This window comes from Equus asinus, chromosome 27, assembly GCF_041296235.1.
Source record: "Equus asinus isolate D_3611 breed Donkey chromosome 27, EquAss-T2T_v2, whole genome shotgun sequence".
Classification (NCBI taxonomy): Eukaryota; Metazoa; Chordata; class Mammalia; order Perissodactyla; family Equidae; genus Equus; species Equus asinus.
Genome location: NC_091816.1, coordinates 14,502,990 through 14,575,078, shown reverse-complemented (window position 1 = coordinate 14,575,078; position 72,089 = coordinate 14,502,990). Strand labels below are relative to the sequence as shown.

General features: G+C 43.8%; 1 protein-coding gene and 1 long non-coding RNA gene across 3 annotated transcripts; one reads left to right on the top strand and one right to left on the bottom strand.

Annotated features, from left to right (window-relative positions):
• Nucleotides 1–12,116: 12,116 nt before the first annotated feature.
• On the bottom strand, nucleotides 12,117–23,126 carry PPP1R3B (protein phosphatase 1 regulatory subunit 3B). Of its 2 annotated transcripts, none has more exons than XM_014831008.3 (2): nucleotides 22,815–23,126; nucleotides 12,117–16,761 (listed from the first exon to the last, which is right to left on the bottom strand). In XM_014831008.3, the coding sequence occupies exons 1-2, from the start codon at nucleotides 22,865–22,867 to the stop codon at nucleotides 15,879–15,881; spliced, it is 936 nt and encodes a 311-aa protein (XP_014686494.1). In that variant the 5' UTR covers nucleotides 22,868–23,126; the 3' UTR covers nucleotides 12,117–15,878. The 2 variants fall into 2 exon arrangements, with proteins under 2 accessions (XP_014686494.1, XP_014686485.1); XM_014830999.3 differs by lacking the exon at nucleotides 22,815–23,126 and adding an exon at nucleotides 21,955–22,221.
• Nucleotides 22,201–32,612, top strand: LOC139042309 (uncharacterized). Its single transcript, XR_011498900.1, has 3 exons — nucleotides 22,201–22,492; nucleotides 30,529–30,672; nucleotides 32,322–32,612. It is a non-coding gene; the product is annotated as an uncharacterized lncRNA (long non-coding RNA).
• Nucleotides 32,613–72,089: the final 39,477 nt, after the last annotated feature.

Sequence of the window (72,089 nt, the reverse complement as noted above, 5' to 3'; positions counted from 1 at the left end):
TTGCCCAAAATTATTCATTTATTATTTTTTGTTCCTGAACAAAATAATCTCCAAGCTCCTCTCCTCCTTCTCACACTTTATAAAGTACTAAGATACTAAATATAAAAACCCATGACCTTTATCATCTTCTAGCTCAGCAAAAGAGAGGAAGATTTCATCCTCCTATGGAAGTGTTTCAGATCTCATCATTGACTTGAGTTTTCTTCAGTATCTCTAGTATCTTGGGAGAGTTTTTCTTCCTAGCTAACACTATCTTCTTTATTCTAAAGACCCACCCAAATATTCTAGGCTTAACTTCTTAGCAAAGTTCTATTCTCATATTTCTGGGTAGCCATAAGGAATTTGCACTTGGGAAGAATATCTCACTATAAGTCAATCAACAGGTATTTTTGAGCAGCTATTATATAGCCAACATTATGAGTAATCTAGAAGAAACATTAGACATCACTCCTGCTCTGAAAGACCTTGAATTGAAACTAGGCAGGAAAAACTAATGGACATTCAGTCAGGAAACACTTGTTGAGGGCCTCTTTGTGTGAAACACCATGAAGCCTGATGGGTAGTGTGGCAATATACCCCAATTTTCCAGGAACCGTCCTATTTATACATGTTGTATTGGAGTAATTATTAATATCACTCCTTCTGATCTTAAAAAGTGTCCTACTTTGAGTGAAAAATTATGAGGTGGCCTTAACGATGGGGAGTGACAGGGCCTCAGTATCCTCACCCATGGGAGTCAAGTCAACAGAGAAAATTACCATAGCAATTGAGAACCATGCTGATTAGTGCTTTGTTAGCACAGGAATAGACATTGTCACACCCTGAGTATTTTTTGGTTTGGATGAGGCAATTCCTCTCATTATCTGAGATATTTATATAGGCTCTATTGTGTTGTTGGTTAATCCAATAAAAAGGGTTATTTTCTCTAGGTTAAAACTCTGATCAGCATCTATGTCTCTGAGATGGGCTTAACCTATTACTGAAATCTTTCAGATCTTGGAATATGGGAAATGGACCAAGGAGAAGCCTTAAAGAATGGACAACAAGTACATTCTAGCAGCTTGTGTAGTCTACATAAAGAAAAGGGCTCTCAGATCTCATCGGCTCACTTCAATAACCAGGCCTGAGTGTCTATTCCATGCTAGGCACTGGGCCTTTAGTCAACAGGGCAGAAGGAACTTCATGAGCAAAACTCAGAGGTAGGAAATAGCATGGGGTATGCGGGGACTGCCAAGCCCTTGGCGTTGGTGGAAGGTGAGTCAGTGGGCGGCAGGAGATGTGCCTATGGAGGTAAGCAGAGGCCAGAGGATGGAGAACCTACATCAAGAAACATAGGATTTTTAAGTTTGGGATTGAAATGGTACCTCGGCACTTGCTCCATCCCTAGGGCTCTGACTGCCCTGGCGGCTGTGACATTTGCTGCAACAAGATCTGTTTTTCAGGGTCCTCGCTGATCTCTGAAAATCCGCTGTGTGCTGCTCACATTTTCAGACTTAGCAATGCTGATGAGACACTTTCTAGAGATCCACGGCAAACAGGAGGGAGAAACTAGCCCCGGGCAGACATCCCCATGTTTGGTGTCACCTCCAGGTGCTACAGAAGAACGGCTGCAGCAAGGACAATTGATCCACTGGGTCAAGGTAGTGGTGTTCATGTTCTTTCTGAATGTGCAGCACTTGCTGACAATGCTGGGCTGGTGCCGGAGAGCCAACTGGTTCTTTCCATCATTCCTCCCACTGGTGGACTTGGACGGCCCCAGAGCCCTGTGACCCAGCTTGAAGAGCCACCCCCTAGCTGCTGGATCCTGAAGTCCCTGCCACTGTGAACTGCAGTGTACAAATCAGGTGACCCTATTTAACCTGGCAATGAAAGGTCTTGGCAGCAGAAGCAGAGCAGTATGGGTTGGTACATAAACACAGGAATTTTAAAAAAAGGCTCATACCAGTTTGAAAAGAGCAGGTAGAATCCATCAAAAAGGCAAAATCTAAAACTAGCAGGAAGAGCTGTCTCCCATCGTGTGAGAGGGACTGCCAACAAAGATTTTGTTCAAATAAGAGAATTATTAAGAAATAGATGACCAAGAACTTTTAAAATCAATGACGGATGTTTGTTTTCCAGTTTGCTAGACACAAACACCAAGCAGAATAAGTGCAAGAAATATCTCTTTTGGGTACAAGGGAGGTTTTTCTTAAAGTTGTATGAAACTTTTTCCTTTTTCTAATTCACTTAAACATGTTTCTCCAATTAGTATTCTTTTCTTCTCCATTGCAAGAGTCTGACCAGTGTTCATTTGGTGAAGAATCAGTGATGAACTCAGGGATGTGAAGGGGTGTGCCCCTCCTTTGAGGACTGTAGAGATGCTAGGAGATAGAAACTGTCTTGAAGAGAAAAAGCCCATCAGGTTATCGGGCCGACACTTGTGGCCCAGGCTGGGTCACGTGGTGCTGATCACTTTCATCCAAAATGCATCGAGGAATATGTTCTGAACTGGAACTTGAGAGTCCTATGATTATGACTTTTTTAAACTGTAACGCACAGGACAGAATTCCAAATTAACAGCTTCCTTTATGAAGTTTCACTCCACGTTTCATTATCATTTACGCCAATGCTCCTCTAAGTGTCGGTCTCTGATGACATGAGGGGCTTGGTCCAGAATGTAAATCAACTCCCTGAATGAAGAAAGTCAGGCTTTAAAAAACCCATCAGCTGAACCACGGTGTGCTTAGCGAGGCACTGACGTATAGTATGGCTCAAGCGCCTTCTCCTGATGCAGAACGACAAATCTGCAGACCAGCATCGGTCTGCAGACGGCACTGTATGAAGCACTGACATACACATTACTGTCACTTGTGTCATCTTTCCAATCTCTAATTATTAACCTGTCTTAAATTTTTAAAAATAAATTTTCAAACAATTTCAAACTTAGCAAAAAGTTGCAAGATTAGAGCAAAGAAGTGTATACCTTTCACTCAGACTCCTTCCCGGTTTCACCCATGACGTGCTTGCTAGCAAGGTGTCCAATTCTTGATCACATGATCTAGTCTCTCTAGATCTGGCATGAGTTTCATGCCCTTGACCTTCATGAAAGTTACATTTCGTAGAATGACTCAGCCTGGGTTTGTCCTGTGCTTCCTCACGATTAGCCCCAGATTATGTGCTTTGAGTAGGACTGTCAAAAAGTGATATTCTGATTGCACCCTATGAAGTGGCCCCTGATGTCACTTGGTCCCATTAACTTTGTGTCCCTGTGGTAACTTTGATCACTTGATTAAGAGAGTATCTGCTCAACGTCTCCACTATACAGTTACTTTTTTCTTTTGTAATTAATAAGTATCATGTAAATATCCTATTACTCAATCATTTCACTCTCGTCTACTTGTTTTAGCACTCATTGATGTTTCTTGCCTGCATTTATTATTACTATGATTTTTGCCAAATGGTAATTTTCTAATTGTATCATTCTTCACATGTTTCTTAGTTGGCATTCTATTGCAAGGAGGATCTTTCTCACTATTTTTAAATTCATGTTTATAAACAAATGAGTTATTATTCATTGTGATCTATTATTTGATGGGTTATAATCCATTATCATTAATTATTTTGATGATCAAATCACCCCAGATTTTGACAGTAGGAGCCCTGTGAAACGCTTCTGTGTCTTTTCGACATGTGCCCATCATTCTTGAACACTTCCTTCACAACAAGCTGTTCTAGGCTTACCTTGTATTTTCCCTGCCCCAGATCTGGATCAGCCAATTCTCTAAGGAGCCTTGGTTCCTTTTCATGGAGGGTGATATTTAGAAGCCAAGATCTGGGTGCTAAATGTGCCTTTTGCTACTGGAGTGTTGCTTCTCCCAGCCCACTCTGTGGACAGAGCTTAGAAATAGATCTATTTTTTACATACACCCATGCGTACCCACATATGTATGGATGCACGCACACCTTTACATCGGTACTTCTGTCTGTTTCTCTGGGTCCCATTATCCTTAGTATGTTTATTGCTCAATCCCATGGTGTGGCCATTCCCCTGACTACATGAGGCTGCCTCTCGCCCTGCTCTGATATTGCCCTTGTAAAGGTCGTCATTACTAGCTGTCACCAGTTGCCCCTGCCACCTTGCTTCAATACCATCCTTGCCCAGGCCCTGTTATCCCCTGTGCCTGCCCAGTGAATGTTGAACTGAATCAGGAAGGAAAGGAAGGAAGCCAAATTTTGTTTCATAATAAGAAGAAAAAGTAAGCAAAGGCTAAATTGAGACCATCTTCAATGGTTAGTTCTTAGTTCACTGAAACACCTTAGGATTTAACTATAAGACAGCCCATCCACCAGTGTGATATGAGTATTGACATAAACGCATCTTATGTGTGTCTAAGTCTACTTCAGGACCGTAATGATGGCCAGGAGGGTGGGAGGAGGTGTGTGCTGGTACATTCTGGCCTTAGCTCCAGCAGCAGGAATAGGGCTGTCAGCACTGATTTTCACGTTGCTAAGTCAGCAGAATGCTTTTCAACTGGTCTAGACACGCATCATGCCTAGCGAAAGAAGAACAGAAAACGAACAATTGATTTTTCAGTGGTTCTTGCCAAGAGGTTATACTATTCACCGTCAAGGAGGCATTGACCTCTGTTGAAATGAGCGCAGAAAAATAAATGCGTTTCTATAGTCAGGAATGACTGTTACCTAATTGTGAGCTCACATTTCCCGTCACTTGGGCAACAATTATTTGCCAGCACTTCTAAGTTAATTGTAAGCTCCGTGAGGGCAGGATGGATACTTAGGTAATCACCCACAGTGACTTGCAGTTAGTGGAGATTAGTAGTTGACGACTCAAGATTTGATCCCTCCCCCCACCCCCAGCTAAGGACGTCAACCATAACACTGGGTGAGAACTCATGTCTGGTTTTCTATAGTGCTCTAGTCACTTCCACTGTTCACATTTTAGATACGACAGAAATCTGTAACCTGCTGAAGCAGTTATAGGAGGCAACCCTTTGCTATTTCCCCTTCTCTCCCTCCCTTCCTCCTTGCATCTCTCTCGGCCTCTGATTCACAGGCTGGCAGAACATGATGCAAGAATGACCTTGATCTAGGTGGGCAAATGGCCCTGCTGCTGAATTGTGCCATTTTAAGCTCAGAGCCGAGTGGCAGGACATCCAGGCTCGGATGCAGTCAGAGGCCTGGTGGTAGGCTGGCTTCTGCCACGAACTCTCTGTTCAACTTTCAGCAAGTCTCCTAACCTCTCTGGGCCTCATCGTCTGCATCTGTAAAAATGGACGTTGGACCTCATGATCTCTTAACAGTCTGTGGTTCTACACTTGTTTTACTCGGGCCTTGTGAAATACCATGATTCATGGCCACATCCTCAATGATGGCAGAAGGATGGCAAGCGACAAGGAAGACTGAGAGTAAAAGCATACCCTGTGAAAACACTAGAGAGACCATTCTTTGGCCACTAAAATTCAAACTTCTCTTTCTCTGTGTGTGTGTGTGTATGTGTGTGTATGTTTGCTTGCAATTACAGGAAAAACAGTAGAAAGCCACTTACAGCTGTTGCTGGATATTATTATAAAATATATATGCAAAGACAATCCCTAGAATAGCCAAAACAATAGTGAAAAAGAATAAAGTGGGAAGAATCACTCTACCTGACATTAGGTCTTACTGCACAGCTACAGTACTCAAGACTGTGTGGGATGCGCGGAGGGATAGCCACATAGATCAATGGAACAGAATAGAGAACCCGGAAATAGACCCACACAAATATGCCCAACTGCTTTTTGACAAAGATGCAAAAGCAAATCAATGGAGGGAGGACAGCCTTTTCAACAAATGGTGCTGAAACAAGTGGACATCCATAGGCAGAAAGAATGGAACTTGACCTAAGCCTTTCATACAAAAATTAACTCAAAATGAATCATATATTTAAATTCAAAATGTGAAACGATGAAACTTTCAGAGGAAAACATAGGAGAAAATCTTTGGGATCTAGGGCTGGGCAAAGAATTCCTAGACTTGACACCAAAAGCATGGTCCCATAAAGGGAAAAATTAATAAACTGATAAAAAGTTAAAACTTTTGCTCTGAGAAAGTCCATGTGAAGAAAAGGCAAGCTATTAGTAAAAGAAAATATTTTCAAGCTATGTATCTGACAAAGGACTAGTATCTAGAATATAGAGAGAAAGAACTCTCAAAACTCAACAGTTAAAACAAAATCCCCAAGCCAATTAGAAAATGGGCAAAAGACATGATCGGACAGTTCACCATAGAAGCTACATAGATGGCAATAAGCACATGAAAAGATGTTTAACTTAATTACCCATTAGGACAATGCAAACTAAAACCACGGTGAGTTATCACGACACACCTATCAGAATTGCTAAAATAAAAAATAGTGATACCAGCAAAAGCTGGTGAGGATGCAGAGAAACTGGATACATTGCTGGGGGCATTGTAAAATGGTACAGGCACTCTGGAAACCAGTTTGGCAGTTTCTTATAAAATGAAATACGGACTACCATATGAGCCTGCAATTTCACTCTTGAGCACTTACTTACCACAGACAAATGAAAACTTATGTTCACATAAAAACCTGTGCATCAATGTTCATAGCAGCTTTGTTCATAGTAGCCCCAAACTAGAAACAACTCAAGTCCTCTTCAAGACGGTAACTGTTAAACACACTGTGGAACGCCTATACTGGGGAATAATACTTGGCAATAAAAAGGAACAAATTTGATAGATGGAACAACTTGGATGAATCTCCAGGAAGTATGTTGAGTGGAAAAAGCCGGTCTCCAAAGATTATATGCTATATGATTCCATTTATATAACATCGTCTAAATGACAAAATTACAGAGATGGAGAACAGATTAGCGGTTGCCAGGGGTCAAGGACGGGGGCGGGGTGGGAGTCAGGGAGGAGAGGAGTAGAGGGAGAGAGATGGTGTGTCTCTAAAAGGAGAACATGAGAGATGCTTGTGCTGGTAGAAATGTTCTGTGTCTTGACTGCATCAATGTCAGCCTCCTGATTGTGACATTGTATCACACTTTTGCCAGATGTCACCATTGGGAGAATCTTGGTAAGCAGTACAGGACTCTCTCTATTATTTCTTAAAATGGCATGTGTATCTACAATTATCTCTAAATAAGTTTAATTTTTAAAAAGAGAAACATTAGGGCTCTTTGTCTGGGCTTAATTTGATGCAAGTAAATGGAGTAAAAAAAATGTACAATTTGGGAGAAGAAAAGACTAAAATAACCATTGGAGAGAATGTAAATAGCTTGGTGAAAATGATATGTCTTTTTCTTTCCATATTCCCCAGAGTACTTGGCCCCAATTATAACCTTGCCCATAGGCGCACTCAGTAATTTTGTTTCACGTATTATTGTTAGCACAGAATAGAAGATGCCTTGTCAAGCAGTTTAATTTTTGTGTGTAAATGTAAGACACATATGTAGGATAATAGGCAACTCAAATATGGTTCTGTGTGAACAAGCCGATGATTTTTTGTGGAAGATGATAATTATCCTTGATGACAGAACCTAAGTCCTTTGCATAATGTGGGGTTCAATCGTGTTTCCTCCCATAGTGGCTTTGTTTGTTAGCTTGCCTTTGTTTCATTTTACAGGATATCCTTGAACATTTTTACCAGCATGGGAAGCAGGAGCAGTGTTCTTCTGCGTTCTAGGGAAAAGGTTCTCACCCCTATTTCTGGAGCCCGGGGCTCTTAGGAAGTGCCCCGGGAGACCACGGAGTGGGGAAATGGGCGTGGTTCCCTATGTCCTGCAATTTCCATCTTGGGCAGCTCCTTTTCTATCAGTTTTGCAAATTGGGTTCAGGTAAGATTTGGTTTAAGAACAGATTCCAATCCTTCATAAAACGTTTGAAAACCACCAGCTGCTCCTGTCTGAGTTCACCGTCCTGCAGGGCTGCAGTTGCAGTTAGACCCCCAGGATCTGCGCATTCCCTGTCTGGGGAGATAGCAGAGAGGCCAGCAGATAAACAGTGAGCTGAGCTGTGTGGGGGTAGAAGAACTGGTGCCTGCTGTCTCTCTTTCTCTCCTCCTCCAGCCGCTGGTGGGAGAGTGTGGCTCATTGAGTGCGGCCCTTAGCCCCGGCCAGGACAGAGAACTCCTCCCCTGGAGAAGCTCTGGAACACAAACTCCCCATTTCAAAGCAGAAAAATGAACCAATGCGAGAAGGATTTTTGCAGAGGAAAGAATTTTTCTTTTCAAAGTCTGTGTGTGCGTGTGTAATATTAACCCATGAGTAATATAAGACATGAGGCTTCAAGGGGGCGAGGTGATTGATCAGTTGATGAGAAAAGCAGCTGGAGACTGGAGAATTCAAATTAACCAATGCTATTGCCTCAGTGAATGTGCAAAGCAGTGTACAAAAGGAATTTCTGAAAATATTGGGGGGATATTTCAGTGTTTGTTTCAATAGATAACTGATTGATGGTGAGTAATTAATAATAACATAATTTTTAATAAAATAGTAGGATAATAAGATCAATGAAATGTCGGCTGGCTAATTCCATGTTCAAATAGAACCAAGATGTCCACCAAAGGGCCATCAATTAAGTGGCCCTAAGAGTGAGCCCAGTGGAGGTAGGGCGTGATTTTTCTGTCTCACCAGCTCCAGCAATGCAGGTTGTGATGGGCGGCATTCCCACTTTCTCTGAAAGAGAGGTGAACCCTGGAAAGCTTAACCCCCTTTGGTGGTGGAGAGTTCCCCTTGGATATATTTGGGGCTTCCTAAAAACCTCTCTGAGTCCCCACAGCACTAACAGAGGGTCGTCTCAGCATTGCAGACCCTCCTCCAGCCCTGGGTAACGGTAAATCTCAGCAGGAGGAGGTGACAAAACTTAAAACAAGAGCATGTGTGTCAGCACCACAAAGATGGCCGTCAGGAAGGGAGAACTTGCTGGGCCAGAGAAAGATGAGCTGAGTCCCTGTAGTTGGCAAAAGTCCCAGGAACACTATCAGCGTTGATTCTGGGGCCTGGGCCTTGGAACACTGCTAGATTCAGCCTGTGTCTCTGTCCCCAACAAACGCCTTCCTGGGGGAGCTTTGCCATGCCCTCTTTGCTGGGGACGGGGGCGGGGGCGAGAGGGAGGTAGTAGGACATGAGCCCAAACCATTAATAACCTCTTTCCTCTTAAATTCTCTGCCCTGAAGAGTGAGCTGAGTGAGGTTTCCAGAGGGCTTTTGGCCATCAGCACTACAATTAGGAAACAGGAAACCTAACCAACAAAAACACATCTAAACCACAGACAAAATCACCACTCTGCTATAACCCATCCAAAAAAAATGCACTGTCCAGCCAGAACTGATGCTGGCCCAAGCGTGGCCTGGGCTCTCTGAGCTCCCCAAAGGCCTCAGAAGATCCCAAAGGCCCGGAGGAGGTGAGTGCTAATGGGGCTCACGCAGTGGGACTTGCTCAGCCTGCTTCTAGATTACCCTGAGTGCCCCAGGGTAATTCATAGCACCCCCGTTCGTTCTCAAAAGAGACCCAGTTTGGACCATAAATTATATGTTCTTTAAACAAACCAACCAAACAACTGAAAAGTTGACTCCAGGCTTCAGCTGAGGGTCTGCAAGTCTGCTCTGAAGTCTCACTTTTCCTATATGACTCCTCAACCAGCATCAGCAAACCACACCAGTAAGTCAAGTCCAGCCCTTGGCCTGTTTTCGTATGGCCCACAGCTAAGAATGGTTACATTTTTAGAGGTTTTTTTTTTTGAGGAAGATTAGCCCTGAGCTAACTGCTGCCAATCCTCCTCTTTTTGCTGAGGAAGACTGGCCCTGAGCTAACATCCATGCCCATCTTCCTCTACTTTATATGTGGGACCCCTACTACAGCATGGCTTGCCAAGCGGTGCCATGTCCTCACCCGGGATCCGAACCGGGGAACCCTGGGCTGCCGAAGCAGAACATGCACACTTAACTGCTGCGCCACCGGGCTGGCCCCTATAGGTTTCTTTTTTAAAGAAGAATATGTGACAGAGACCTCACGTGGTCCACAAAGCCTAGAATATCTACTATCTGGCCCTTTACAGGAAGAAGGTGCCGACCCCTGATCCAGCCTCCTGATCTTGCCGTTCGGGGAGAGGGCCAGGATCTTGGATCATTACTAATGTCTTTGGCCTCCAAGAAAAGAGTGTTATGTATCCCCACCCTACCTTTGCCAAATTCAAGTCCAGCACAGGGCCTGATGCCAGGGAGGTGCGTTTGTGCTTGTGGCACAAAGGACACCAACTAAACACGTCACCTGCTGGAGAATCCCAAGTGGATACAGACCTCTGTTGAGATTCCTCTTTATCCCTCTCCAAGGGTGAGTGATGGCAAAGGGTGAGGAATGAGGGTCAGAGCCCTCCTGTGCTACACCGGCGCTTCTGTTCTGGTGAGAGGCGATGCTGAGGCCACAATCCCGCCTGGCTCCTGGAATGCCGCTGTAGCCGCAGGCCTTGTGGTGGTTTCACATCCTGCTGCCCAACGGGCTCTCGGATACTCAAATCATCTCATGTTCACTTTATGCCTCCCCATGGTCTGTGGTCCTTGTATGTGCTGAGGAGGCCTTTGGGAGGGACGTGCCTTTTGGGCACAAAGATGCGCGTGTCCACTCCTCCCCTGGGGACTGCATCTTTAGCAAAGGGACTTCTTTTCAGAATCACCATTTTAGTCTCGGTTCTGTGAAACTGACTCCAATTTTGGGGGAACAGTTCTTGGAAAAAGAAAAAAGACCCGTGTGGTCCTTCCAGCCTTGTCACTGACTGGCTAAGTGACTTTAGGAAACTCTTTACCCATCAAAAGGACTCTCTGATACCCCTTCCAGCTTGAATGCTGATGATTTTATGAAGTCCAAGACATGGGAATGCTATTTATTCCTGTGACTCTCATGAAGAATGCAAATGGTGTATGTGTACTTCTTACAAATTGAGAAGCATTTTAAAAGTGAACGTGTTGGGCAAGTCTCAAAAGTACTCAGGGTCCTTTTAGAGCCGCTGGTTACCTTGTTCCAGCTGAAAACACTCAGAGCCCCTTGAGGAGGGCAGTTGACAGGGGACAGCAAGGTCAAGGCCAGACCCAGGCTTCCTGGTTCCTAATCCCACTTGACAGCACAACACACTGTTTTTCACCTAAGATGTAAATGTCTCTTCTCGTGGTCGGGGAGAGGCAGCACCAAGCACGGCCCTGCACGGGGCAGATGAGCAGTAAACGTTCGCCCGAATTATCTAGAGAGCTGGATATTTGCTATTCCGTGTACATTGCTCTAGAAAAGTTTTTTTTCTTTTTACTACAAATATTTCTGCAATGTCTGTCTCCCAAGTAAGAATGACTTAATGATTATGAAAACCACACTGAATCTCAAATAGACATTCATAAAACCAACGTCATGTTTTTTAACTCTTCCCATTTCTGCGAAGGTAAATTGGGGGTAAGGTTTGACACTCTCGAGAAAGGCGGTTACAGATGTAGCTCACTTTGGCATCGCTGGCTAGGTGCTAAGTCATTCGCTCCACCCGGCCACTGCAGAACGGCGCCTTGCCTTTTCCAGAGTGGCTGAGACTGACTTACAGGAAACATCTGCCAGCGGTGACCTCTCCCTCCATCCCATCTTCTGAACTTCGAAATACAACATCTCTGGCAATTTTACTTAAGGGAATTGTCCAAGACCCAGTGGGGACAGGGATCCCACCAAAAGCTGGTTCGTTTTGCTGGTTACACAGTTTGTCTGATCCAGCAGTTAAAAGCCATGCTAGCCACTGACAGTTTCCCCACTTTGGAGTACACGAAACCAAAAATACGCTCCAAGAGCAAGTGAGAGGGTAGGAAGTGACGTCCCTTCAGATCCTTAAAACTGGATTCGGAACAACCCAGGGCCCTGTGCTTCCTCCCTGGCATTTATCTCCCCAGCTAGGACCAGCCTTCACTGCTGTGAAGCTTACAAAGCAATCAGCTGCCCTCCTCTGCACCTCACAGCTTTTCAGCTCAGCCATGGATGGGGATCGAGTCCTCTGGAAACCTCCCTTCTGTATGTGGAAACATCGATCGAAAATATTTCTCCCCCAGCCTCTGGCTCTAAGAATAGAGTCAATTTAAAACTGGACAGTTTCAGTTTTGCTTTCTCTACCTTTATTACATTTTTGCGTTTGAGATACAAACCACTCTTATACCACACAAAATACATCCATTCTTGTGATTTTTTTAAAGTGCATTTCCCCTTGTGTACAAAAATATTTATTTTTTAAAACGCAGAAATTTCTTGACAAGGCACTTTTAGACATCGAATGAGGACGACGTTTCGGTTCTACATTCATAAAAGGGAAACTACGTCATCACAGCCGCATTCTTGGCGTCCTCGCAGATTCTAGGAACTGATAAACAAAACCATCAAAACGTTCACAGCTTTACAACTTGGGCTGTGATGTCTTACAACCTCAAAAAGGAAAGCTGCCGTTAGTTAACAGTTAACGACAGCTTATCCCTCCCAGTCCCAGAGGTGTCCCACTTCAGGAATTGAAGATAAGCTGCCAAATCGTCTTCGGACGATCCCATTACACGTGTAACTCCTTGTCCCCCATTTCAGTGATATCAGGAGAGACAGGAGACGGGACCCCCCAAGAGTCTTGACCCAGAGCCTTGAGGTCTACTCGGGCAAACCACATCCGGTAGAGGAATTGTAAAAGAGGAAACAAAGGGAAGACGACCAAGGTTTTCATTCACTGTCCATTGAGAGAGAAGACCCAGAAAACGGGCCCATCTAAAAAGTGAGCGAACACACACTTTTTTGGTTTATAAACATATACAGATACAACCCATTTAACGTCCAGGTGACTACAAGTTATGCTTGTTTTTAAAAAGCAACTTATATGCAAAGATCAAAACCACAGCATTCTTTTAGCAGTTTGAAATTTACACCTTTAAAAAAACATATTGAAAGAGTAATGCTTTGCCACCATTAAAATTAAATCTTAAGAGATAAAATAAATTCTACCGTGACTCTAAAATTGTCAATTTCTGGAGAACTATGTAACTCCATTATTTCTCATCAGCTCCCCTACAAGAATACTTAAAAAAAAACCCACTCAAATGTTCCATATCTTCCAAGAAACCTTAAAAGCTTATTTATTATATATCTTTATATGTTCAAGCCTATTTATTGCACCTAATTTGCAAATGCCCCCCAGGGCATTTGGGGGAATAAATATGAAACAAAAATGGAGCTGCTTCCCTATTCCTGGACAACGGCACCAGTGGCAGGAGGCTGGTCTTTCTGGGGCAATTTGGGAAGGACATTGGGATGGGGGGGCCGTTTGTCATCATAGCCAAGAGCTGTCTGAGGGTCCAACCTACAAGTCAGGCTGCAGTGAAGTCTCCAACTAAGAAAGCTGTCACTCTCTGTGGTGCGGGGAGCTATGAAATAAGGAGAGGTCCCATTGAAGCGGTTCCTGAGGTCATCTGTTGATATCCTGGGACAGAGCTGGGCCCAAAGGAGAAAGACTGATGGGTAAAGAGAAGACAGTATTCTTCAGATGCTGCCACCTCACTGAACGACAATGCCGACGGGGAAGCTGGGCAAGCAGATTCTTCAGTCATGAAGGGTCTTTGCAAGCAGGTGAGGGCTTTCTTGGGGTGGGGTTTGGGGGTGGGTAAGCAGCCCAGGTGCACTGGTGGGGGGCTGGCAACCAGTGCCCCCAGCAAAAAAGCTGGGGTGAGCTGGAGTAAAGAAGGGTAGCAGGGAGGGTGTATGGTGTTTTAAAAGAGACACTTATCACTGAATCACCATATTTCAAATTTTGACACGGAATGTCTTAAGATCACTATTACTGAAAAACCAACAGGAGTCACTCAAGGCTTTTCTCTTATGAACATAGAATGATCTGGTTACCTTCAGTCCAGTAACATGCAAATGACAGTGCACCTTACACCTTTTCTGAACTTCAGGAGAAGGGAGGGGCCTTCTTAAAAGAAAATAAATTCATGACCTGTATAAAATCAGTTTTGCTTCCATTCCACTTAGATTTCCACTATTAATAAACCAGATTTGTAACAATGAAAGTATTGCTTGTGTACCTGATGGGTAAGATATGCTCAGATAAAACACAGTTCTGCCCAATTTCAGCGTAAGGTAAAAATGTGATTTTCCCGTAAATGATATCATCATGTAATCCCCGAGTGCCATCCACCTGGGAGAGGCATAAAAAATAAAGCACTAGGTTGCAGACGAGTGACAGCCAATTTTAGGAACAAGAATTACATTGAACACCACTTAAGAGCATTTACAAAGTCAAAACCCTTTTAAGTTCAAAAAAGGAAAAAAGAAAACCCACCACAAAACTCTAGGAGCCAAGACACTTCATACCTGCCCGACACTGATTTTCTAACTGATCTGGAAAATGCAAGTGAAACTGCTTGCTGAGTCCAGGAGCTGTGCCCCAAATCCAGGCAGCTGTGCATTTCTCCTCCTGCCTCCCTTAGGAAAACCTCACTTTAGTAAGACCGGGCAGAAGGAAAATGAGACGGTTGTTTGAGCTCCAAAAACAAAACAACACAGAAAAAACCCAACCTTTCTACAAATACACATGGAAAAATATTTTTTAAACACCCCCAAGTACAACCAATCTTGCCCAAGAAAAATCACAGTTCCAGGAGCCTCACAACAGTATGAACCAACAGACTTTTAATTCTTTAGTCCAATATGGTTGAGAACAATTAATCTCTGATATTTCAGAGTTGGCAAACACGGAAAATAAACTATGAGAACTTGGTGAGGTTTTTCTCCCCTAGCCCCTGACATACTCACACACCATAAATAAGAACACCCAAGTTCAAACTCCCAGGGTGCCTCGTAAAGTGTCCTGGATATTGAAAATCACAGTCAAGATAAAAGAAAACATCTTCTGGAGTCTTTGAGGATATACTGGATCTGCAAATCAAAATGTCCTGCACACAGCATCAAAGACGACTCTCCAGGAAAGGCAATTCTAAATTCCTTTTGTGAAGAACGAGATGCCACAAACCCGCGGAGCAAGTTAACACAAATCTTGTAATTGAGCCGTCTCGTGACTCAGAGTAGGAGTACTTAGAAAGCTCCCCAAAAAGCCAAGAGGAGAAGCCAGAAGTGTTCCCTTCGTGGCTGTCCCGCGTTGTCATGAGCCTGCAATCTGTAACACCACACAGGAGCCAGTTACGGTTGATAAGTGGTGTGTGTTCGTGCTGGAACATACACGTGGGGTCAGAAAGCGGAAATGCCTGTCTCAGTCCCAGGCTCATTTGCCGTTACTATCTTTTCCTGAACATCAGATGAACTGTGGAAGCAAACAAGATGCAAAATAAAGCACAGAGATAAAGTGTGATGGACGTGTAGGCGTGGAACAGCAGCATGAGGCAGGAAGGGCCTGGCCGGGTGGAGAACACCCGAAGATGCACGGCGAGGATCCAGTGGGAGGTGGCTGGGGACGGAGTGACTTTGAGGTGACTGACTTTCCACATCCGAGGGGAGAGGAGTGGCTCCTCTGGGCCGCCTGGCACGCTCCGGGTTGCCCTGTTAAGACATCATCCTCCAGCTTCGCCAGCACCGCCTGCAGGCCTGGTTCCTGTCCAGACCCTATCCCGCACATCCTGCTCAGCCCCTCATGACAGCCACGGGTGCCAAACAGCCAGCACACCACATCCACTCTGAGTGTGAAACCGGTTCTGTGATCTAAACCTGGCTGGTTTTGCTGGTTTACGAAAAAAGTGAATAGGATCCTTTCTTTTCAAAAGCTGTGCCTAATGGCAGTTCAACTTTTCTCTTGGCTTCCATCTCCATCCCACGGCGACTGCTTTTAGGCTTGTCTGCACCCACTCAGCCAGGCTCTGTCATGTGCAGTCACTAATAGTAGGGCCCTAGCTTTTCGTATCCTAAATAACTAGGCCACTCTGGAAACAGACCATAGGAACACCGAGGGCTTCCGAACTGGTCAAAGGATATTCCAAAATCTGGACCATTCGGTAGCTCAGCTGTTCCCTGAGAGGATTTCAGTTCAGCCCGGATGATCCGATAGTTTTTGCCTTTGTTGCTGTCCCAGTATGTCTGTCCGCTGCACTCATAGCACACGGCGAACTCCATTCTTTCATAGGACTGGATTTTCTCGGGTAAGCTAATGTCAAAGGAGAACGTGTCCCTGTCTGAACCGGCATAAGTGTCCTTCACATACTGGCAGGGAAAGTCTGTGAAGCTCTTCCAAGTGTCAAATGTCATCCTGATTTTCACCGTCTTCTCAAAGGCGAGGTTCTGCACCTTCACAGTGCCTGCGATGGCCCTGTCCTTCAGGACGCAGTTTTCAAGGCACACGTGGTCGGTCTGAAGCCGATTTCTAAAGTCTAAGTAATCGGCCGAGGGCTGTGAAAAATCCAGAACAAAGCTCTCGCTCTCTGCTGTCGTCAAATTCACGATGTTGTCTAGGAGTTCAGTGATGTTAAACGGAATATCTAACGGGTCATCGAATTCTGAGAACACTTTGACCATTGTCAGGGCCAGGCCCTGGTTGTCTGCGAAGGATACTCGCTTCTTCACCTTTTTCTCCTGGACGGTGGGGGCCACCATTCCACTGGCTTCATTCTTGCTGCTCAGCTGAATACAAGGCCTCAGAGGTTTGCTGGGCTTTGGGGAGATCTGGAAGGCGCACCTCTCTCTGCGCAAGGAAGGGGCCATGCAGCTGTATCTGCACTCGATGTCCACGGCCATCATTGGGTTAGATGAATAGGCTAGGACCCTGGCAGAGGGAGGAGAGAAAGAAACAGCAACGAGATCAGACAGACGGTGACAGACATCACTTCAACAGGGACTGGCACACCATGTCTTCCTTCATCCCTCTCCACATGGTTACAGCTCAGGATTAAGTCGGCTGTGGTCCAGCATGACCTTGGTTTCAGGGACAATTAAGTGTGTAAAGTTAGGGGACAAAAGGTCCAACGTTCAATCAAACAAACAAACAAGGAAGCAGTAGTCTGACCACTAAGTTCATAGGTCTTTCTGTTGGGATTTCTTGGGGCCTTCGGAATGCTAATACACACGGGGCACAAAGAAAAGAGCACACTGTGTGCAGCATTTCCCAAACTTATCTCAGTAGGGAACCCTTTCTTGTGGAGTATCTTGCAGGCATGTGTTCTAAGGAACATACTTTGGTAAATACTGCTTTAACCCAATGAAAAGAAATTAATTCATCCCATAAATATTGATTGGTGTTTACTGTATGCTGGGCATTACACCAGACACCGGGATTCAATGGTGAAGACAGACACAAACCTGCATTAAATTTACAGTAGATTTTTATATTCCAGTGTATCTTTCTTTAAAAAACTCCCAGCAATTTAGTACTTTTAAACCTTTCATATGACTATTTGTCTTATCTACAGTGAAAAGAGCCTATTTATGAATAAAAAGCAAAACAATCATGTTAATGAGGTTAAATTGACTTCATAAAAACTATATTTTTTGTGTAAGTGAAAAAAATAATACCAAAAGTTTTAAAAACTGGGAAAACATTTTACACAAAGCATGACAGCAAAGAGTTACAACCTTAATATATAAAGAGTTCTTAAAAATCAATAACAAGGTCAAATATTCCAGAGAAAAATGAGCAAAGAGCATGAATAGAAAATTTATGAAAGAAATTTAAAAGTGGCCCACAAATATTGCAAAATGTCCAACCTTATAAGTAATTTAAGAAATTTGATTAGAAAATGTCTTTTTTTTTTTCCTACTGTTAGGAAAGAATTAAAAAATACAACAGAAATATTTCTATTAGTCTAAATTGACCCAACCTTTGTAAATGTTCTTAGCATTTTTGGTTCTAATGTCACATACACATATTTATCTGAAGGAAATAATTAAAAATCCATGAAAGTTAATTACTAAAATGTTCCATGCAACATTATGAGGGGAAGAGGGTGAGAAAATAACCTAAATGACCAGTAACAAGTGTCTGGTTAAGTCAATTGTACCACATCCATGTGATAAAATGTTGTATCATCACTAAAACCGTTATTTGGAAAAAGATTTAAATGGCATGGGAAAGACTTATAATATATGTTAATATAAAAAATAGAAAAGATAAAATTGTACATAGAGACCAAATTTGTGAGGAAAAAATATTATGTATAAGCACTCACACAAAAAGACTGAAGATTTATGCTTAAAACTCTCACAATATCCAGGTGATAGAATTTCAGGCAATTTCTCTGTTCCTACTTTGTCCCTTCTTATATTTTCAAAAATAATATCCCTTCTATAATCAGGGGAAAAATGAATCTAATAAAACACCTTAAACATTTTAAGATTTGCCAAAAATCCATCCAATGCTATTACTTCACTAAAGCCAAGCAATTTTTATCATTCTGATCACCACGGAAAATTTACATGCTGAGTTGACAGTTGCCATGGGCTAACTGAAGAAGTCAGTGATGAAACCAGGATCAGAACGTCTAATCTAAGAACCACAGAACACAGGATCTGGATTCGTTCCCAGCCACCTCTCCCCTCACTACGGCAATGGTGAAGGAACATGGTGGCATGCTGGGGGGCTCGCTCTCAGGCCTCCCCTGGTCCCCAGCCCATGGCGGGGGCTGCCGGGTTATGGTGGTAGCTAAGGAGAAGCGAAAGGCAAAATGTTGCTCCTCTTCTTACAAGAGCCAGGATCACTGGTTCGGTCCATAAATAGCTCATTTTCAACTTCTGATTTCGATTAATCAAATATATAAAGAAAAATGAGATAGGATGAAGACATATTGGGTTTGATCCCATTTTTCAAAAGAAATAGACCACTTTCCTTGGATGCAAGAATCACTTATTGATGACCAACTGGAGAAACACAAATTCAGAGACAAAACAATAACTTATAGCTCGAAGGTAGTTATCTAAATATTCATTTTAAAGGGTATTTGTCTTACCGCTTTCTAACCAAGTTAAACGAGTGAAAATTTTAGGAACAAATTTGCTTTCTATTATCTGTTCTTATACCCACGGATTTGTTCTGGAAAGGAAAGTGGTAACTGAACTGGGTTAAGAAGGCTTTAAAGAGGGTCAATGGATTGACTAACGGGTTCAATGTAAAAAAACCCTATACTTGCAAAGTATGTAAATTTTAGTATATAAGTATATAAATTTTAGTTTTATATAAATAAAAAGTATAAGTATAAATAAAAAGTATATAAATTTCAGTTTCCCCCTGGCCATTGCAAAACGTTGTTAGAATGTACTGGAATTACACCTTCAGCTCTAATTTTAACACAGGCGGCTGTTTTTGTTTTTGTTTTACTAAATACGGATTAAAAACCAAACAGCGGGCAAAGCCTTGCGCGCCAGCCCTGCCTCCTCCGCCCACCCTTGACAACCTGGGTGTGAACCTAAGGAGGAGGGGTTCCTCCTGGGCTGCAGCTGCTTCCTCCTGGCCTGAGTCAGCACAAGGTTATCGGCAAGTTCTCCATGCACGTCCACCGTGCCAACCCCATACGAGCTTTCCCGCACAACGTGAACACAGCTCGTTAGAAAAAGGTTGGGAAACTCTGAAGACGTTGGGGAAACAGAATTCTAAAGCAAAGGGGTCAGTTCAAGAACATGCAGCAGAGGAAAGTCACTCTCAGATTCTAAGCCTGTGGGTTAAAAACACTTTGCTGAAGACCTCGGTAGAGCAACACTGTTTGGACCTATTGGTGTAAATTTCCCCTGAGATCTCTTTTATCCCCAAACTGTCAGAACAAGTGGAACTGGGTGGGGGGGGGAGCGCTAGTCAGAGCCCACAGCCAATTCAACCATTCCACCGGCGCTTTCTAGAGCCCGATTGGTTCTGCAACATTCTTCCAGGGAAGGCAAAAGTAGGGTTAACTGCCTGGCGGCCCAAGGGTTCCTAGCAGGGTACTGCCCCAGGGCATTGCACAAGCAACCCCCCAGAATCCCATCGCTTTTCAGTGTCACAGTAACCAGAGGTGAGGACCTTAACCCCTGTGGCCTCAGTCTGGGGTACGATCTGACTTGTTGGCCACCTTGCCTATCCACAGGTAGATTCAGGCTTTTATTAACCAGATCATTCTCCAAGAATCGATGCACCAAAGTGCTGGTTGGGTGTAGGCGTTCCTGACCCTCAGCTCAAGACTTCTTGAGTGGACCGTGACAGGGATGGCCGTCACTCAGCAGTCCTGGGAACGGAGACGTACAAGGTAACGGCTTCCTAAGTCCCCGGAAGGAAGGCACCTGGACAGGTGTTCCATCCTCAAATGGCATGAAAAGGATCAGTTCCAATACGGGATGCACCAGGCTGTGCCTCAGGCCCCCTCCCCTGACTGGCTCTCCTGCCACTCAGCCCCTTTAGCTCCCAGGCCAGGGAAGATGAGTCACCAACGTTGGCCAGGGAGAAATCCAGAACGAGAAGATACGGACACACATTTGCACAAGGAGAGCATGCCACAGAAGCTGGACACAGTTCGTTGTAGGATGGGATCATGAGAGCATGAGTAGCTGTTACTCAGACCAGTCAAGAACTTTCCTTCCAAACAGGTGACGAAGAGACCAAGGTTGCCCCATGAGGGACAGGGCCATGGCTGAGGGCAGATTTCAGTGTTCCTGGCCAAAAGAGGGCAAACCCTAACACTCCATGAAAATTGGAGAGAAGGTGGAAAATTTTGCATAAATGCTTTCCCTGTTCCACTAGTGACAAATAACACACCTTCTCAAGACAGCTGGCCAGGGTTAGAGGTCATGGAGATTTTTCTTGTGAAAGCTATATAGATGGACTTATACAGAGAATAACCCCATGACCTTCACAGTTTCGGGCGGCTGAGCTACTGGCTTTCTGGCTGTGCATTTTATAGGAAGTAAATATTTTTTTTGTATTGAGGCCAAGACATTCCCCCCCTCCATTCCCTTATACGCTGATAAGAAAAGACAAGAAAAATCAGACACATTAAGAACCCACCAGGAATGCTGAAACTATGTTAGGTAAACATTCACAACCAGTTTACCAGGTTATAATTTTTTAAAGACATGGCCATCTACCCCTTTGGCATTTCTTTATTCCCTCCCAAAAGCTCCGGCTGACCCAGTACAAATAAAGGTGACTACCTTCCCTTTGTACTCAGACCATGGGGCCCTTATTCACAGCCTTAAAAGCCACTTGTACTCTTCTATCCTGTCACCATCATCCAAAGTATCCTCGAGATAAACCTCTGTGGATGAGGCAGCATATTATAGGAAAGAGGTAAGTTAAAACCGAACAGTCCCTGCCATCTAAAAAGGGCCACCATGAAACGCAGAGCGCTGATCTAGGAGTGCCTCCACCCAGCTGTGCCGCTTAGGGCAAGTCACTCAACTTCTCTGGGCTTGAGCTTTCTCCTCTGAGGTCCCTTCTAGCTCTAACATTCTGGTTACTAATAATGCCTGATGTTCTCCTCTTCCCACTAACTTTTCCCTAGATATTTCAGCTCCTCTGTTGTGGAAAGTCTTCCAGCTGTCTTCACTTTAGTCTTGGCTCCTGGACAACCCTGCCAAATGAACCATTTCCTCTTCTCCTCTGCACCCCAGCTCAAAACCCTAACGCTATCTTCTCCTGGACCCTGGGTCTCCCAGGGAGGCCTGGCCACACAGACCACAGGCTCCAACACCTTCCAGAAACTCTCCAAGTTCTCAAGTCTAGTCTTTCCTCAATTTTTTGGACAAACACCACCAGGATGGGCCCCGAATTTTCTAGTATGTCGTTCTGGGGCCCCCACCCGTTTTGCACCGAGTCCCTTCCACATCCCTTTCTCTGCTCCAAAGGGTGGCATGAACAGGACACCAGGGGCAGGGGCAGAGCGTCCAGGGTGGAAGATCCCACAGGTCACTCGGACCCTGCCCCCCTGGGCCCAATGGGGTCGGGCTGCACCCCGCCCCCAAGCACTCCTCAAGCCTCCTCGGCCTGCTCCCCGGTACCCACCTTTTGGGCCGCGGGGAAGCCCCCTCTCCAGCTTGCTCGCAGCATCGGAGAGTCCGGAGGGAGGTGGCAGGGGAGGCCGCCGCCACCGGACTACGTGAGCGTCGGTGTGTCCGGGAGGCAGGGCTTGGGCTCGGTTCCCGGAGATGTGACCGGCAGGGGGAGGAATACGACGGGGGGGAGGAGCCCAAGTTATCGCAGCAGGGCGGGGCGGCGGGGCCACTCCGGCCGGGACGGCGCCTCCCGAGCGTCCCCGCGCGGCCGCCTTGCCCCAGCCGGTCCGGGACAGCCCCAGTCTGGGGACCAGGGGCCGGCGACCGGGGTGACCCCGTTCCGGAAGGCCGCGGCCGCCCTAGCACTCCATGGTCTCTCCGCCCCCGGCGGCCAGAGAGACTAACAAGTGTGTTTCCTTGCGTTTTACGGGGAAACCGAGACCCGGAGAGAGACGCAGCGACGTTTCCTTGTGCTCCAGACCCCACCGCCCAACTCCGAGACACCTTCCAGCAGCGTCGGGTCCCAGGCTGGAAACGCCTTGTGTCAGGTTGGAACACGGGGCAACAGGGGACAAGGGTAACTGGAGTCCCAGCCCCAGTCCCCCGGCCACCCCTAGCGGCTGGGACCCGCACCTCGGTGGAACACGTGGGTCTGGCCAGGCTCCATCCTACCTCTTGTCCCTGAATTGCCCTCTCCACGTGGAAGCGACAGCTTACTGGAGCCCGCCTAGAGTGTTCCACCCCCGGAGTGTAAGTGCAAGTTGCACGGTGAAAGTGTAGGTGATATTAACCAGAGGGACTCCACTGCGCGCCCCTCGCCGCCGTTTCCCGGCCCTACACGCGGACTCCAGGGCTTGGGGAGGGACGTACCTGGTACAACTAATAAGCCCCGAGGTGCAGAGGCGCCAAGCCCGCGGCAGCATCCGCACGGGGCTGGCGGGGGCCGGGGCTCAGGTCCGCGCCCTGCGCGGGCAGCCGCATCCGTCCATGCCCCAAAGCAGCCCGCTCGCCTCCTCCCTGCGGCCCATCACCCGAGACTCGGGCTCCCCGCCGCCGCGCTTCTCCCTTTAACTTTCCGGCCACTTCTCCCGATTCGGGATGCCATCCCAGGCCCCTTTTCACGTGAACGCCCCCCGCAACCAATGGGCGCGCCCGCGACGCGAGCCGTCGACCAATACCGGTGGAGTCGCGGCCCCCAGCGCAGCGCTCCGCCACGTGATCGGCTGCGCGCCCAGAGTGATAGGGCTGGCGTCCAGGGGCTGGGAAGCGGTCGGCGGGTCACTGTTTCATCAGGAGCCCAGGGACGGGCGCCAGGGGGCAGAGCCACTTTCCTTCCGAAGAGCATCCCGTTGCAGCAAGAGGGCTGGACGCAGGCAGCTTGCAAAGTTCCCTCTTCCTGGGCAAAGTCCTAGCCAGGCAACGCCTTGCTACACGCGCAGACATGGTTGCGGTGGCATTCACACCGTCCCGCCCGCCCCACCTTGGTCTTACACTTTAGCCACGGCGTTCACAGACGACCATTAGTTCCCCCATCATATGCGAGCCCGGAGGAGCCCGAGAGAATACCAAGTGTGTTTCCCTCCGTTTTAGGTGGAGTCCCCGAGATTGGTATCCTCAGCTCCTATTGGAGGGTCGAAAAGAAATAACTACTTTACGCTTTCTTTGTGCCTGTCATGGTCCAGGTGTTACTGTGAAAGGAATACAGTAAAACCCTTTTCATAAAATTGTTATTGGGGCAAAGGTCCAATATCCAGATGAGGGTTTCTCAAGTAGGTATATTTTAGAGGAAATTTCCTGACTTGAATCTGTTAGTAACTACTTATACCGGCAGGGCCGCCAGGATCTCTATGATACACCTTGAGGCCTGTAGAGAATGATGAGCTTAGAAGAAACTGGAAGCCCCTCCTCTCGTAAGAGATCAATTTAGGTATACGTATATATAGTCATATGTTTAGTCTCCTTTGTGTTCAGCCCTGAGCTAGCCACATGAGAATCCCAGATTTTTAGTTTCAGTGAGTTTTATAAATTGATATACTGTTGCCAGCTTTTTAAAGTGCCAAGTACAGACATTAAAATAAATAAACCCTACCATCTTCTGCTACCATCCTTTTATTAAAATAAAAGTACTCTTAACAGCAATAACATCAAAATGAAGGAAGGATATAATCTCAGAGTAAAGGCCAGTCCTTCACATTGGATATATTTAGCATTATGAAAATTTATTGTGTTGAATATGGCATTTGGAAATTTCTGCTTTAAGGGATCTAAGAGCAGCTTCTCATTTTACTAGGAATGTGAGACTAAAACACTGGTTGGTTACAGTAATTCAGTGCAGGCCTTCAACTCTATAGAGAGCTTCCCCAGACACAGCCTCCCTGTGTGAAGGGCCATCATTAGTCCTCTTTTTCACTGGGCATGTCTGATAAAGGACCACCTGTGAAATCAGCTATTGGTAGGTGGTTGGCAAAGAAAGTTTCTATGCAGTATTCCCTTTGCCAACTCTACGCCCCTTTAATGAGCTGATGAGTAGGTTGAAGACTTATTAAGCCAAGTATTGGCTACATTTCTCAGGTGTGGTGAGGATCCTAGAGGGGTGGGCAAAGATAAAGAGCCAACATTGCAAAATGCAAGCAGGGAAAGGGTGATCTGAACCAAACTGGGAAGGAGTTGGGACAAGTAAACACAACTTTATAGCATTAGGGTTTGGAAGCATCTTCCTTACATGGATCTAGGAAACCATGGGTAATCATTTCCCCTGTGGTTTAGATGACTATTTCAGACCAGGAGGGTGGGGCTAAACTCGGTGGTGGCACACCACAGGCTTGGTAGGCAGGAAGGCAGCATCTACAAGTTTGAAGAGAGCACAGTCTCCTTTGCAATCAGAATAGAGCTGGGATGCAAGCTCTGGAGGACTGTTCCAGCAGAATTCATAGCAGTCCCAGAGCCCCAGAATCTGGGAGCTGGACTGGCCCTTGAACATGCTCTTGCCTCACTCTTCAGCAGGTGAGGGAAAGTAAGCAGAAAGTGGCAAAGTTAAAATGGAAAATTTCATCCCTGTAGTTAATGCATACCAAGTTCCTTTTATAATATCTGGCATTGAATTTTAGCCTTAATTTCATTTAATAAGCCAACTTTCCTCCCCAAAATAAGCCCAAAAGATGGGCAGTGGCTAAGCATATAGCTAATTATCATTTTTCCATAAACTGTTCTTTTTCGTGGCTCTTAACTACCGCATTTCTGCTGGAAATGGAAAAACGAGTGAAATATCATCTTGCTCTGGAGAAGCTCTTAGGCTAATAAATAGTGATGTGGGATAAATGTATGGAAGGTCAATGTCTGTGTTTGGGGAGCTAAGAGGAAGACTGTGCATGTGTGGCAGTGGGGGTGGTGGGGGGCGGGGGGAATGAGGAAGGTCAGAGAAGGCTCCTGAAGAAGTGAGCATTGAGCAGGGTCCTGAAGAGGGAGTTAGGGTTTAAGGGCAATGGGAGAGAGCATGGCAGGAATTGAAGGCGCAGAGTGCTATATGTCTCCCCAAAGAATTTCCACTCTGCTGATTAGAAATTAAGTCCTTTTCCTGGCTTAAATATTAGACAGTGTTTCTTTATGCATGTATTAACGTCAGCTTTTTGCTCATCCAGAAAGTTTTAAAAAGTATTGTTAATGTCTTATCTCCTTCTCAACTTTGCATTTCAAAACCAGTCCAAACCTAGGTCCTATCTTCATCCAAGATTTTGGAAAAGAGATCTTTTTTTTTCCTCCTAAGAGTTGTAACCTTGCTTCTCCTTGAATAAAAAGTATTGCAAAGTGATTCTAAATAAAAATAACCAGCATCAAGAGGTGGAACTAAAGAAGAGAACATTCTTTTGCCTGATCAGAATAGAAAGGGGGAAAGACCGTTTGCAAACCGCTCAAGTCCATTTATATTTAGACGCGTGGAGTTGAGGGCACCTGTCAGATCTGCTGATGTGTCCTGGATGCATTGTGTTACCTGGGGCCCTCTGTCCCTCTCTCAGATTTGACTGAAAGTGACTTGCTAGGTGATGTTTTTATGGGACAGGCAGAGGCATACTGGCAGAGGGATTCTGTAAGCCTCTGTCGAGGGAGGATGTGTCCTTAACACGGGAGAAGATCTTGATTCGTTTACTTGTCAAAGCTCCTGGCACCCATTAGGGCGTTCTCACTACTGAGGGCTTTTGAGTTCCTGAATAAGGTTGATGGTGGAATCACTCTTTTAAAAGCCTTATAAACAGAGCAGCTTTTATTCCACAGCTCGTACTTTGTGCCATGCTTTTTGTGAACCTGATATAATATCTTTAATTTGTATTGTTGATTATTTTTTATGATTATAAAACTAATATGAGAACACTGTAGGCATTGTGTAAAGCACAGAAAATATGAAGATGAAAATAAAATCAGCACCACCCAGCAATCACTACCAACACAATTCACTGTCTTTTCTTTCAGTATTTATTCTATACATAAAATTGTATTATCAGGATCATCGTATACATACAGTTTAATATCTTGATTTTTTTACTCAGGACTGCTTCTCATTTTGAGTGTATTAGTAGGATTATAACTTTTCTGACATGCTTTTTAATGGCTGCATAATATTCTTTCATATAGAGAGACCATATTTTAACTATATTCTTATTGTGGGACACAGATTATTTTCCAAATGTTCTCTTTGTAAATACGCTTTGGTAAGCATCTTTATGTTTAAATCTTTGCCCACATCCCTGATTCTTTCCTATAACCATCTTTCCCACAGAGTACAGACATTTTTAGACTCAATTTATATTGCCAAATTGCTTTTAGAAAGATCAGTATTGACTTTTCATCCCCAGTACTAGAGAAAATTAGGAGTTAAATAATCCTAATAAGGTGTTGGTTTGTGGACTTTGGGCAAATTATACCTCATCTTGCAAAAAATAAAAAAAACATATAAGTTTTACTAATGAATCGTATACTCTGTGCCTGAGTGAAAATAGCGACCTACCTCATCTTTTGCCTTTGCTTTGCATCTCAAAGTATACAGCCAATTTGGGGTCATGAATGGGGACTTCATAACCCGTATTATTGACTTAAATGATATTAAGCGGTGGCTAGTCAGAGAGAAGGTGGAGAGGCTGGCAAGTAGGGAGTACCCCTTTGCCACAGGCTTAAAAGGAATTAGGCAAAACCCAGTATGTATTTATATTCTTTGCTCATTCGCCCTCTGTTCATGGCTGGTGTGGTCATTAATTATATTTAAACATGTAACTATATACATATGATGCAATGTATAGCATCCAGAATTTCATGGCAGGTGGCATGCATTTTTATGAGGAGAACAATGTGTCAGGCTGCCTTTAGGATTGTGACAAACCACTTGGCTGTCGCGTGCCTTGTGCCTTAGGTCGGGGCTGTTTCTGTTGCATGCCTCTGGAATCAGAGGCCTCAGATACTGTAAGCACTGCTGGGTTTGGTGTCAGCAATTGTGTTTCAGGTCCATCCTGATATTTACAAAACTGCCTGGTTCCTACTCTTAGAAACAGGCAATGATATAATTTATATCTAGAAAACAATTGAGGAATGAGGACTGACTTAAGAAATGAGGAAAAAACTAAGGATTTATATGCAATGATTTTTAAATATACATCCCCAAGTTTTCCAGCAACCCTTTAATTTTCTATCATTCCTCTTTTTCTTTGAAATTTAGAGTCAGAAGCTGAATTGACTTCATGGTTTTCCTTAGAACCATTTGATAGCCTCTAGAGAGTTACGACTTAAAGACTGCATTCTTCCTTCTCGAAACTTACGGTAACGATTTCTCCATACAGAGCCACAGGCTGTTTGGGAGCTAGAAATTGAGCCCTTAAAGCTAGGAAGTCACCACATGTCGAGAATATTCCTTCTCTGCTCCTGGCCTTGCTCATGTTCCCAAGGAGACACAAATCTCATAGAGCAGTGGGAGATCCATGGTCTAATGTCGATATTTCACTTAGTGCATCATAAAATGTGGAAGACAATGGTGCTTTTGTTAGGAAGGCTGCTCAAGTTTGTTTTAAAATTACACTTCACCGAAAACAACAACCTGATAACTAATTATTAGGATGAGTAGTCTTACTTGGTAAGTAGCCAGGACTATAAAATATACAAAGCCAAACTTTGATGTTGTTTCCATGTAAGCCTTGGAAATTGATATAACCATATATAAAACTTTAGCAAAGATATTTGGCATCATTTCTACTTTCTTCAGTTAATTCTTTGGTGCTCTTCAAATGCAAAGCCTCCTTAAATGGAGGGTATGTTGTCGCCTATTTTTTTCAAGGCTCATTGATCCAAAAAATTAGTTACTTATCCTTTCTTCCCTGACTGTCACTCTGGTTCTTTTTCATTCCTTCTTTCCTTCTCTTTTGGTATTGCTCCTTAGTTTATAAAATCTAGAAACTTCTCTCTCCTGAGATTAGTAAATAAGCATTTCTCTTTCTTATGAATCAGCATTATCCGTCAATTTTCAGGGACAATCCAAAGCCATAGGTTATGAGAAGAAGAAACATATTAAAAATATACGAAGAGTTTCTGGTTTAACTTCCTGCGAAAACTTTTGGGAAGACGCTTAAAAAGATGAAGACTCACGTCACCCTTGTACTCTAGAGATAATGAAAGGCAGTGGTTACGAGCTCGGTCATCTGATGGTCCTGGATTTGAATACTTCTCTGCTACAATGAGCTGTGGACCTTGGAAAAATTACTTCCCAACTTTGTACGTCTCTTTCCTTATCTGTAAAATGGGAATACTAATGCCTGCCTAGTAGGGTTACTCCGAAGATTTTCTGCAACACTTTATGTGTAACCAGGATGACGTGCTCTACAAAACCCAAGTACAGCAAAAGTCACATTTGTTAATTATTCTTAATAAGATAAAATCTGAATCTGAACCCTTCACTTGCCAAGGCCGGCAAGAAAGCTTAATATCTGTTGGCTTCTGCAGCCCCTCGCAATTGGGAACAGGCCCTTTGTTCTTAGACTCTGTGGTCCCTGACCTTGGTGCTGCTCCTTCGGCAGCCTATCCTGGGTGGAGGTTAGGTCCTCACCGCCCACCGCAGCTGCTGCTCAAGGCGGGCTGTTGTGATGCCCCTCAGCAGGCCTGGTGGGAAGCTCACGTACCCCCACATCTCAGCCCCTTCCACTTGAGGAGGGTATCAGTTTCTCTCACCTGTAGAAACTTCAGATCCCACAGGTCACAGGCTCTGGGGATTTACCCCCTCTCTGGGGTGATCTTTCTGCAAACCCATAGAAGTATGAGGCAGTATCCTCTCCCACTCTTGGAGAGTTCTGGACCTTTTCTGGAAGGACCCAGAATTCCCAAACAAAGGCTTGTATGAGGGCAATTTCTTCAGATGCTCTCAAACACGGAAGGAGCTGTTAGCACTTCGTTAGGACTAAAGGAGCCAAGACTTTAGGGAAAAAAGATGTGCCTTTCTCTCTGGTGTAAGGTGTTGGGGTCTATGAGAATAAAGCATAAATTTAAATAAGCTGACATATTTATAAACTATCAAGCACACGGTAAATATTCCAAGGGCATCATTAGTTTGCCCAATACCCCCTCATTTGAGGGTAGGTGAACAGAAACACCCACTAAGATATAGCTTATTAAAAAAGGGAAAGGGCTATTTCTAAAGACTCTGAAAAGGAGCAGACCTCTGAAACAGATTTACTAGAGGAAACAAAAGAAAAATTCAAGATATCTTTGATTACAAGGAGACATGGTATCTATGAATTACAGGAACCCACACACAGAAAAGACTCAGATGAAAAAGTTATCAAGATTATTTTTTAAAGAAAATTTTATTTAGAAATATGTGCATTTATCCTACATAGTTCATTACTTTCTTAGGTAGTTCTGCCATATAATAATTTATTTTTTTGAGGAAGGTTAGCCCTGAGCTAACATCCGCCGCCAATCCTCCTCTTTTTGCTGAGGAAGACTGGCCCTGAGCTAACATCCATGCCCATCTTCCTCTACTTTATATGTGGGATGCCTACCACAGCATGGCATCCCAAGGGCTGCCATGTCTGCACCCAGGATCGGAACTGGCAAACCCCAGGCCGCCGAAGCGGAATATGTGCACTTAACTACTGTGCCACCAGGCCGGCCCCCCATATAATAATTTTTTTAGTAAATTCTTAGTAAAGTATAGCATGCATTTTGAAAAGTGAACAAATTTTAAGTGTATAGATTAATAAATTGTTGTAATATCTATCCAGTAGCACCATGGAAGCCCAGTTTTATTCCCAATCTCGGTCACTCTTCCCCACATAGATAAGAATTATATTGATTTCTAACACCATAGCAAGATGGTTCCTTATGAAACTGAACACAATTTTACCATACAATCCAGCAATCATGCTCATTGGTATTTACCCAAAGGAGTTGAAAACTTATGTCCACATGAAAACCTGCACATGATGTTTATAGCAGCTTTATTCATAATTGCCAAAACTTGGAATCAACCAAGGTGTCCTTTTTTTTTTTTTTTTTTTTTTTTTTTGTGCCCTGAGTTAACATCCATGCCCATCTTCTTCTGCTTTATACATAGGACACCTACCACAGCATGGCTTTTGCCAAGTGGTGCCATGTCCACACCCGGGATCAGAACCAATGAACCCTGGGCCGCCGAGAAGCAGAACGTGCGAAGTTAACCACTGTGCGACCGGACCAGCCCCAAGGTGTCCTTCAATAGGTGAATGGATAAATGAACTGCAGTACGTCCAGACAATGGAATATTATTCAGCACTAAAAAGAAATGAGCCATCTAACCATGAAGAGACATGGTGGAAACTTAAATGCATATTACTAAGTGGAAGAAGCCAATCTGGAAAGGTTACATAGTATATGAGTCCAACTAGTTCTAGAAAAGGCAAAACTATGGAGACAGTAAAAAGGTCCGTGGTTGCCAGGGTTGGATCAGGGTGAGATGAAAAGACAGAGCAGAGAGAATTTTTAGAGCAGTGAAAATACTGTATGGTGTTATAATGATGGAGACGTGTCATTATACATTTGTCTAAGCCCATAGAATGTTCAACACTAAGAGCGAACCCTAAGGGAAACACCCTATTGACTTTTGATGATTATCACGTGTCAGTGTAGGTTCATCCTTGGTAACAAAGGTACCATTCTGGTGAATGATGTTGGTAATAGGGGAGGCTATGCATGTGTGGGGGCAAGAGGTATATGGGAGATCTCTGTATCTTCCTCTCAATTTTGCTATAAACCTAAAACTCCCCTAAAAAAATAAGATCTTAAAAAAAGTTAGTGAGATTAGATATGAAGAAAGATGAGATAAGAATGGATGGCAAAAAACAGAATCAGAGGATTAAACTCCATCATGGAGGTGAAAGTAAGCAAAATTGACAGTATAGAAAATAGAATTAGTGGCTTGGAGGTTAATCTTGAGGGGATGTATAGGAAAAATATTGAGTTAGAAATGGTAAGAGAAAGGGAAGAGTTACTGAAACAAGAGATAGATACTGAGAAAAAGAAAGGGAATCCAATTTAAGAATTATAATACTGCTAATGAAAAATACCAGAACAATAGAAACAGACATGATAAAAGCTTTATTAGAGAAAACATTTCTAAGCTGGAAAGAGTCCAAAGTATATAGATTGAATGGACTCACATATTTCAGATGGAATCAATTAAAAAATCCTACACCTAGACAACAATTTTGAATTATAAGGACAAAAGATAGTCCTACAAATATCCAGGTAGGAAATAGCCACCCTTCAAAAAACAAGTTATTGAAGAACAAATGCCAGATTGACTTCTGACCTCTTCATAGTACTAACTGTCAGAAAACCAGGGAGAAGCATCTGAAAGAATTTTGTACTCAGTCAACTTGACTTCCACGTGTAGTTGACCTCTCTTCCTAACACTTCCTGATTTTCTTACCAAATTTCCCCCACATCACAAAGTATAGCAATGAGACTGAGGACTGCCCCAAAAAAGTAGTTATAGTTTATCCACCATGCTAAGTTAGTTCCTTGATGAGGTTCTAATGTTACATCTAAAAGTCTATTTTGTGCTCTCATTTTGCTTTTTTCTCCAACGATCTGCTCATCTGGCAGCAGTAGTGTTGTTTGCTGCTGAGAAAAGAGGTCTCGCCCCCAATGACATCTTTAACCTCACCTCTCCCACTTCAAGGGTGGTCCTATTGTCTTCCTTGCCAGTGGGAATTTACACTTTGTGGGCGTAGTGTTTGCTCAGGTGGAAGAGCTCATCCCAAGTCTTTGCTCCTTAATTTCATTCCAAATGCCAAGACTTTAGTTTATAAATCATATCGGAAAATATAGACTACTAGAGTTAAAAGGACTTTGTGTCTTCTTGTCTAGCATCCTCTCTCTACAGGCGAGGAAACAGAGATGAAGAAAGATGCCATCACTTATTTCAAGTCACAGATTCAGATACTGCTTGAGTTGAGACTAACTAGGCTCCTGTTTTTCTGTATCCACAACCAGCCAGACTGATGGGCGAGATCTGTTGACCGGCTCACTCGAGCCAGTCTTCACAGTGAGGAAGAGGCTCATGAAGGCCACAGCCCAAAGCCCATGGAATGGCCAAATGCAAAGCGAATGCCCACTAATCAAAAGGCCAGTGAATTTCCCACAGGAAGTGGAGACAGACCTTCCACATGGAACCTCGAAGCAACTGAAAACCAAGGTGTTTCAACTGAAAACCAAGTATGAGAAGAGTCTGAGGACGTAGGTGATGGGCCTCCAGCCACTTCTTCAGAGTTCTCCAAAGTTTTAACTTTTAAGGGCTCTAGTAACAAGAACATTTTCCTTCTAAACAAGCAGACTTGGCTCATGATACCTGACATTCCAACACTGACCAAATTCAGATCACAGCCTGTGATTCAAGACCACAACCTGCTTTGGCAGATTCCATAGCTTTTCTACTTGGTACTTGGGTGGGTCAGGAACTCAATAAGATGCAAAAGAGAGAAGCCTCACTCAACCAGTTTAATTAAACAACAAAAAGAAGCAAGAAATTGGTCTATATAACCAAATACCAGGAAGGCTGGGAGTAGGCGGTTGGTCCTAGGATTAACTTCTCACATGGTGGGGAATGCGGCTGCTCGGGTCTGTGGGCCAACACCAACCCCACTTAGAGTAAGGGGAGGAAAGACGGCATCTCTCACCTGACAACAGTATACGAAATTCCCAGGGGGGACACTAAGGGACTAATAACTGTGGCCGGGGAGGTGGCTCATCCTGGTTCCACGCTTGCCTCTCTGTTGAGGAGCACGTTCTGTCATCAGTTAAAGGGAGTGGGCAGGAAATGAGTCCAGAGCAGGTGTAAACAATAGCCATTGTTTCTGTTGTCATCTGTAGCAGATTTCAGACAGTGCGTAGATGATGGCGATAGCGTGCTCTCTTCCTGTTGTTACTGCCATCTTGTATTTCCAAGAAAGGAGGAGAGCAATTAACAATTACCCTCCTCTGCCTTCCCTTCTCCACCATCACCAGCCCCGCTTCTGGAAGGTGTAGGACACTATCTCCTGGTCAGGAAGGATGGCTGAAGAGCACAAAAGTACATAGCACCCTGCACCAAGGACCTAGGAGTCCACTGTGCTTTGTGGAGGATTTCTGTTCTCTACCATGCTCTACTCTCTCTCAGAGCCCCTTCCGGGGGTCTTGGTGGTGCTCTCTCCCCTCCTCTGGACATGATCGTCACCAGCAGGGAGGGCAAGAGAGCAGGTCCACTTGGTACCAAGCAAGAAACAGACAGAGCAGGAGGAGACACCCAGGCTGGAGTCTCCGAGATGACGCCCTTGTGCTCCATCAGGCGGGCGGTGTCAGTAACCCAGGTCACCCTTGGCTCTGTCATTATCCAGCTGGCTGGTGCAACTTGAGCGAAGCCAAAGCTGTCACCTCCAAAGGAGAAGGCCCTCTCGTCAGCTCCTCGGCTTCATTTCTGTTTTTTATACTTCACAGGCCCGGTCTAAACAGTAAGGCTTGCATTTATTGAGCATTCACTCAGTACCAGGCGCTTTACACAGTTTATACCAATATCCGGAAAGGTAGATATTTCTATTAACTGCCTTTTAGAGGTAAGAAAATCAGAGCTCAGAGAAGTTAAGTAATTCGCCTAAGATCATACAGCAGCAAATGCCAAGTTTTGATTCAAAGTCAAATCGTCTGACCCCAAAGTCCAGGCTATTTCCACCACACCAGGCTGCCTCTCAGAGCAACCAGATGAAAAAGGCTGATGGTCCCAGCTCAGGGACTTCTTGTCTTGCTTCCCCAATCTTCTCAGTTGAATTTTAGGGTCTTACCTGGAGCCCTAGCAGAATAAATTCTGGATTTTGCAGAAATAGCCCCTAATTCCATTTGACTGCTGGGACAGGCACCTCACTCACAGGTGGGCCATCAGGAAAGGATGGTTGGGGTGCTCGTGGCTGTGGCTCCGGCTGGAGGAGGAGAGGTTTGCAGCCTCCCTGGATGGCTGTGGCAGAGGGGCCAGAAGGAAATCTGGGGACATGGTGAAGAAAACTGTAGGGCTGGAGAAAAGAGCAGAAGATGGGGACACACGTGGGAGGCGGGCTTCTGAGGCTTGTGCAGGGTTCAAGGGAAAGGCTGCACAATGAATAAACAGACGCCAAATACCTCTGTTTGCAGGAGGAAGCCAGACATGGAAAACAGCCCTCCTACCCTAAACAATTCTCAAGTACACCCCACATCCTGAGACAGCATAGAAGACCAAATAAACAGAACAGCCTGCTACACATGCAGTGAAGGTAGAAAAGCTCATGGTAAACCTGGGGGAATTCATTCATTCAAACCTGCTCTGTGGAAGTTGTTTTGGAAGAGTGACTACCAGGGGGCCAGGGTGGCGGGAAATCTGCTGGCTTCTCTGGCTTTGTCACAACCTGGGGGCACAGAGCTGCGGTGTGCAAAAGAGGAGTCACACTTGGATCTGTGGTTTGTGGTAGGGAGAGGAGGCTCCTGGGTGGCTGCCCCCGTCCTCTCATCTCTGGGCCCCAGCCAGAGCTGGCACTTGTCACACAATGTGTGAAGCAAGTGACTCTTGCAAGACATCAGGAGAGGGGCAGTGACTAGGGGAGGGGACCCTTGGCCAGTGGGTCCTCGTGGACAGGAATTTTATGTTCCTCTGATTGTTGTGCTTTGAGGACTCCTGGGATCTCAAAATCGACAGTTTTCTCAAGGGAGTCATAGCAACCTCAAAGACATCCTGCTAAAACAAAAATTAACTCTAATTCGAATTCACTCAATTTAAAACACGAGTATGCGCCATCTGGCATTTTTATGAATAAGAGGGAATGTTGCAGAAACAAGTGATGAAAATTTCAAGGTTCCAAAAAATATTGGGAAGTCAAGAGTTTAGGGTTATAAGGATTCTGGAAAACCCTCTACTGGGATAAGTGTTTCTAGTGCATCACTGCCGGCTATGGAACGTGACGTAGAAGCACTTCCAGACCCGACACTCATGCCTCCTGCTGACGGGGAAGCCCACCTCACCTCTCCCAGGGGAGGCAGCACATGGACTGTGACCTCCCTCTTTATAAAAGTGCTCAGGGGACCGAGATTTCCCAAGAAACTCTTTATTTCCCAAACTCTTAAAGGTATTTAATTAATTTAATTTTTTATTTTTTTAAAAATGGAGCCAGACTCTATTACAGATGGTGACGTCACATTTAAGTATCTGCATTTTTTTTAAAGATTGGCCTTGAGATAAAATCTGTTGTCAATCTTTCTCTTTTTTTTTTGTCCCCAAAGCCCCCCAGTACATAGTTGTATATTCTAGTTGTAGGTCCCTCTGGTTGTGCCATGAAGGATGCCACCTCAGCATGGCCTGATGAGCAGTGCCATGTCCGCACCCAGAATCCAAGCCAGCGAAACCCTGGGCCACCGAAGCAGAGTGCAGGAACTTAACCACTCGGCTACCGGGCCGGCCCCTAATTTAATTTTAATTTCAAATGTATTTAATACCTGTTTGCTTAAATCAGACCTTTTGCATAAGGGGCAGCCAAAATTGGACAGAGGAAAAACCTGGAAAATCATTCTATATTTAGAGAAACGTGGGAGAAAAGAAATGATAAAGAAACAAGGAGAAAACAACAAAGAAGCTATATGCTGTTGTTCTGCAAAGCACCTTGGGTGAAATGGCGGTCTCCAGAGAATTTTGTCACTAAAAGCTTTCTGGGATCAAATAAACCTGGAGACTGACAAACCATAATCCCACTCGGAGATGCCCGGTGCTTGAGAGCATCCTGAAAGCTTGGACGGATGCTGCGGTGAGGAAACCTGGCTGTTTATCTAATCCAGCATTTCCCAGACTAACCCAAAAGCTCATGCTGCCTGCACAGCTGCACTTTACCGTATGGAAAGAGTAAAGGAGGGGAAAAAAATGAACATAGATGAGCCGGACTGAAATTTTAGAAAGGAAATTCTAACAGAACTGGGACATGTATTATGCATGATTTAATTCTGTGTAATGTTAGCTGTCCATAGAGAGCAAGGACAGAAATAGTTCCAACAGATATGAGCCAAACACCTTTTCCTAGAACAGGACAATTAGAAGGATGCCTTCTTCTATCCAAGCACAGAACCAAGGCACAATGGAAGAAATAGAACCAAATGGAAGCGATTATAATAATCAGCCAGTTCAAGGCTTACTGATGGAATGAGGGCACACCAAAACAGCCCTCCTTGGACCACACAGACACACAAAGACTAGACCCAACCGCTTCCCTGATACCAGCGCTGGTGCTAGAAATAAACCCACAGACATTAGCATTTTGTGCAGGAGAAGGCCAAGTCAAGATGGAGGCAGAGAGTGGGGCGATGCAGTCACCAGTTAAGGAATGCCTAGAGCCATCAGAAGCTGGAAGAGGCGAGAAGGATCCTCCCCCGGGGCCTTGAGAGGGAGCCTGCCCCTGCTCACATCTTGATTTTGGACTTCCGGCCTCAGAATGGTGAGAGAATACATTTCTATTGTTTAAGCCCTCCAAAAACAATAGTAATAATAATAGAGGAGGTTTTATCTTTGTAAAATCAAAATTCACTCATTCATTCATTTAACACAACTGATGGATTGCCTCTAAGTGCCAGTGAGGGCTGAGGGTGCAGAGTGAGCAGGCTGGGGTCCCCACTGCGTCCGTGCTCATCATTGGCCAGAGGAGAGATGGGAAGAAACAGCTACAGGGCACTGTGCTGGGCTCCTTCATAGTGTGATGGCCAGAGCCGCTGGACTGAACCCAGACTGCGATGGCCCCAGGGTAGCTTATCCGTTTTGATCCCTACAGCGATTAAACACTGCTATCTCAGTCACCGAGGCAAACCAACAGATGGTGGTTTAATTGTTTATAACACCAAACGTTAACTACAGGGCTTGGCAGTCTCTCTCTCATCCTGAAGGTTCTGGAAGCAGGTATCAGACAGCACTCTGGAAAAAGGTAAAACGTGGACACTCAGAATTCAGCTCAGGCGCGCCCTGCTTTATAACTTCTGTCAAACTGCAATATGTCAGAGGAGCACTGGACAGAATGATGAAGGGCTTTCAATTGCTTCTTAAATAAATGGTAAAAGAGGAAGCTACTCACAGAAGCCGTCTCTGGAGATGCAGTGTTTCTATCAAGCTACAAGTGTCGGCCAAAAATGTGTTTGGGAAATTTGGTCTCCTTCCCAAAGGGAATGTGTAGTCTCCTTGCTCCCAGCCACATTTGAATGTTGCCTGCCTTGTCGCCTGGGCAGCTTCCCCTGGATACCAGCACTATCCATTTTAATATAGCACTAATTGCAGTGATGGGCAGGGCACTTATGTCTACTAATCAGGTCAACACCACTTGGCCTAATCTTCTAAAATGGACTACAAGCCATTACTAAGCCGTGGAAGTCTCCAACTGTGCATGCCGCTGTAGAGACACCTGCAAACAGGAGGCAGCAGCCAGCAGAGAGTCGGCAAAGGCACCTTGCAGTCCAGCTGTCACCAGCATTCCCGAAGAGCCGTTTCAAAGGTCGCCATTTCCATCCAGCTTCCTCTCAGAGGTGCTGCTATTTACACATTGCGGGAGCTGGACAGCCAGCCCACTTCAGAAGGACCCAGGCTGAAGCTTCCACTCTAGGTTTAGGAAGTATGTGCTGACAAATTCTGTGCACAGAGCCCTGGCCGGCTTCCCGGCCCTCCGAGTGCGGAACCTTCAGCTCCCAATGCAATTGTCCTTCCCCTGCAGCCTCTTTATTCTCCTCCTGGACTCAGCTGAAATGTCACATACTCAGAGAGGTCCCTGACCCGCCTCTACCCCAGCGAACTTCCATCCTCCCTGTTGGTTTCCTTCGCAGTTATCACCATCTGTAATCATTTCTATTTCTGTTTCTTTTCTTGTTTGCAGTCTGCCCTCCCCAGCTGGAAAGCAAGCCCTAGGACGGGGAAAAAAAAAAGTCCTCTCATGTCACCTCTGTATTTCCCACAGCACAGACTGGCCGTGTTGATTGAATAAAAAAAATGATGTGACAACGGTATCAGAGACAATTTTGAATGAAATAGAAAAAGGAAGACTACCGGCCAGTTTTGTCCGTGGACACTCATTTATTTTTGCTCTCTCTTAGCAGTCAAACAACTGACAACTTCTGGATCTAAGTGGACCAGAATGTTGGGGCAGTCTCCTGAGAAGGCGTCCATCAGGTTCTTGAGTGTTGACTTGAGCCAGAGGGACTCATGCATTCCAGGTGGTGCCTTCCACCTTGTCATCCTGAACCAGGTGTCCACAGAGACCAAGAGTCAGGGATGGATATACAAACACATAACAGCTGACAGGAGCGTCTCCAGAATCAAGAGGAGCCCAGAGCTGAGAGCAGTCTGCCTGCAAGGCAAGCAGGCAAGTCTGTGAGAGTTGCCTGGAAGGGCCGGAGAGTCAGGGAGAGTTTAAGGGCTGAATGCCACACTGTTTTAAAGATTCCTAGGGGCTGGCCCGGTGGCATAGTGATTAAGTTTGCATGCTGTGCTTCGGTGGCCCAGGGTTGGTTTGTGGGTTTAGATCCTGACCAAGGACCTACACATTACTCATCAAGCCATGCTGTGGCAGCATCCCACATACAAAATAGAGGAAGATTGGCACAAGTGTTAGCTCAGCAACACTATTCCTTAAGCAAAAGGAGGAAGATTGGCAACAGATGTTAGTTCAGGGCCAATCTTCCTCACCAAAAAAGAAAAGAAAAGAACGATTACTGGTCCCCAAAGTAGCACTTCATCCTGCATCTTGGGATTTTCTGGGGCCCAAGTAGCGGGAACCCACTCCAAAAGAAATGATTAAGGTCCTCTAGTTGAGAACTTCCAATTTGACATGTTTAGCTAAAGGTAGGGAGGGAATGGGAATATATCTGCGGAAGACAGAGAATGAGCAGCTACTTATGAGCAAGTATTTTTATACCCTCAGAAAACCAGCAAGTCAAGCAACTAGATTAACATTGATCTATCCATCTATCCATCTGTCCGTCCATTATCCGGTTGGCATATTGTAATGGACTCAGGGCACTATTCTAGACCCTGGGGATACAGAGAAAAAAGACTCACCCCTGCTTTTGAGGAGTTCATGGTCTAGTTGGGGAGACAGGCTTCTAAACAGATGAATACAGCACAGCGATCTGTGCTGGGACAGAATCTGTACTGGGAACGAGGAGCACAGAGGAGGAAGCCCGCCACCCTTCGGCTGTGCCAAGGAGGTGGAATTTGAGCTGATCGTTGAAGGAGGACAAGGAGTTTTCCAGGTGGAGAAAATGGGGTGGACCCTTTTAGACAGAGAAACAAAAGCAGATAGACTTGGGAGAATCTGGATGTTTTAAGACCCACAGCCATTTCATGTAGATGGAACATGAGGCATGGAGGAGAGCTGTGGGGCTGAGGCTGGACCAGGGATTGGCCGGATAGTGGGACCCCTCGTGTGCCTTACCAGGAAGCTTGAGTTCCATCTTCTTCTCAGTGCAAAGTATCTGGAAAAGACCTGCATGACTAGATTTTTCGTTGTTTTACACACACACACAAGATAGACAAATTTGGGTGGAAGAAAATGTCCAGAAGAACACAGGGTTGGAAATCTTCTTTGATAACATGTCATGAAAGATGCCAAATAAGTCTGGACTTTACTTTCTAGACCAAATGTCCAGATCTCAGATGCCTTCGGAGGCCTGATAAGAAGCGAATGTGTGAAGTTTTTGGGTGTGATTGTCCTGTCTAAAGAATTCAGATTCAAAAATGTCAAAAATGCTGTTTGCTAACAGATCACAGGAGTGGATGACGTGACTCTACTCTGAGCTTGGGATCCCTGGGGTAGGAAATGGGGAGTCATGGACGGGTTTGTATGCGGGGAATCATAGCAGACGCTGTTGGTGCTGTCTGCCCAGATCCCATTGGTCTGCCCTGGAGCTCTTCTGCACATAGTTCCCCTCAAGCTGCTGGCTTCCTGCACCTCTCTGCCTGAGAGCATTCTCTGGCCAAGGAGGAGTGCCTGGCCACATATGTGGCAGCCTGGAAGTGTCAGAGCATTACTGCCCCAAGAGCAGCCCTTGACCAATGAAGGACAGGAGTAGTTGGATAAACACCTCCGCTTCCTTGCTCCTTGATGGGCCAATGCTGCAGTCTACACAGTTTCTCAAAGGGTCCCCAGCAGGATGGAGCCTCAACTGCCCACAGCAGTACCTCACTCATTGATGCAGCTTTATGGGCTGTCTTAGGAGGGTTACCTGGAAGACAGACCCTGAAGTGAAAACGTGTCTGCAGGAAGTTTATTGGGAAATCCCCTTGAGACAAACACCTGTGAGGGAGAGAGGAAGCAGGAGAGAGTTGTTGAACTGCAGTGCAATTACAGCCTCAGAAGATCCCACAGGAAGCTCCGGAGTTAGGCCAGCCCTTCAGAGTTGACCCACTTGAGACCAGGATGGAGGACAGGCCGTTATAGCCGCATGTTGACTTGTCAATGGATGTGGGCTGCCCCTAGGGAAGAACCTGAGGTGAGGCTGCTCTCCTCTGCTGAGACAGGTCCCTGGGGAGGGACTTAGCTAAGAGCCATTAGACACCATACCCCATACCAGCTGGGGGGATAGCAGGCCTGCAGGGGGATCTGGGCAGTGCAACACAGCATCCACTGTGTAGGCTTTCCTCCCTTCCCTCCCTTCTCACTCTCTCCCCATCTTGAGGTCATTTCCCAAATGAACCACCTCCCAAATGAACCCAAATTCTTGTCTCAGGGTCTGTTTTTGGGGAAACCCCAACAAAAAGAGGAATCGTCTGATCTGTGCTTTTGTTTAAGAAACCCAATCTGGTAGCAGTGTGTAAATTGATTGGAGGGCTGAGAGACAGCGTAAATAGACCACAGAAAAGATGATGTCGGTTGTCCAGGGAAGAGGGATTCAATGAAGAGGATGCCTAAGGGAAACAAGAAAAGGGATGGAAGTGAAATGGCCATCAGTGAAAATAAGGCATGCAGAAAAAGGAATAGTATGCAGGTGAGAGAAGTCACTTTGGTTTCAGAAATTGTGCACTTGAGGTGTTGGTGTGCTATCTGGGTGGAGTTTTCCACCAGGCAGGTGGATATTCAGGTCAAGAGATACAAACTGAAGAGTTGGGTATATGGCAGTGGTAGTTGAAACAATGGAAAAGATTGTTAAGGGAGAGAGTACAGAAATGGAGAAATCAACTAACAATCTCTGAGTATCTACAGTGTGCCAGACACTATGGCAGGCTGAGGGCAAGTCCTTAGGAAAGACCAACATTTACAAGATTAAAAAAGGAGGCAGATTGTTGAGAACAGCACTCAGCAATGGCAAATACCAGGTCCACCAAATACCGCTCTTCCTTTCTCCACCACTGCAGACATCACTAGTCGATCATGACGATTTTCTCCACAGTGCTTGAACTTGCCTGCCAATCCTTCCCAAGGCTCTGCTCCAGGAAGGAGCAGTAATTAACGAGATTTGGCCCTTGAGTGAAAAACTGTTTGCTATCCTTGGAGTCATGGAAGCTAAGAGAAGAAAGGCTTGCACAAAAGAGAGGGTGAGTGGGAGGCATTTTCAATCCTAGAGAGGCAGAAGAGAACAAAGCCTGAAAAGAGCCAGCTGGGCTGAGGAAATAAAAGTCTTGTGGACCGTGGAGAACAGCTTCAGGAGAGCAGCAGGATAGCACTCCAAGGGCAGGATGGCAAGCAGATGCTGGCATTTCCACCTGCTGCCTGCTCAAGGGAGCACTGTACCAGGAGCCGGGAAGTTTAGGCTGTAATCGCCGAGTTCTTAGTAACCCACTGTGATGCCATAATCTTTATCTTGAGAAATAAAAATAATTAGGTTTGGAGAAGCAGTTAACAATTACGTTTTCTCTCTGTGGATAAAACTTTACTTAATTTTCCAAACCTGTTTTAAGGATACAATAAAATCTTATTTCCAAGATGCATTAGGTTGGCCCATATGCAGTATGCATTTGGTTTGCATATTCCACAACTGCATTTGGAGGACATTGGAAAAGCTTTCAAAAAATCCCCATATGCAAGTGGCTGCCGATGCTGGAAAAGCATTTGTCAACAATATCTTCTGCTTTCTATATTTAAGCCATTTGGCATAGAACACATGAGACAAAACCAGAGATGGCCTGGCGATGGCTTGGCAGAAGGAAATGGACAATGCAAAGGATTCAGTCCCAGGAATCATCTTGGCTCTGGCTTTAGCTTGGGTTTGACCCAGGGTGAGTTGCTTAACTTCTGTAGTGTTTTGTGTCTTCGTCTGGAAAATGTGAGTCCTGGCCCTGGGTGCTCTAGCTGAGAGAAAGTCTATGATTCATCTCTGGCCAATCCACCTTTACCCTCAAATTCATCAGACGCAGTCCTCATCAATAATTTATGTACACCTGCAGGTCACTTCTGCATAGCATCAAATTTCCCTTCCTTGTTCTGCTTCCAGTTGAATTAAAACTCCCTGTCCCCTGCCATCTCATGACACCACCCAAAGTCTGTGAGTTTTAGGGGTCAGAGTTGCTGACATCTAAGGTGCTTTCAAAGCCCAGCATTTCCAGGAAGGCACCATCAATGTTAAGTGCTCGCAGATCTCTGGATTTCTTAGTATTCTCAAAAATGTGCAAGCTCCCTCGTGCTGTGTGCCCACGAGCAATTTGGATATACCTGCAGATCTGGTTACTGTATCAATTGGGCCACATCCAAAGGCCACAACACTCTGCTTCCTGCATTTCAAGTGTGTTCTTACTGAAAATTCTGAGGAATACCTAAAGAATTAAGCCAACTTCTGGTCAAAACCATTAAAGTCATTGGGTAAACTTGAAGGAAGAACACCGTATTGGATTGTTAGTATTACTCCAAATAATGAATCAGAGATAAGGATTTTGTGTCGGCCCATGCATTTCTTTGAATGTTGTGCAGTAAAGAGCTATGAAAGGACCCAGAGCAAAGGGGAAGCATCCAGACTCCATCCAGAAATGAGCATCCTTCAGAGCTGATACCTTAGCCCAGGGAGAGGTAAGCTCTGGGCACTTGCCTCCTGGACTTGTCTTTGGCTTCTCTGCTCTTTCCATTCTCATTTCCAGAGTCTGCTTCTTCTGTCCATCCCTCAAAGGCTGGTGTTCCTCAGGATCCTTCATCATTGTATTTATTCTTCAAAGGCTCACTCATTTTCTGGACTTAAAAATGTGACTGTTGCTGATGAGACTTCTGCATCCTCCTGGTCCCTGAGCATCCCCACTGGGAGCAGAGACACAGGTGGAAAAAGCATGAGTCCACCTGCCCTCTCCCCACCCCCAGTACGTGCTTAAGCTCAGTGAGCAGCACCATCATCTACCCCGTGGCCTGAGCTAGAAACCTGGATCCACCTCAGACTTCTCTCTTACCCCCAACAGGTGGTCAAATCCTTTCTGAGCCACTTCCCTTTTCCCTGCCGCCACCTTCTCTCCATGTCAACTACTGCTGCCTCAATTTGGATGTCCATCGTCTCTTTCCTGAACTATTTCCATACCTTTAGCTGATCTTGCCACCCCCACTTCGCCCTCTGCACGGCACTCAGAATGATCTTTCTTGAACGAAAATCAGATCATGGCTTTCTTTTGCTGTGCCCTTCTTTGGCTCTGTAAATGCGGTCCTTTATTTCCACGCCCGGAAACTTCTTGCATCTTCCTGTGGCTGCGTCACACCTGTAGGCCTCATCTGCTGCTACCTCTGCCCACGTAGCCTCTTCCTTTGTCTGTCTGGTGGGATTTTATTTATTCTCAAGACCCAACTCAAGTTGTACCTCCTCTGTGAAGACAACCTTCACCCCAGCCCACCCTCTTCTCCAAAAGCCACACTTTCCCTTGTTCTGACCTCCAGCACTTACTGGGGTTCCTCATGCAATTGCAATGGTTGGGACCGAATCATCTGAAGACTTCGTCACTCACACGTCTGGCACTTGGGCTGGGAAGACTCTCAGCTGGGACCACTCAGGAGGCATCTCTTTCTTTCTCTGTGGTCTCCATGTCAGAGTAGACTGACTTCTCACATGGCAGCTCAGAGGTCCAAAGGTTCATGGAGAGAGAGAGGCAGAGAGAGAACCAGGCAGAAGCCATTTAGCCTGTTATGACCCACCCTCAGAAGTCTTGCAGTGTCACTTCCACAACATTCCATTGGTCCAAGCCATCACAAAGGCCTGCCCAAGTGAGAGAGGACATAGACTCCTCCTCTTGATGGGAGAATGGCAAGGTTCTGGAAGAACATGTAAAACTGGAAGTGTTGTGAGTATTTTTGGAAAATACCATCTGCCACACTGTTAACAAATCTTCATCCTACTGTGAGTTCTTGGTTATCAGCATTTCATTGAATGAGCACCCTGGCAAATAATGCTTCTGCGTATCTGTGACAGATGGACTTTGATGCCGGAGAAGGCCCTCCAGAGTCACTGCAAGATACCCACACACCTGCTGAATCACCAGAGAGCCTGAGAATTTCAGAGTCACCTACGGATGATATTCAATTGCTCATTATTTGCAACTGAAAGAATTAGGGAGACATTTGGATTCTCAGTCAACTCTGTTACAAACTAGCTCTGCGACCTTGGGCAACCTGTGGGATGCGGGTTCCTCATACAACTGGGAGCTGACCTAAATCCTGCCTGGAGCCATTCTGTGGTTAGACTGGTATAAACCTGATTTTGCCAAGTCCCAACAGTTACCATACAGATATTTTCCACAGTGTGCCTCTTAACATGGATTGCTTGTGGCCATCTCCTCTTGGTGGGGACCAAAGGAACCACGTGACTGTCAACCATGGACACCTGGCCTAGGCAGAAGCAGGGAGAAGTCAACCCAAGGTGGAGGAGCCACTGGAGGGAGAAAAATGTGAGGAGAACAAAAATAGAGAAGAGGCAGACTGATTAAAAGGTCGTTGAAGTTGGTGTTGGCTCAGCATCACCAGGGTGGGTGACCTCGCTGGGCTCCTTAGCAAGACAAGGCAACTTTAATAAACCTTGCTTCAGCTTGTCTTTCTCTCTTTTTTTCCCCAAGACAGGTGTTTCGACTCTTCTAGGGTACAGTATTTAACATAAATACACAAGGTTTGCCAGGCCAACTTATCCCGTGGAGGGGACCCTAGGGTGGTCGGAATTCAATTAGAATTTTCTTCCTGACTTGGCTTGAGTTGATACTGGCCACATCTGGTTGAAATGAGAGGCATATTTTTCTGTTGTGCAAATGGATAATAATACAAACAAAGCTGAAGAATTCAAAATCAACAGTGCATAAGAACGTAGGTGGTTCAAAATTCTCCTGGGATCTTAGGAAAAAAAATTAATTTCTTTCTTGTCACTTAAAGCAGAATCAGGGTGTGTTTTTCGGGTTCTAGCTTTTAGCCGGACCATACAGAGGGCCAGGAAAATAACTCTATAGAGAAAGAGTCCAAGGACCATAGTTTTAGAAGAGTAGCGGCTGTCTTCTAAAGTTGGCTTTGCAGCTTCGGTCGATTCTGCTGAGTGCTGCTCATAAGCATCCTCATCCTTTCCCACGGATTATTCATTTCAAACAGCAGATATTGGATGCTTTCCAGTAGGCCAGGTACTGGGGACATAATCACTAACATCATGTTCTCCCCTCCCAAGTTTATGATGTCCTTTTTATATTAAAAAGTAATACAGGTATATTAAGAAAAAATTGGGGGAAAAAAACCACCATTCTAATATAGAACTGCTGTTAGTATTTTTATGTATTTTTTTCCTGGGCACATAAAATATGTATGTGGTTGTAATAATACTGAATATAAAATTTGTATCCTACTTTCTGGGAAAAAGACCCTTTTATGAACGCCAGCAGCTCGGATGCTCAAAGCTGAGAGAGGAGTTTCTCCAGAGCGTGTGGATAAGTCAGTGCAAAGGAAGGCCTTGGGTGTTTTGAGAAATCACCTTCAGGGTTTTGTTTGTTTGTTGTTCTAAGATGTCCACCATCTCCCTCCCTCCTTCTCCACAACGCAAACCCAAAGCAATGTTGTCCAGGGTGAAAGAGCTGAGGATGCCCTGACACTGCAGGGGCTCACACTGCCCACCCAGGCACAGTTTCTAAGGAGCTGGCTGCCAAGCGGAGTTCCCAGTGCTTCGTAAGGACACAGAGGACCTGGCTGGGTTGCAGGCAAACAGCACCCAGCGGTTGGAAGCTCTGCCTTCCTCTTCTTTTTTTCTCTCTCTCCGTTTTTTTAATGTTTCTTTAGTGCTGCCCAGGGGGAGGTTATTATGTGAAGCTCCAGTTCTGCTCCGTTGTATCTTTCAGGACTGCCTGAAGGAGTGCTGCCTCTGACACTAAAGAAGCCTTTTTCACTTTGTTCAGATATCGGTTGTCAATAAATAAAATAATGAGTCTAAAAATAGCTTCGTGCTGTCAGGTTGTACGGGACCAGCTCCAAACCCTGAAAACAGTGCCAAACCCTTGCCACAGAGACCACGGCCTGTGAAGAAAGGGACCCCAAGGCCTCTGCCCAGAGCTTGTCTTCCTTTGTGGTCCTCATTTGATAACAGAGGTCCCCAGTAACCGATCCAGGTTTATGGGGCTTAGAGCTTGTGCACTCTGGGAGCCTTCCATACAGGAAAGCAAATAAATGAATAACACAAAACTCTGTGCGGGGATTTGGAAGGGTCCCAGGCAAGTGATAGGGCCCTTCGCTTAACTTCATTAGGTTCACGGTGAACCCACCCCTGGCTGTCACCTCCACAGCTCTGCCCTGGGGGAGGAGGTCTCCTCCTCTCTAATCTTCCCCAAGTGAGAGGGGGTCGGGATGGGGTAGGAGAAGACCCTGGTCCTGGCCCTTAGTGCTGAACACTTTTCCCCCAGACAGGCTGGTATCTGCAAAATGAATGTAGGTAAAAAGGACAGGAAGAGATAGAGAAAACAAAGATGATGTAAAAATTGTTCGGATTCTAAGGTAAAATGTCTGAGTCTACATACAGGAGTAGATGCACAGAAGGACTTGAAATACTAACCCTGAAACCTCTTAACTACAAAAGCTACGTCACGGCCCTGAAGAGCGTATCTAAGTTTTTATAAACCTCGTCCCCTGGGCTTCCTGGTCCTGTGGTGTGATGGGCATCCCCGAATGCCGTGGTCTGAGGGAGGAGTTGGCCACTCCTGGCATCACTACAAATTCCTTTCCCTATCAGAACTCAAAACATTTTTGGATTTAAACCTCACAGAGGTTCCAACCCTTCAGGTGAGTTTCCGGCTGAGGTCGTCATGTGTTAAATGGACTGGTATAATAGGTAAGGTGCTTACAACAGGGCCCAGCACCTCGTCAGTGCTGAGTTTGTCAATATTATTACTAGTAGTACAAGGGTGGCTGGCCTTGGGGATTAACAAAAGGCTTCCAATGGAAGTCCAGCTCCATTCATCAGCCCTGAGTTCCCTTTCCCACATAGCGAGAGTTGTGCCTTTAACTGTCCATCCATGAAGGGTGCAGAGCCCCAGGGGCTGACACCATATACTGACACACACAACAAGCCATCCAAACACACGGTTGGGAGTGGAGGCGGTGACCTTTCAGAGGCTCTGTGCTTCCTAACAAAACCTAGGGTCCGCTCTAACGAGGTGATTCCTATAGGGCTTACCCAGCCATATAACATTAGAGATTTCCTTTCTGAGACTATCAGGCTTCTTCTAAATCTAATGTAAGGCATTATCGCAGCATTTATTGAACTCCTACTATGTGCAAGGCTGTGGGCTAGAGGACAGGTGAGGTATAGGAGATCATTGTCACAAGACCTAAATTTCTCCTCTTTCATTTCCGATTTTATTTATTTGAGTCTTCTCTCTCTCTTTTTTTTTTTTTTAAGTGAGTCTGGCTAAGGGTTTGTCAATTTTGCTTATCTTTTCAAAGAACCAGCTCTTAGTTTCATTCATCCTTTCTATTTTTTTTTTTTAGTCTCTATTTTGTTTATTTCTGCTCTGATTTTTATTGTTTCCTTCCTTCTACTGGCTTTGGGCTTTTTTTGTTTTGTTTTTCTAGTTCTTTTAGGTGCACTGTTAGACTGTTTATTTGAAATTTTTCTTGTTTGTTAAGGTAGGCCTATATTACTATAAACTTCTCTCTTACTACCACTTTTGCTGCATCCCATAAGTTTTGGTATGTTGTATTTTCATTTTCATTTGTCTCCAGGTACTTTTTGATTTCTCCTTTGATTTCTTCATTGACCCAATGGTTGTTCAGTAACAAAGCTAAATTATTGTACGCCTATTAAGTACCAGGCACCATACAATGTGCTTTGAGTCCATGAGCTCATTTTATGCTCAGAGCAGTCTTTAAAGTAGAAATGATTGACCCCATTAGATAAAAGGAGAAACAGAATCGAAGAGGTTCAATAGTTTTTTCAAGGTCATATTCTAATGGCTACTGGAGGTAGAATTCAAACCCTTATCCACTGCTTTAGACTGCACTTTTCTTCTTTTGCAACCACTATAGGTTACATCCCTGTCCTTAAAGGGATCATAACCTTGGAGAAACAATCAGTTACTAGCGATCTTGTGGCTTGAGCATCCCTATGTGTCCTTAATTAGAAAGATTTTGAATCAAAATAAGTAACTAGATGTTATTATTTCCTGAATTGAAAAGTGTATGGGATTATAGATGTTTCCTTGTCATTTAGAATCATTTTTATTATAGAAGTAATTTGCATTCATTGAAGAAAATCTTTCAAATGAAGAAATTTATTAATACAAAAATAGTTAGCCATAATTGGATTGTCCAAAGATAATAATTGTTAAAATTTTGGTGTACACCTTCTCATCTTATTTATACCTGATAATTTGTTCATAAAGTTGGGATCCTATGGCATTTTTGGCTTTATAATCTACTTTTCTAACTTAACATTATATCATGAATATTTTTCTGATATAGTTAAAGAACAGTTTGAATATTTAAATATTCTGTAAAACACAATTTTGATGATTTCCTGATATTTCATCATATGGTTAGATCATAATTTATTGATCTATTCCTTAATTTCTTTGTTACTAGAGACAGGGCCTTCATAAAGGAGTGTGCATTTTGTGTATTGTACAAAGGCTTCTGCCTGGGGGTAGGGGGGTTGGGGGGAGGCTGAAATGCAGCTGGCTCTCTGCTCCTTGGGGCATGCACATCCACAGGCTGCAGGGTGGGGGTAGGGGGAGGGGCAAACAGGGCAGAGAACATCTTTTTCTAGTTAGCACAAAGGCTTTGAGAGGCCAGCCAGCGCCTTGATGATAGATAATACTCTGCTGAATTGAATACAGAAAATTCTTGTGTGTTATCTGTTATTGGCAATTTCTATCACCAGAATCTGCTATCACTTACAATGACTTCTGTGCCTTTTTCAAATGAATAAGTTAAAAGTTTATATTACTGTAATTTATTTGCTTAACTATGAATTCCATTGCACCACTTTTTTTTTTTTTTTTTTTTACAGAGCTAGTTATTCAGAATTATGGTTCTGCAGGTAATGAGAGATTTTTCTATTTCCCTTTTATTTCCACAATACGGTGTGTGGGTCTTTTAAATGTGATAGAATATATAACCATTAAAGATCATTTTTAGCAATGGCAATTATTATTGATTGAAAATATACTAACACAGTCTACCCAATAATGTCAAATCCTCAGGTTTATTTAATTCCAGGGAACTGATGGGACTTTTGCACATTTGAGAGATGTGATTGTAATGCTGAACAGTGCTGAACTTTCCCCCAAACTGGTCTTGGCAGGGCAGAAGGTCATCACTGCTCCATTATAGGAGATAATGCAGAATCGTAAAGGGGAAAACTAGTGGTGGTGATGATGATTCTTTTTAGATTAAGCATTAAAATGACATTTATTTTGGAAATGTTTCTCTAGCTGCCTTCGCCACAGGAAACTTGTTGGACTATAAATTACTTAATACATTTTACATGTCCCTGAGTTTTGGCGAATGTACCGATCTCTTTATTAGAACAGCCATTTACATGATATAAATCTGCTCTGAGCCCAGCTCGGAGACCAGACACCGTGGTTTGGAGTTACTGCTGCTGCCCGGCCAGCATCCGGAAGCAGGCCTCCGAGGGGCTGCAGCTGACAGGTTTAATCCTCTGCTTTGGAGCAGAGAGAGGCTGCAAACGTGCAGACCAGGGCTTGGTGCTTGCCTAGGGTCAGACTTTCATCTTCAACCAAGAAATGCCAGGGAAATAGAGATGAACCATGACTTGATAGAAAGGTTAAAGTGTGGACACTTGCCAGTAGACTGTAATAACGACAGCAACTTCATCTTAATTTTCCCATTAGGGAGGGTGAGTTTTAGACACTCCTAACAGCTAAAGAAACACGTGGCAGTAGCAATAGTCCATGAATCAGGGTGGAATCATGTAGTTCTTTGAAGAGCCTCAGTGCAATTTTAACTCAATGTACACTGCAATAATAAATGTTGGCTTTCATATAGAAAATTGATGTAAGGCCAGCATTCTAAGTACTGTTCAATTGTTTTAACAGTTAGGTGAACGTGTGCATGTGTGATGGGTCGGCCTCACTATAGCTTGTCAGGGGTAGGTATACAGAAATTTGTTTGTTTTCTTTCTTTCTTTTTTGTCTTTGTAAGGTTTGTGTGTCTGTGTAGTGCGTGGACCTGTGCCTTGGGTCTAGTTTTGAAATATTGGACACAGTGGGAAGGGGAAGCAGCAAGGTAAAATTTAGAGTCACTGACGAGCTGGGTGACTTTGGTGGGTCACGCCAGCTCTTGGAGCCTCAGTTTCTGCATCTATAAAATAGGGATGCAGGATATCAGGAGGATTAAAATGTCGACGTTCTATAGCAGTGTGGGTCGCCATTAACACAGGGACAAGAGCACATCACCAAAACCACAAGACAAGACTGGGAATAGGTTCCTGCCGCCCCCGCCTCCCAGCACTCGCTGTTGTCATGTACTCAACATACTGAGAGCCAGGAAACCTGAGCTCTGTCACATGGTTACTACCTATTAAGACTAAGAAACTTATGGAAACCCCAAAACCTACTTGGGGCTCAGTTTTCTCAATAATAAAACAAGGGGGAGAGAATGAAGGCTGTTCAGGGTCGTTCTGGAGATAAACTTCTCTGAGTCTAGAAATAAAGGCAGGGAGGAAACAAATGGGAGTTGCTTCCTCGCCTTTGGGGATCAGAAGTGATAATGACTTAGCGCTCAGCACTTTGGCCAATTCTGCTGGCTTTTCCCCAGCCAGTTTTCTTCCCCTCTCTGGTTTTGACCTTTTGATTTTGAGCTGTCAGGCAGTTGATCAACGATATACTTTGTATGGCTCATTTTGTCAATATAAGGTGCTAAAGAGCCACTTTTTCTTTTCCTGTAAACAAGCGCTTGTTTATGAGCCCAAAGGGGATTGATAAAAAGTATTGTGTTCTCTCTCAAACTAACACACACACACACACACACACACACACACACACAGAGTCATGATGTACTTAAGGTCCAAGAAAGAAGATGAGTTTTATTTATTTCAAACCTGCTACTCAGGCCCTTCCCTTGGGCAGGGTCACTGGGCTACACCCCAAGCCCAGAGTGACAGGCACTGTCCCTTACTCCTCTTTCTTAAAAAACATTCAAATTCTATTTCAAACTTTCTGCCCTTAATGATACCCCAGGGGCCTATGCAAGGCTTCAACAGTGTGCACTTACCAGTGCTTTGCCCTGGGTTAACTGTGTGTGTGTGTATGTGTTTGTTTTTCCAATCACAGAAAGTGGAGGGTAAGTAACTCACCTTAAGTTCATCCTAAACTGAAGGTCATTTACTCATGATCTCAGGAACAGAAAATCCTTTGTCTGTTTTTCTCCTCTGACCATGGACAATGTTGCCATCTGATGGGACATTTCGGTTGTGATGGTGCGTTAAATAGCTTTTGCTCTAACTCTGTCCATCCACCTGGGGATGCAGAAGGCCAACCCACATCCCTGGAGAGCCTCCTGGCCTCACGCCCTGCTTTCAGCCTGCCTTTCAACCACGTGAGCCCCATGGCAGTCTGTCTTCTTGAATGACTCCAGGAGCCCAGATGCCACCATCTTTTCTCATCACCTGCTGCAACGTTGAATGGGAACTTGTGTTTCTGAAGTGAAGATTTGGAAGAAAATGTTATTTTCCCTAACACCAAAAAGTACCTCTGAGGACTTAGAGGTCAATGTGTGGATGAATATCCAGGTCTCTGATCCATGGATATTCATATCCACATATGTACCGAGTGTCTGATAAGATAAAAAATAGGGCAGGTGAGTAAAAGACTTAGGACCTTTCCACATGAGGACCATTTTTAAAAATCAAAAGGTGTTTGAAAAAAATGTAAAAAGGCAAGACTCAATTGCCTAACTACAAATCCAAAATTTGCACTGGAAAATAGATGGTAAGTTTTCTCGGCAACCGTTAAGTCAGTCTCCTTAATAAAACTCGTTAATCCACATGCCCCCTACTCCTGACTGTAGCATTTACAATAAGACCTTTTATTCCAATTATGAACATAGGATATTGGAAAATATATTTGGCAAGCAAAACTTGTAATACTGTGCTCAAGAATTCTCTTATTAAAATGCACACAAACTCATACTGGAGATTTATTAGTCTTTTGTCTCGTTGCGTTAAGTTCTTAAGCTGATTTTTGATATTACTCCTGTGGCATTTTAAGGCTTTTGTGCTTAGACTGCACATTCTTTTCCAAGCATAGCTATTTCAAGATGAAGTAGGTAGCATTTTACAGAATTTCAAAGAGATAGGGTGATGAATGAAGGTAGTTATACAATCTAACAGGAATAAAATAGGCCAAGATTTTTCTCCTGAAACTGGATTTTTTTTACACTTTTTTACAATAACGTATTTTAATATTTTCTCCTCTTTGGGACAATGTATGTATAGCAGACTATGCTTTTCTCCTTATTTTTCTTGACTTAGGGTCAGAGTGACAACTGGAAATGAATGGGATCCCAAACCCTGGTTCCTTTGCTCCCTGTGTTCTTTCCTATCTGCTGGCATCTGTGTTACATTACTTCTGAGGACAAGTCAATGGCTTCCTTAAAGCTCTTCCTCTGTCTCCTTTATGTTCAATTTCCTTCCTTTTGCATGTCATTTCTCAATGGCTTTGAAATTTCAGTATTATTTGCTCTCATCCCTTGACCAGCCTGCAGTGTTTCCGGAGGTAATCTGATGAAGTGGTTTGAATAGCTCAATTTGGAGAATAGCTAACAGGCAGAAGAAAGGGTGGGTATGAGTAACAGAGACGGCTCAGTAAATCAACATATGTAGTGGGGGAGGAGACAGGTGTCAGGAAACATTGATCCGCCAGGACTAGGATTGTGGGATATTAAGTATAGGCGTTCTTAGAACTGAGACAAGAATGTGGAATGAGAATCCATTGTGCTCTCTCTGGCAATCTTGGGGGTAGGGAGCCATCAATTTCTTGTTTCACTGTTATTACTTTTGGAAAGAGGAAGCGTTGTCTGTGTTTTTTGTGGTGCTATAAAATCAAATTCATATTGCCCTGAGCCCCTACTACAGGCTACAAGGCGAAGTGGAGGTGCAGCTGGGGACACTGAAGAGCACTAGCTATGGATAGGAGCGGTTGAAAAAGCAACTGGAAACCACAGTGGAATTGCTAACACAAGGTGGCTTGGCATCAGTTACCTGGTGAATGCTTGAGACCCGGAACAGGCCTTCTGAGGTCAGTGCGAGCAAGGAGGAGAGAGGCGCTGGGGCTCTGAGGATGGGAGAACATAGGTGACAAAGAGGAGAACTGAGACATTCCACGGAAAAGAGTGGCAGTGGCAGAGTAGATAGAGCCCCACCCAGCAGTCAGGGGACCTGGCTTTGCATCTCCTCTCCATATCTCTCCTCCAGCTTCCTGTGTGGCACGGGGCAAGCAACATAACCTTTCTGAATTTTCATTTCCTCAACGGTAAATGGGGCATTTAATGACTCATCCATTCAAGGAATGTTTGTTGAGCACCTGCTGCGTAGCAGACGCCAGAAGTACGGCAGTGAGCAGCAGAGATAGGATTTACGCCTTCAAAGGGTTAGTCTTCCGGTGGAAAATCACAGGTCGTCAGGAACCAACAATATTGGGAATTGAGTTCTATGACAAGGAAGTGTTAGGGGCCATGGCAATACCAAGGAGTAGAGGCTTCCCAGAAGAGGAACTGAGAGTGAAAGGTAAGTAGAGGTTGGCTAGCAAAGGTGAGATGAGGGAAGGCCCTTCTGAACAGAGGGGCAACACTCTTATTTGAGGGGAACATCAAGTTCAAAATGGTAGAATTACAGAGCTCTGACAGCGCCGTATTAGGAAGATCCAGCAAGTGCTACCACGAACAGTAGTGCTACTAACTAGCTGTATGAACTTGAACAACTTTCTTTACTTCACAAAACCTAGTTTCTGAATCTGTCAAATGGGATAATAAGGGCACGTACCTCATTGAATAGCACGTGGATTAAATGAGACCATGTATGTCAAGCCTGGAGAAATGTTGATCACTGAATTATCATTATTACTACATCTTCCAAGCCACAGGGACCCTGTGAGTCACCAGACTCCTTGTCACCAGTGCCACTGCACACCTTCCCCACTCACTGTGGCCCTCTCTTGAGAGCAGAAAGTCCCCATAAGGCCAGTTTTCTAAGAAAGTGCCATGGGGCTAATTTGTGAGCAGTTGCTTGTACTGGCTTAGCTTTTCTCCCTATTTCTAGGGGTTACTGCTGGAGGTTCATTTCTCCTCAGTACTTCTCATATTTCTACACCTAGGCATTTCCTATGTGGAATCCAGGGAAAATGTTGGTATATGTGGTTCCATCCCTATGGATAACATGGCTTTCTATCTCTATTATTTTGACATAATGACTGATGAATAATGAGGATGACTAGGAAGCCTCGGAAAATAATGTGCTTTCGGCTGTTTAAAATTATTTTGGTCCTCTCATTTCTCCTTGGCACTAAGGATAGCATTATTTTCTTATCCTCCATCCTTCCGCAAAGTACAAATCTTGCTTTTAGAACATGGAAAAGTCAATTTAGGCTTTAAATGTGTCCTTCTAATTCTTTAGTTATAGCAGAAGTAACTTCTCAGATGGTCCTATCAGAGAAATGCCACGCTCTAAAGATCTACTTAATTCTGCAGTGACTACTTCCTGTGTATTTGTTGAAAATTTGGCTCAGTTTTTAATTGAGTAAATACATTTTGAGGAACTGCAGACATGCTGGAAGTTTGGGCAATTTTGAGAATCAAATCATATGAAAAACTTAAGGGTCTTCAAGGATGTATTCACCTCTGGCCATATTTCCAGTCCTGCCTCCCTGTCTTACCCCTCACCTGACCTGGAGTAGTTCTTACTTTACTCTTAAACCACAATCCAGAAGCAGCAGATCTGTGGAATGGTGTAATAGCAAAAGGGATTCACAATCATTTGTGCTTTTCATCAGTGACTTCAACAGCAATAATTCAGAATACACTCCATGCTTCAGTAATGCAGATCTGAAGGAAGCGGGAACTCAGACCGACCGACTGATTTGAGGCTGTGTGGTTCAGTCCAAAATTTAGCCGTGCATGGAATTTCATTAAACATGGAGCGCATGGTTTTGATACAATCCCCACTTTGTCCTCCACCCACACCACTGCTTTCTAAATGACTTTGGTTGAGCGCAATCTATTAATCCTTCAACGATGAGAAAGAAAAGCAATGGAAAATCTGGCAAAATGAATTGTATATGAGTCAATGCTTGGACTCCTGGAAGTGGAAGACGTGCAGAAAGAAAAAACCCGTCTTTCAGCAAATTGAGAGCATTGATTGAGCTCTGCAAGGAAGAATTTCTTTTTAATTTTTCTTTTTTGATAGATGTCGGAGATATTGAAGTAAAGACAATAAATAAATAACATTGAGCAAGGAATCATTTCTACCAATGGCGGCATTAAAACTTTTACTGTGACTGCGTGTGGAATAGGCAAGTTGGAAGCTTATGAGTGGTCGCTCTCTTAAAACCTGTTCTAGTGGGAGCTGGCAGGGGACACAGGGCTGGGAGCTTCATCTGGCACAAAAGAGTGGGTCCCCTATCTCAGAACCAAAGCTAACTTCCCCGTGTGATCTTGTTTTCCGTCTCAGTCTCCATGCTCAGTCCTCACTGGCAGCCTCCCTTTTGATCCATTTGGTTGCTTGCAGTAGGTCCTGCACCCTGGCCCAGAGGCCCCACGTGGCACAGGCAGGTCTCTGTAGAAGGTGGCGTTTAGCTTTTCTTTGTTTTCAGTTTCCATCCCTCCCCCATGTTATTTTTATGACCTGTGCTCTTTCGTTCAGTTCTACCCGAATCCTACAGGTGCCGTGTTTCTGATTCTGTTCCAAGGACCCCTAATATTGTCCCCTAACAATTAGGCTCATTTGTGGCTGATTGTGCCTCTGTGCTTGGAATAAACATTTCACTTCACCTTTCAGGCTCTGACAGATCGGAGCCACCATCCTCAATTACTTGTTTTATGCTGTAATCAGCATTACCAGGCAGCTTTTCTGAAAGATGGACATGTACTTGGATACAGATCTCTTACCCTCTGGAAGATTGTTGTTTCAAAACTTTATATCTGGAATCCAACCTGGAGATTCTGATTCAGTGGGTCTGGCATGGGGCCCAAGAATTTGTAGTTTTAACAAGTATCGTGGGTGATTCTTATCATCAGAGAGGCCTGGAAACACTGCTTTATTGTCTACTTGACTTTCCTGCTCTCATTCCCACCCCAATCACATAGACCTGCCCAGTACTGGCTGCGCATGCCTGCTGGCTTTGTAACTAAGCTATATGCTTCCCTCTGGTAGTTGGAATATAACATGGCGATTCTGAGCCCTTGTAACTTTTTAAAAATGGGATTTTGCCAGATCAGTCTTCCCACATTGACACCTTCAATTCGTTTCTTCCTTTATGAGCTTCTAATTGTTAAACAACTATGACGTCTACGTTTTTGTTTTTTTAATTTGGAATTTGGTTCATTAGAAAAACCTGATTCCTACCAGCTATGCAAAGTAGTGATGGAAGTTCTTGCTTTTTTATTCTTTTCAATTAAAAATTTGGAGGAAGGGGGGAAAACAGGGAGTGGTTTCATGGATATAGGGGTTCAATTTGCAAGATGAAAAGAGTTCTGGAGGCTGGTTGCACAGCAATGTGAATATACTGCCACTACAGAACTGTGCACTTAAAAATGGTTAAGATGGTAAATTTTATGTTACGCGCATTTACCACAATTTCCAAAAAGTTTTGGGGGAAGTATACACAGGTTTATTGTCCAGATAAAGGACAGAAATGAATATGTGTGGCTCCGGTGTGGCCAGGGACTGTGCTAAGACCTTTTTCACTTTTTCGTTTTATTAGATTATTTAGTCCTTAAAAGACCCTGTGCCTGTTACACAGATAAGTAAATGAAAGGCCACTGAACTCAAAGGCCAGGCCTGCTCAGTGGCAGAGCCCAGGGTTCTGACCCAGCTCTGCTTAGCTCCACACTCACGCACTTTCTGGATGTAAATTTCTGCCCTGCCAGGTTTCCCTGACTCTTTCTAGAGCCTCGCAGAAGGCTGAGTCACATGCAGCCCTCCCAGGCTGGATCGGCCCTTCCTCAGACACATCTCTATGTAGTGTGCCTCTCCCCTGGGGTGTCCACTCTGGGTCCCCCCATCTTGCAAGTTGGTAAGATTTAATGTTGGAAACATGGAAAGTTTAATGCTTACCTTTAACAATTCTTCAGGTAGGAGGGACTCTCTAAGGAGATTAGCTAAGGATGACAGAAGCCCTGGTTTGAGATGATGTATATATAGTTTACCAACACCCTTAGCCAATACTGTGTGCATAACCAGTGCCCGCCAAAGCCAAAGCACCCTGGGACTCGCTGTTGTGCAGGTGACAGTTCCAGGTGCCAGGCACCACTGGCACACCCTTAGCCTGCAATGGCTGAAGGCAATGGCTCTCTCAGGTCCCATGGGGACCTTTCTCTCCGTTGTCATGGCTGTCACAGCTACACCTCCTCTCTGTCCCCTGCAGTTGGAGCTGGAATGCTCTTGTTGACATACCAGAGCTTTGCCCCTAACTGGAAAAACTTCTGTGCGTCTGAGCGCAGTCACATCAAGTTTCTAATTCCATGTCTGGTTTCATTAACTGTATTCCAATTACTCTGGGGACTGCTTTCCCTAATTTACTCCTACTCGGCTCTGTGCAACGGCTAGAACTTCTCTTAGGTACTTCCGCATCGGGACGCTCTTTGTGTCTTCTTTCTGTTGGCGCTGCAGTGGTGAAGGGCTAGTCTGCAATCTGGCCCCGCCCCTCCCCGAACAGAGAAAACCTCTCAGGCTGCGGGCTTCCTGGAGAACCCATTCCACTGGACAGAAAGTTTGACAAGTCTGCGTCTCACCGTCAAACATGACCTTCTATTTCTATCCACTTAACAGCTGTTTTCTGCCTGCCAACTAATGTTCTACTGTGATTTCATCTTCGTAGAGTATGAACCGCTTTACCTCTCCCAGTGCCAATTACTCATTTATTAAATGAAGGTCCCTTCTAGCCTGAGCGTTCCAGATTGCACTAATTTTCCTCTCTATTCCCAAACTCAGCAGCCCTGGGAGCGCCTCTCCTCACTTCAGAGACAGAGAACGTGCGCTCCCAGCAATGTTGACACAGGCCCTCCTGTGGCCTCTCTGACAGGGCCCCGGATCACAGCCTGGCAATTCAGTTTCTCGGAGCCAAGCTGGCTCGAGCCTTCTTGATGGGGTGGAGGCTGGAGCTTTGTTTTAGGAGGAGGCTCAGAGTGACCGAATTAAAGCCCAGGATAATACGGGACTTACTCAGAGCGACTGGACTCACGGGAGCCCGGATTCTCCAAGCTGTCCCAGTGTCCTTCAAGTCCCTACTTGTATACTGAGGTTACAGTAATACCATGAACACCTAAACTTGCCTGCACGGAACTTCTATCTTCTGCCGCCAATCAATGTGTTTCTTAGACAACTTTTTCCTCGGTCCCAGCTGGCTTTTGAGGAGTAATTTTTTTTCCCACGGAGCGTTAAGAAACGCTTCCTCAGCAAATTGAGAATAAGGAGGTATATGAAATGTTCTCTCTGACTGTCTCAGTGACTCATTCCAAAATGTCAGTTTAGAAGGCTTTGTAATTCAGATGGAAGCTTCAGGAAAATGACAACATATAAAAGTCTACAGGATCGTTCCAGAGCATTCAAAACTGAAAACTGCCAGAGCCCGCAGACCTTAAAGACGTGTGTTGGCAATGGATGGACCTGTGTCACAGATGCCAAATCCACGGGAACTACTCAGGATGGAGTCACTTCTTAGCTGAAGAATGTTGGAGAGCACTTGGCCTTTAGATGATGGGCGTGCCTGCAATGAAAGAGCATTAAATTTTAAAATCAAATCTTATTTTCCATTAACGTATTTATTTATTGAGTCCTTGTTGATTCTGTATTGATTTATTGATGGCAAATTTCATTCTTTCACATATTTATTTATTCATTCAGAAGTCGTCTCTGAGCGCCTATCCACCGTGTGTCAGGCTCTTGGTGAAGCTCTGGCATTAGAGCAGTGAACAAGAGAGATGCACTCTCTGACCTCTCAGAGCTTGCGTTTGAGAGGAGGATAATAAACTGACTAATAATGAATTGAGTAATTATGGATTGTGAAAAATGCCATGAAGCAAAGAAATAACATGGCATAATATTAATAGTCAAGCTAGGAATCACTGAAATCATAATTTGCCCACTCTTTGGTTTTCTGACGCTCAATTTTCCTTCCCATTGCACTTCCAGACCAATGGTTCTCTAACTCAAGCTCAAGTAACTATTGTTAGAAAATAACCCAGCGTATGTCTAAGGGGGCTGCTTTGCGATTGCAGATAAACAGGCCTCCTCACTAACTTCTCCTACTTAGTATCTGCCTTACATTTTGGAATTCTTCTAGGTAGGTTATAATTTTTTTGAAAATCACACAATGCACATTTTTTATTTATACTTTTGATATATGTATAAGTTACGGTTCAAGACAATTAAAAAGGGGTTTACATTTGACATAGCTCCGTTCAAATTCACGATGTTAATTCTCTGAAATCATAAATAAATAATAATAAAATAACCAACATCTGAACTGTGGACTTTCAGAGAATTTTATGATCTCCCCGTGGCAGATGACATCTTGTTCCACTTGCCCCTCCCTTCTGTCCTTTGCTCTGGCCCAGTTTTCCAGAACTCCCAGTTCTGATCTCGTTTTTCCTACTGATTGGTGGATGCTGAGCAAAGTGTTTACCTTCTGTGTCTTTTTATCTCTAATTTGCCTCATTCATCTGAATGTCGCCTGGTTTAGATGAGTCAAACCTTTAAAAACCCATATAAGGGTTTCTGCTAATTTTCTCTATCTTAGAATATAAGTTAGAATTGCTTGTGTGTTTTAGTACTGTCTTCAATGTTTTTTGCTGCAAAATAATTAAAAATTAACAAGATTTGTATGAATAAAATTCAACAATAGGGCTCCCTACCAAAAGCCCACACCAAGACAATGAATTCTAACTCGTGTTTAAAACAACCAGTCTGGTATTGAGAACATCGAGTGGCTCTTTTCAAGTGGAAGAAAGACGGGAGAGGTTTTCTATATTAATGAGCAGCTCTACTTTAATTCTATTGGGAGGGATGCCCATGGCATCTGAGCCTGTGTTATATTGGTTTGCAACATCTGTCACTGGCTTACATAGCTATTAATCTTTCATTTCATATTCAGACTTATCAGTATTCATTAAAAACTCTCTATTTGGGCAAGTCCTTCTGGGAAAAGTACCCTATCTTGGCATCTTAGATTTTTTTTTCTTAAAAAGAAAAAATTCAATTTTAAACACGTTTTTCACCTGGCAGAAGGCAGCATCCGGCAGCAGGAGGTGGGAGCTAGTCATACGTGCAGATGACCGAGCAGCTCGTCTCAGGGGGAAGTTTAGTGTCGGTGGGAAAGGGGTTCAAAATTAAAATGTAAATTCACCATTTCCATTTTGATTCCTCACCTACAAGAAAATTTAGAAGCTGGTGCAAATGGCATTCCATTAACACCGCCCACGAGTCTTGCATATTTTTGGGGGAGGTTGTAGAAAACCGGAGCCGGAGTGCCTGGATGCTTAGAACAGCGACTCATCGACTCACCTTCTTGGGAGTCCAGGCACACACACAGCGTCTGAAGGTCTCAACAGAAAGCTAGGATGTCCTGCCCCAGCAAAAAAATCGAATGATTTTCCATATCTGTAGCAGAAAAGTAATACAGCAGGGATTTCTTCCACCAGACTCTGTTTGCAGCTCTAGCGCATATTAAAAATGCAAGAAATGTGCAATGTGACCCATTGCTGCTTATTTCACATTTATAAAAGATGAATATTCCTAACGTTACCTGTATAGTAACTTCCATATATTATCATACTCATAGTCTCTCAATGATTCAGAGAGGAATTAGCGTACACTGAATTTTTTCATGTAGGCAAGGATATTAGAATAAATCTATCAGATTTAGTACAAATTGAGCCCACAGCCAAAACAATCTATATAAAGAAAAACCAAATACTGGGTCTAAATTAAAACTCTTTTCCTTTTGATGGAATGGTACCACCAGGCCTTCTGCCTCCAAGGAATGAGAATATAGAGAATAAACTTCTGAAATCTCTAAATCCCAGCAGAAATACAGTCTTGCAGGAGAATGTGACAGTGCAGCAAGATGCCTGGGGAGGGAGAAGCTCTGCTTGTGGCTCTTGGAGCTCTCCCTCAGCGCTCTTTCCTGTCTTTGGAGGCGCCAGCAAGGTGAGCAGCTGCCCAGGAAACAGAATCATTTTTCCCCGTCCTGAAGGCCTGATTCTTGGTGTCCTCTCAGAGAACACCTGAGGGTTTCTGTCTGACTGCAGACTTTGGCCAGCAGAATTTTTCCAAGTCGGTGGGGGGAGAGTCTGGGAGCCATATTCTGCTCCCTACCGCACCATTCTCAGAAGTCTTGACGAGTGGCCTGGATCTAGTACCATAAGCATGTGTTTTGTCAGCCGCCATTTTGAAGAGATTGACCCTCATCTAGACTGAGTTGCAGCCTAAAGCTGAAGGTGACCAGAAAGCAAGAAGAAATACAGTGAGGGAAAAAGACAAGAATTTTGCTTGTCCCTTTGTGTAAACTTTCCCCTTTCCTTTCCCTGGCTTTACCAATACCTAAACTTCTGAGTTCATTTAATTGCCCCGTGACTGGGATTCCGTCGATGGTGTGTGTCATGGATTTAACCACCTTGTCTGGACTCAGCCTCAGGGAGCCTAAACACACTGTTCTAAGTGCTGTGACGTGCAGGCGTATCCCAGCCCAGCAAATTCCCAAGCTCAAAACCACATGGAAAGGGCAAGAGGGCAAGGGTATACTGTCTATGCACAGAAAAGTACTGCTTTGAGCATTTTTTGTTCTTTTTAAACTTTCATTTTGGAATAATTTCAGGGTTTAAAAAAATACAAAAAAGTACTGTATATCCTTCACCCACAGCCCCCAAATTTAACATGTTACATAGTCCCAATTATGTGAGTACCTAAGTACAAGGATCAAAATCGGGAAATTAACCTTGGTACAGGGCGATCGTCTAATCTCCAGACATTCCAATTTTGCCAGGTGTCCCGGTTTTCTTCTTTTCCTGGTCCAGGATGCAATGGAGGATCTCACGTGTCTTTTCGTTGTCCCATCTCCTTAGTTTCCTTGAATCTGCAGTGGTTCCTCACTCTTTCTTTGTCTTTCATGGCTTTGATGATTTTGCTGAGTACAGGCCAGTCATTTTGTAGACTATCCCTCAGTTTAGGTTTGTCTGAGGGTTCCTCAGGATGAAACTCAGGTTCTGCATCTTTGGAACGCATATCAGGGTATCAAAACATCCCATTACCGGTGACTACCCCCTCACATCTTTACTTAATGCTCAATTCTAGAATATATATATAAACTAGTTTAACATCTTACTTTGTTCAATGCCTGGACTTAGTTACAAAAGTGAGAACTTACATGTGAACTTAAAAATGTTATTTAAAAAATCTTCATCTTTCCTTCTCATATTGTCACCCTTAGTAACTCTACAGTAATGCAAATTTTACCTTTTATTCTTCCAGAGACATTGTAAGCTGTCTTATTTCCTACTTAGGATTCTATGTTTATTAAAGACTTTTTTCAATAACTCTTATAGGAGGAGAATTGGGATGGAATAAAAATATATTATCTTTTCTTTGATTTTCCTTAGAACACCCAAAACAGACCAAAAGGAGACTGTTACCCAGTCCATGTGTTTTCTTTCAATACAGTCATTTTGTCTTTTCATCCAGTTTAACTTTCTAGTTAATAGAATAGGGAACCATCAGAGCTCCCAACATGCAAAGCATGGACTTCTGTCCAGTTTCTGAGCAAGTTAAGACAGTGAGAATGTGAAGGCTTTGTGGAGACCTGGAGATTTATGGAGATTACCCAGAGCAAGGATGCTATCCACATGTTAAAGAAAAGACAGCATTGACAAATGCAGCTTTCTTAGTATTTCTCAGTACCCTAATACCCTAAAATTGTTGGTCTGGGCCCTTTAAGATAGGCTGTGGAACAACATTGCTGCCACATCTATCATCACTGGGGAGCAGCTGAGATGAAATGAAATATTGTCAACGCAGTTTTTGCTCTGCAGAAAAGAGCCCACAGACCTCTACTCTGTGCCTCTATTTCACTTAAGCCTAGCATGCCAATAACAGATCTAAGTCGAAGCAGTTGACAACCTGGTTTGATTGCTCCAAGAAATTCACGAAGATCCTACATTTATTCAATGCAGAGTTGATCATTTTCTGCAGGACCACCTCTGGCTAAAATAGGAATGAGTAAGAAGATTGTTTATAGACTGTATGAGCCTACCATCTCATATGCCCCAGGTATTTGTGCTATGTTTCTAACAATTAGCACAAGTAAGCAAAATCATTCGACACAAATGGGTTAAAATCATTGCCAAAACAAAGACTCTTATGCTATTAAAAAAAAAATTTAGTTGCATATCTGTTATAAGATTGCACTTTAAAAGTGAAAAGTCATGTAAGGTTTAAAATAAAGAGACAGGAGAAGATATCCCAATGAAGTATAACAAACCCAGCAGGATGGCGAGATTCCCACACAATGTAAAATTAAGGACAAAAGGATCTAAATGGGACAAGATGACATTAAAAATAATAAAAGATACAATCACACAAAACCTATTACAGTCATAAAACTTCACGCACCATCATAGCAAAATGTATACAAGGCAATAAAACTATTAGAAAGCTTATGAGAATTTAATAGCTCTCAGTATTAATGGTAGATTTTAATATTACTCTTTCAGTATTAAACAGATTAAGTAGTTTAAAAATAAATAAGACCATAAATGTTTTGAATATGTAATAAAATTAATTGTAGACATATAAAATTTTGTTGTTTACAGAGCTTTATCAAGTCCTCAATGAACATTTGCAAAAGTTGATCACGTACAAAGCCACAAAGAGAATCTCAAAAAAAGGCAAAAATTAGTAGTATTTTAGGATATATTATTATTTGATTGTAGTATAATAAACTGGAAACTATTAGAAGATGACAAAAATGGCCTAACAACTTAAAAATTATAGCAAAACCACCTTTTATCACACCTGTTGAATAAATGAGGAAATCAAAACTAAAATCCAGACTACTTAGAGATAATAAAAATGGAAATAGCACACTTCAGTACCTGCAGGTATTGATACAGCCAAAACCATACTCAGAAAAAAATTCATAACCTTAAATTATCTTGTGATCAAACAAGAAAGATGGAAAATTAACTAAAACTGAAATCAAGAAGGTATAAAAAATGATCAAAGTTGGAAGAATAAATTAATAATTAGAAAAAAATATTTAAAATTGGTAGAACCATACAGCTGGTTTTTGAAAATATCAAGAGAGAAACTGATGGTAAGACTGGCCAAGAAAACACTTCAGAAGATATATGCATACGATGTTAAGAATGAGAAAGGGAAATATGACTACAGATATAGCAGAGTTTAAAATTATGGGAGAAAGATATTTATACCATAATGGTTGACAATCCAGATAAGATGAATAATTTAAAGGAAATTTTAAAATATCAAAGTTGACAAACTAATGTACAAAACTTAAATGTACCCATAATGACAGATGGACAATTTTGTTAAAAAGTTACTTCCAGATGGTATTAAACTTTGTCAGAGCATAAGAAAAGATGGACACTCACCAAGTCAACTTTTTAGGCTATCATAACCTAGGTTCAAAACCCACTAAAGATAGTCAAAATTGTAGACCAAATAAATTATAAATATATATGTGTAATTATCCTAAATAAAGTATTAGCAATTTAACCCATCAGTTGATTAAAAAAATAACATGTCATGATTCAAGCAACTTTTCTCTCAGGAATTTAAGAATTGTTCAGAATTAAGAGATTTATTAGTTATGTCTTACTTACAGATGCCTGTGGTGGGCATCCTCTAAGATGGCCCCCACTGATCCCTGCCTTCTGGTGTGCACACCTTCTGTAGTCCCCTCTTCTTGAGTAACTTGCTTCTAACCAAGAGAATTCAGCAACATTGAGGGAATGTCATTTCCTGGATTAAATTACAAAAGATTCTTGTTAGCAGACTCTTCCCCTTGCTGACTTTGATGAAGCAAGTTGCCATGTTGGGGAGGTCCACATGACAAGGAACTGAGGATGGTCCTGGCCAAGAGCTAACTAGGAACTGAGGCTCTCAGTCCAAAAGCCCGAAATGACCTGAATCCTGCCAGCAACCATGTAAGTGAGCTTGGAAGCAGATCCTTCTCCAGTGGAGCCTTCACATGAGACCCCAGCCCTAGCCAACACCTTGATCACAGCCTCATAAGAGACCCTGAGCAGAGGACCCTGCTGAATCATGCCCAGATTCCTGACTCACAGAGACTGTGAAACAATAAATGTATGTTGTGTTAAGTGGCTAAGTTGGTGGTAATTTGTTAGGTAGCACTAGATTACTAACACTGATGCCTAGCAATCATTGGACAAAATTGATCAGCCATTTTTGCGAAGGGAACCTCCGTTTACTGGGCCTCATCTTTCCATAAAGGAATTTCTAACAGTAATGTGTCCTTTCTATCTTCCTCCCATGGGAATGTCTGGTGAGCTTTGGAGAAAAGACAGATTTCTTGCCTCTGCCCCTTCTGATCTATTTTAGATGTGCTTACTTGCAAGAGAGGCTCCTTTCTGGAATGCTTTCCTCCATGTGGTATTACATTTACTAGGGCAGCTGTGCCTCTGTGCAGGAGGCTTGCCATTACCTGCCTTCACCTGGGTGAATTTATTTCTAGGGGGAAGAATTAGGAAGCCACGTGAATCCATGCATCTACGCCACGTTCTCCAATTAGTCTTGCCATTAAACGGGTGTTTTGATCTTCATCAGTCTAATTCTTGTGTTCAGAATTGGTTCTAGACTCAAGATGGGGAACAGATAGGGTGTTATTCATTGGTGCCCTAAAACCCCAGCTAATGCTGATAAAAATTCTTAGTATACTAGGAATGGAAGGAATCTTCCTTAATATGGCAAAGAGCATCGAGAAGAAACCAATAGCAACCATTGATTAAACAGTCAATTAATAAAGGAATTCCTATAAAAGTGAGGAACAAGGCAAGAATACCTCCTTATTACTAGCATCCAATCTGGTTATGGAGACTATAGTCAACAAAATAAGGGAGAAAACAAAATAAGATATACATAGGTTGGAAAGGAAGACATAAATATGATTATTTTCTAGTGACATATTTTCATACTGAGGAAATCAGCCAAAAAATATTGAAACCAATAAGTACGGTCGGTGAAGTGTAGAGAAAAAAATGTATGCAAAAGCCAGTTGCTTTTCTTCATACAGTAATTATCCGTTAGAAAATTTAATGGAAAAAAGATTCATTCGCAGTAACAATGAAACCATAAAATACCTAGAATAGCCTTTAAAAGAAATGTGAAAAATCTGTTGGAGAAACCCATAAAACTTCTCTGATGGAAATAAGAAGAAGACAGACTTAAATAAATGGAGAGGAAGTATCGGAGGTCAGTGGCAGGGTACTCTGCTAGGACGATGTTTACCATATTTCTCATTAGTTAACCAGTAGAGCAGATAATAGCACTATAGGATTCTTCAGGAAGTGATCAGAAAGTACCACTAACATGGCATCTAATTTCCATAGTAAACAACTTTCCGAACTACTCAATATTGTTCAACAGTTTTTATAGTTTTGGGATTTGGGCAAGAGCTCTGTCACACCTAGCCGCTTGACAATGTCATCAGTCTCCAATGATCCTTCCTCAACCCTAAAGGGCGGGACAGCCTCATCCTCACTGAGACGCTGGCTCAAAGCAGAAATCGTCTACTCTATGTACCTTCTTTTGCTGGAAAATGGCTGTGTAGAATCGCGTGTGAAGCAAAGAAAGGGTTAACCAGGTTCGGCAAGCAACATTTTCTCCCGAAGTTCAAGAGTGGTTCTCATGGAGTCAGAAAGCTGGTAAGGCATCTGTCCTTTGAGCTGCATCATCTATGTGAATCCACAACAGCTTCCAACAGCCCTGAACTGCTCTATAGAGCCAGTGCCAACAACATATTACTCCTCACTTAGTGGGTCTTTGCGCTCCAAGACTGCAACCTCTGTTTACTAGATTATCTCCTTTGGGTGATGCATGTTTTATTCACAGCAGCAGTGAACGTGCAAGACCTAAACTTCAAGCAAGCAGGGTCCATGATGTGTGAAGGTTCTATGGGAATCGAATGTATAATAAATCAGGCTTCCAAACATATTCCTTTGGAGTCAGCCCGGCTCTGCTCTTTCTCTCACTCCCCAGTGCAATCTGTAAGTATGTCCTGTAGGCTTTACCTTCAAAATACGTTCAGAGTTCCACCGCCTCTTCACCACTTCTGTCCCGCCCCAAACCACCATTACATCTTGCCTAGATTATTGCAGGAGCCTCCAACTGTTGTCCCTGCTTCCACCCAGGCCACCTTCCTTTTAAATGAAGGCCATGGCATGTTGCTTCTTTGCTTTAAATCCTCCAATAGCTTGTCCTTTGCTCAAAGCAAAAGCCAAAATTCATATGATGGCCCATAAGTAGAGTGACCATATAATTTATTCTTCAAACAGGGACATTTCAAGAGTGAAATGGGGACTTATTACAAATTGGCCCAGAACAATAGGCATAAACAGGGCTATCTCAGGCAAATGAGGTGGTTGGTCACCCTGCCTATAAAGCTTTGCATGATCTGTCCCCCTTCCTGCTATGTGTCAGCCCTCAACATCCACCAGTACCACCTTCCTCTTGCTGCTCTGCCCAAACAGGCCTCCTTGCTGTTCTTTGAACATGCTAAGCATGCTCACACCTCAGGGCCTTTGCACTTGCTCTTCCCTCTAGTTGGAAAGTTCTTCCTCCAGATAAGGGCATGTCTTAACCTTTCCTTTTTTCTAGACTCTGCTCAAATATCCCGTTAGTAGAGAGATGCTCCTTGACCATCTTGTAAATTACAGCAATCTCATTTCCACTCCCCACCCCCAAGGCTCCTTATCCCCCTCATCCTGCTGAATTTTTCTGCTGCTTTATCACCATCTGTCATGTCAGATATTTATCTCTCATTGTTTATGGTCTGTTTTCTCTTGTAAAAATGTAAGCTCCATGAAAGCAGGGAATTTATTTTGCTCATGATTATATCTCTAGCCCCCAGAACAGTGCCCAGCATGTAGGGAGCACTAAATGACCATGGATTGATGGAAAGAGTGAGTGGTGGAAGGGAAGAGCCATGTGGAAATCATGGCATTCTCTGTGGAATAGCATGACATTTATGTTTAATCCCATCAAATGAAGTAGGAATAACCTATCAGCAGAAAATATGGCCACATTATCTTTGTAACAAAAAATCATAGACACATATGTCCACAAGCAACATCATCACCAAAGACAGAACCTAGCAAACTATCAAATTAAGAAAGATGGACTAGGGGCCATCCCTGTGATGCAGCGATTAAGTTTTCACGTTCTGCTTTGGTGGCCCAGGGTTTGCCAGTTCGGATCCCAGATGTGGACCTATGCACCACTTGTCAAGCCATGCCGTGGTAGGCGTCCCGCATATAAAGTAGAGGAAGATGGGCACGGATGTTAGCTCAGGGCCAGTCTTCCTCAGCAAAAAGAGGAGGATTGGTGGCAGATGTTAGCTCAGGGTTAATCTTCCTAAAAAAAATAAAAGAAAGATGGACTGTTTCAAGCTTTTTATGTTTGTATTTGCTTGTATCTTGATTTTGTTTTTCTTTTCTTCTTGCAAGTGCTAAAGTTCTTATAAAAGGAATGTTGGAGAAAAACATATAATTTTGAACATTTTCTCCATTAGCTTGACTGTTTCAGAAGAAAGTCATTATCAGATTTCAGTCACAGAACATTCTGGAGTGTTCTGCTGGCTTGGAGCTTAAGAATCGGTGTACTAAATCACAACCAGTCCAACGTGAATAGCCTTTCGAGATCTTCTCCTTCATCACACAGATAGGAAAAATGGTTGTGACTTGCCTGAGGAGGCAGGCCTCCAGTAAAGGTTTACTGATACGCCCTTTGACAGTAGTATTTGAGAATGCAACTATCTCCACATCCTTGCCGACACTGAGAATTGTATAAGATATTAGTCAATTTAATAAACGAAGATTGGCATCTCATTCCTTATAATTTTGTTATGTTGTAATTTTAATTCATTTACTTACTGAGGAGATTGAGTACTTTTTCCACACATGTTTACTATTGGTGTTTTTTCTTTTGTGAATTTCTATGAATCTCTTGTGTCAATTTAATTATAGTATTAGTCTTTTTGTTCTTGATTTATCAGAACTCTTTGTATATTTAAAAGCTCTTATTGTGTTGTTGATGGCACTTTTGTTTCACTTACTTTTTGATACAAAGAAGATGGGCACATAAATAATTTCCTGTATATTTTCTTACCTTTGATTTTTATATTTAGAAAGCTTTCTACACCTATGTGTGTGTGGGGGAGGGGTTGTATGTGTGTTTGTGCGTGTATGTGTATCTTTGCTGTTCCTGCTCTCACTAAGTGAGGCAAAAGTCACATGGGTAATAGTTTGTCACACACACACCACCCTGTGCCTGTCAGTCAGTCAGGGAGTGAATCACACTCGCTTTCTTTGCATGTCAGATTGGTGTGAAATGAATGCTGTCAGCAGAAGGTGTCCTGCTGTGGCAGCCCTAGTCCCCTGTGCTGGGAGGCAGCCAATTCCAGAAACAGGAATGATGGGGCTCATCACTGCATGCTTTTTTACCTCTCTTGTCCTTTCCACTTATCCTGCCATTATCCCAATTCAATTTCCTCCCCTTGCTAAATCGCCAAACCAGTTTGTAGGAATTTGGATTGATGTGTCCTGAGAAAAGGCAGCTACAAACTATACTGTAAGTTTTCCAAAGACAAGACTGTATTTTATTCATTTTTGAATCCTCAAAACCTAAAACACTCTAGATTATTACCTAAAGTGACATAATTTCGAACTTTGAAACAAATAAGGAATTTCCTTGAGAATGCTAACTAATGACTTCATTCGTATACTTGACCCAATTGTAATCAAAGTTGAGAGATTTGAGTCTGACACAAAACAAGAGTAGGAAATAAACAGCAGAACAGCAACAGAAGGATGTTTTGGGAATCTCTTTCTCTAAAACAAATCAAGGAATATTACTCTTTTGGATTGCTTTTGCTTCCTTTTTTGGTCTTTACATGGGACATAGACCAGTTCATTTAGTAGGATTCTTCTGGATTTCTGATACTATCAAATTTGATAAGAAGCACTGAGTGAGACAAGATGCATTACAAGTGGTCATTCAGTCTTTGCAGTGTCCTTTTCCTATCTGAGCACGTGGCCTCCATGTATGGGCCTAATCCTGCTGCTGTCCTTCCCCCAGCAATGACCTTGATCATAGACAGCAGGGATTCTAGTACTTACAGAGATTCTAGAAGGTTCTAGTACTTACATCAGATCCATTTTTGCTGGAGACTCTGCCTTTCTTTTGTGCCAGGGTCTGATGACCGGCATTTGCTCTGTTTTCTCTTTCTCTGTATCACTATCTTGCAAAACCTGGGGTCTTGCAGTCTGTTTAGAAGTAGGGCCCTGCGTTGCGCTCCACAGGAGTCCTGAGCTCCACCCTCTTCTCCATTCAAGGGTTGGGTCTATGCTTCCTGCTGCATTGCTTATCTAACGGCTGCCTGCTGGGAAGAGTCAGGAACCCTCCTCCCCACCCTACTGGGGAAAAGATACCCATGCCTCATGTCAATCACAGCCAGCCCCAACACCAAACATATTGCTTGCCAGCATTGGGCCTTGGCCCAGTTTATCATGTTCTCTCTACCACTCCAGGCTGTTTCCCCACATTTGTAGCTTGTTCCCCTCCCTCTCCCAGGGGCCAGGTCCAGGCTAGTTGTGGCCCCTTCCAAACTGCTCCATATGGCCGTGGCTAACTGGACTCTACTTAGCCATGTCCCGAGATACAGCTGTGGAAAACAAACTAAAAAACATGACATCAGTAAACAAAAGAAACTGACTGAGAGGA

Excerpts from the sequence above, each read along its gene's own strand:
- PPP1R3B (XM_014831008.3), bottom strand. The coding sequence starts at position 22,867 with ATGCTGCCGCGGGCTTGGCGCCTCTGCACCTCGGGGCTTATTAGTTGT. Across the intron at positions 16,762-22,814 it reads GGGCTTATTAGTTGTACCAG|GGTCCTAGCCTATTCATCTA; the intron begins GTACGTCCCTCC and ends TCCCTCTGCCAG.